General features: G+C 31.4%; 4 protein-coding genes and 2 long non-coding RNA genes across 10 annotated transcripts in view; 3 read left to right on the top strand and 3 right to left on the bottom strand.

Moving 5' to 3' along the window:
* The window catches only part of LOC111707207 (uncharacterized), a 6,155-nt gene extending 118 nt beyond the window's left edge, over positions 1–6,037 (bottom strand). Inside the window, exons 1-10 of one of the 3 annotated variants that reach the window (XM_023480261.1) lie at positions 5,955–6,037; positions 4,747–4,806; positions 4,026–4,061; positions 2,961–3,119; positions 2,725–2,847; positions 2,013–2,135; positions 1,159–1,317; positions 991–1,080; positions 453–611; positions 1–71 (exon numbers count right to left, since the gene is read on the bottom strand). The exon at positions 1–71 is cut by the window's left edge and continues 118 nt beyond it. In XM_023480261.1, coding sequence (XP_023336029.1) covers positions 1–71; positions 453–611; positions 991–1,080; positions 1,159–1,317; positions 2,013–2,135; positions 2,725–2,847; positions 2,961–3,119; positions 4,026–4,061; positions 4,747–4,806; positions 5,955–6,009 — 1,035 coding nt within the window. In that variant the 5' untranslated portion in view covers positions 6,010–6,037. The remainder of the gene's footprint in view (positions 72–452; positions 612–990; positions 1,081–1,158; positions 1,318–2,012; positions 2,136–2,724; positions 2,848–2,960; positions 3,120–4,025; positions 4,062–4,746; positions 4,807–5,954) is intronic. The other 2 variants (XM_023480262.1, XM_023480264.1) reach the window with 2 other exon arrangements.
* An 890-nt stretch (positions 6,038–6,927) lies between these two features.
* On the bottom strand, positions 6,928–26,180 carry LOC111707203 (uncharacterized). 2 transcript variants are annotated; one of them, XM_023480259.1, is made up of 15 exons: positions 26,102–26,180; positions 22,622–22,681; positions 15,775–15,810; positions 14,575–14,727; positions 14,228–14,303; positions 14,122–14,172; positions 13,813–13,880; positions 13,416–13,487; positions 11,031–11,158; positions 10,470–10,544; positions 8,936–9,018; positions 8,814–8,842; positions 8,331–8,424; positions 7,545–7,632; positions 6,928–7,093 (listed from the first exon to the last, which is right to left on the bottom strand). In XM_023480259.1, exons 1-15 carry the CDS (start codon positions 26,154–26,156, stop codon positions 6,962–6,964), a joined length of 1,200 nt encoding a protein of 399 aa, XP_023336027.1. In that variant the 5' UTR covers positions 26,157–26,180; the 3' UTR covers positions 6,928–6,961. The 2 variants fall into 2 exon arrangements, with proteins under 2 accessions (XP_023336027.1, XP_023336028.1); XM_023480260.1 differs by having other exon boundaries at positions 6,978–7,093; positions 7,567–7,632.
* Positions 21,413–21,911, bottom strand: LOC111707205 (uncharacterized). Its single transcript, XR_002766390.1, has 2 exons — positions 21,669–21,911; positions 21,413–21,605 (listed from the first exon to the last, which is right to left on the bottom strand). It is a non-coding gene; the product is annotated as an uncharacterized LOC111707205 (long non-coding RNA).
* A 14,457-nt stretch (positions 26,181–40,637) lies between the features above and the next one.
* On the top strand, positions 40,638–50,399 carry LOC111707197 (putative inactive carboxylesterase 4). Its single transcript, XM_023480251.1, has 13 exons — positions 40,638–40,715; positions 41,164–41,218; positions 41,738–41,809; positions 42,607–42,718; positions 43,757–43,834; positions 45,051–45,090; positions 45,384–45,474; positions 46,824–46,905; positions 47,234–47,282; positions 47,527–47,563; positions 47,661–47,759; positions 49,235–49,327; positions 50,255–50,399. The coding sequence occupies exons 1-13, from the start codon at positions 40,661–40,663 to the stop codon at positions 50,397–50,399; spliced, it is 1,008 nt and encodes a 335-aa protein (XP_023336019.1). The 5' UTR covers positions 40,638–40,660.
* Positions 50,400–50,726: 327 nt separating this feature from the next.
* Positions 50,727–51,458, top strand: LOC111707206 (uncharacterized). The gene is made up of 3 exons (XR_002766391.1): positions 50,727–50,766; positions 50,906–50,975; positions 51,404–51,458. It is a non-coding gene; the product is annotated as an uncharacterized LOC111707206 (long non-coding RNA).
* A 2,227-nt stretch (positions 51,459–53,685) lies between these two features.
* Positions 53,686–64,581, top strand: LOC111707202 (uncharacterized). 2 transcript variants are annotated; one of them, XM_023480258.1, is made up of 9 exons: positions 53,686–53,790; positions 54,034–54,105; positions 54,721–54,794; positions 56,123–56,163; positions 59,829–59,908; positions 61,767–61,859; positions 62,717–62,911; positions 63,847–63,898; positions 64,408–64,581. In XM_023480258.1, exons 1-9 carry the CDS (start codon positions 53,726–53,728, stop codon positions 64,462–64,464), a joined length of 729 nt encoding a protein of 242 aa, XP_023336026.1. In that variant the 5' UTR covers positions 53,686–53,725; the 3' UTR covers positions 64,465–64,581. The 2 variants fall into 2 exon arrangements, with proteins under 2 accessions (XP_023336026.1, XP_023336025.1); XM_023480257.1 differs by having other exon boundaries at positions 63,844–63,898.
* Positions 64,582–72,089: the final 7,508 nt, after the last annotated feature.

Raw genomic sequence — 72,089 nt, 5'->3', positions numbered from 1 at the left:
ACCAAACACTTTTCTGAAATCTGAACTTCGAGTTGTTGATCGTGGCCTACGTGTGGTCCCACCAGCATAATCTGTAAAAAAATGTCAAAGGGTCATACAATTTTTAGAGAATACATCCTAAGATACTTGAACTAAGGGAGACAGCTTCTTTTTAAAACTAAACAGATCCTTTCCTATGCACACATGGTGAAACAGGGCCTTGATAGGTAGATCTAAAATATTGGACTTAAAATAGTTTGTATATGTAGTAAAATACAATATTTTAATGTTTATGTTTTTGACTTTAAGAGTTTTTCTTAGCTTATAAAATAGGCTTTTAGGCTTCTTGCATTTTTGACAGAACTGCATGGTGAAAGAAGGTGAGAAATGATGAAAAGAACAATAATTAGAATTTTTCTGTATTAACTCTACCCAATTTATAAAAATTCTTAAAAAGAAAAATATTCTATAACCTGCACCATAGCTCCCATCTCTTTGACACAGGTTGTCCTTGTTGCAAACCAGATCCTCCGGGCAATCTTTAATCCCATCACATGCAGGTAATACTTTGCAAACTTTGGTTTCGCAACAATATTTGCCATTACCGCATTGTGAGTCTTTTTCACAGGTATCTATAGAAAAGACAATTAAGCAATGTGTATTCAATCTTTATTTGCATTCAGGTTCCCTAAGACATATGTCTTCTTCCTTTTATAGCTAAATGATTTTTTTTAAATTTATAAAACAAAAATCATCTTGTCAAATTTAAAGAATTTAAAATGAATTATCTATAAATAATTTCACAAACTATTTAATATGATTAATTTATAACAAAAAATCTTTGCTGTTATTATGTTATATTTTTTTTAATTATGACTTAAAATATTTACAATTATAATAATGAAAATCTAGTATAAATGAAAATATTCCAAAAAAATAAGAATTCATAATAATTAAAAATTGATCATTTAAAATTATTTTTTACGACTAAAATTATTTTAGCTCTGTAACCTTTGATGGCAGAATCTCCATAGCCTTTCTCAGCAGAATCTCCATAACCTACTTCAGCAGAATCTGCAGACTTTCCTAGAAAAAATGTTTCTGCAAATTATTTTGGGTCTAAATTTTCTCTAATCTCTACATCTTCAACATTTCTATAATCTCTAAATATTCATCTACCTGCACCATAGCTTCCATCTCTTTGACACAGGTTGTCTTTGTTGCAAACCAGATCCTCCGGGCAATCTTTAATCCCATCACATGCAGGTAATACTTTGCAAACTTTGGTTTCGCAACAATATTTGCCATCACCGCATTCTGAGTCTTTTTCACAGGTATCTATAGAAAAGATATTTGAGCAGAGTGTTTTTTTCTTAAACATAAGTCTTCTTCTTTTCATTGCTAAGTTATTAAAAGAAAATGTTTGAAACAAAATTAATCCTCCAGATTATCAAATTTAAATGATTTTAGTCCTTGTATAAAGTTAAATAATAACAAAAAATGTTTGTAATAATTTAAAATATTCATGAAACCCTAAATATTTACAATAATTATAATATAAATATTTTAATAATAAGAAAAATAATCTATAATAAAAAACTAGAAATATTTGTAATAACTGAAAATATTTTTTAACAAATAAAAAATTTCATGAGGCCTCAGGTTTATGAGTAATCAAAATTTCAAAAATCTTCCTCCAACAAAATTTGATTTTCATTAAATTTTTAAACATTTTGAAAATTTAAGAATTTTTTTTAATGAAATCCAAGAATTTTTTTGTTTTGTTTTACAATGTACAAAAAGAGTAAATGTTCACAATTGAAATAGAAGATGTGCGTAGAGCACCCTAAAAGCCTAGTAATAATCAAATATATATATTATAGCTTAAAATATCTACTTTTATTGATTAAAATTATTTATATCATCCAAAAAAATCTAAAATTGATAATAATATGTAATAATAATAATATATAAAATATTTCACAATAATTAAGAATTGTTTTTTATGATTAAATATGAATTAACTCTGTAACCTTTGTCAGCAGAATCTCCATAACCTTTGTCAGTAGAATCTGTGTAACCTTTGTCAGCAGAATCTGTGTAACCTGTGGTGGCAGAATCTGTGTAACCTTTGTCAGAATAATCTCCATACTTTCCTAGAAATTAAATGTTTCTACAAATTTCAATTATTGGACAGATACTGTGGTAAACAAAATACAGTGGAATGAATGTCATCCCCTTTCTTTCTTGATATGAAATTTTGTATTTGGATCTGATATTTCTCTTAAAGTGGGATCTATATATTTTTATCATCTTAATTAATTAAATTTTGAATTTATTTCAAACTCCATTTCTGAATTAAAATAGTAAAAGCAATTATTTATCATATAACTTAAACAATATTCAACACACACACTGTATATCTGCCATCCAAAACATCCTTTCTCAAAAGCAATTTTTATGTAATCTATATTCAATATAATCTACCCAAGTAAATTATTTATGATTAATTTTCAATAATTATTTAATATAATTAATTTATGACAATAAATCTTTGCTGTTATTATGTTTAAAAATATCTATTTAAATTATGACTAAAATATTTTTATTAATCAAACAAATTAAAATTCTTTAAAATATTTAAATTATGACTTAAAATATTTTGATTATTATAATTAAAATCCATTATAGCTGAAAATATTCGAAAAAAATAAAGAATTTATAAAATTATTTAAGCTTTGTAACCTTTGTTGGCAGAATCTCCGTATCCTTTCTCATCAGATTCTCCGTATCCTTTCTCATCAGAATCTCTGTATCCTTTCTCAGCAGAATCTCCATAACCTACTTCAGCAGAATCTGCAGACTTTCCTTTAAAAAATTATTCTGCAAATTACACGGATATGATAAGAAATTTTGAATTTTAGGTTTAAATTTTCTCTACATCTTCAACATTTCTATAATCTCTCTAAATATTCATCTACCTGCACCATAGCTCCCATCTCTTTGACACAGGTTGTCTTTGTTGCAAACCAGATCCTCAGGGCAATCTTTATTCCCATCACATGCAGGTAATACTTTGCAAACTTTGGTTTCGCAACAATATTTGCCATCACCGCATTGTGAGTCTTTTTCACAGGTATCTATAGTAAATTATTTGTATTCCACACAATATTAGACAGCAATGAAAAAGTCAAGTTTTTGACAAATAAACCAACTTTCAAGCAAAGTCAGTAGGTTTTTTTTAGTAAAGTGTATTTCCTTTTCTTTCTATTTATAATAATCTAAATATTTATAATAACTAAAATTTCATGATAATTAAAAATATTTATGATAATTAAGATATTTGTAATAATTTAAACTATTTATAACAATTAAATTTATTTTAAAACATTTATAATAACTAAAAGTATTTATAATTTCTAATTAAAAATGTTTTCAATGATTTGAAACATTTAAAATAACTAGAAATATTTATAATATCTAAATAAAAATATTGATTATAATAAATGTTTTTGTAATAATCAAAATATTCAGAGTAATTAGATATATTTATAATAATTGCAAATATTCATAATAAGTAAAAACATTTTAGAAAACTCTAAATATTTATAAAAATTAAAACTACATTTGATAATTTCAGACATTTATAATGACTAAAATGTTTAATATAATAAAAAAAATTAATAAAAACTATAAATACTTTTTCCCAATTGGGCTATTTTTGTCTAAAATAGATTAAATGATTTTGCCCTTAAAGTTGAGATACGGGAGTGTGATACATGTTCCTAGTCATTTTTCAAGGCCTACTCATTAAATAAATAGACCTCTATCTTTAATGGTTGGGTGCAAGGGAGGATTTTTTAAAAAGTTCAATAAATAAATATTAAAAAATACCCCCCTCCCCCCACCCTCCCTTTATCATGATAGGATTAGATAATTGAAAATATATTTAACAATTAAAAATATATATAATGATTAAAAATATATATAATGATTAAAAATTTTTATAATAATTAAAATCATTTGTTATCAATAAAAATGTTTACCTCCATAACCAGTATTGGAATAATCTCCGTACTTTCCTTAAAATAAAAACTATTCAACAAATTACACTCTTACAACAGATACAATGATTAACAAAGTAATTTGGAATGATCATCATCTCGTTTCTATCTTATTTTTAGGATTTTGATGCTTGTTTCTGAATTTTCTGTACAAGTGTGCTTTAGACATTTTCAGCATTTTAATTAAAACAATTTTGAATTTCAAACTACATTTAAGAATTAAAATGAAAAAGAACGCCTACAACATTGCAATTATTTATCATTTATTCTAAACCATCCCCCCCCTTCCCCCATGGTGGGGTATTTACATTGTATCAATTGTAGCATGTATTATTTTTAATAATTTTAGTTTATAATTACTTTTCCCATTAATATTTTTACCCTTGAATATATTATAAGTTAATATAACTATGTGTTTTTTATTCTTTATTTTTAAAAAAAAATTCAATTGTGAACATGCTCTCTTTGAATGCACGTAAAAAAAAATTTGCATATTTCACAAAATAATTTCATGGATTTTAAAAATTTTTAAAAATTCTATGTAAATTTTTTTAATTTGGATCATTCATAAAATTTCCCTGGGGTCCTGTGAGGTGCACAAAAAATTTGTGCCTGAATGGTTCAGCTGTTTAGACATTTATTGGATAAAAACAAACAGACATTCAAGCAAAGTATAAATATAATTATATATAGATTGGTTTACCTCCTGGTTTCACAGCTCCAAGATCATCCTTTGTCTCAATCAGATAGTTCTTGCAATTTCCTTATTAGACAACATTTTTAATCAAAATTTAATTTTGTTTATGGTTTTATCATTTTAATGTTTTAACTCTCATTTAAAAACATTGTTAACGGTCAAATCTATACACCGTTGCAAGATATTCTAAGATTTTCTTCATAAAATCCTCAGATAGTATTTCTACATTTGATTAGTTCATTTTATGATTCTTTCTCAATTACTTTCCATCATACCTTAATCTTATTTGTCAGAGCAAGATTTTTAACCCAGTAATCTTAGGTATAGCGCAGGGTTGGGGAGTAGAAGGGGGGGGGGAACAAGGGAGCAAGGTTAGATATTTGAGGCAGCAGTGGGGTACAGATAAATTACAGAAGGTGGGGAGCAAAAATAACTCTAAACAAGATAGAGGGGAGGGACTGTTTGTCAGACCCCACTAGTTGTTTTCCAATCTTATTTTTGAAACTAAGTAATTAAACAGATTTTGTCACAAAAGTTAGTTTTTCAGAAATGAACTAAAGAGTTTGTTAGCAAATGGCATGCACCATTGATGATTTAAAAAATATTTTCGTCCATTCTCTGTTTTTGTGGTTAAAATAAAAGTGTTAGTTTCTTTACAGAACATGAAAAGGTTTTGAGACTTTAAATGAAACCATTTTGAATTCTTGAAACACTTTATATCACACTAGTACGTGAAGCAATTCTGGCTGGCAAGCACATTTTTGGAACAGGCAAGGGCCAGCCCACCTGGTCTTCAAATCTTGCTGAGATCTAAGAACTTTCTCCGACATGTCAAAATACTAAATATTGCTGTCAAAACAAATGGCTACCAAACACTTTTTTTTATTAGTTTCACCTTACTATTAACAAGGAAGTGGGAAAAAGTCAAAACATGCCCAGCTCTGGCCATAACCCGGAAAAAACCAAATCTGTGCTTCTGTTTATAAATTTCCTTGAATGATTGTATCCAGTGAAACCCTGCAGAGTAAATGTTGTCTTTGTTATTTTTTTAATTCCAGAAATTTTGCTAAGGATTTTATAATTTATAATTATTGATTACAATTGTCTTTTTTTAGAAAAAGTTTATTTACAAAATCCTTTATTATAAAAGGAAAAGAGACTTTATTTCTGGTTGTTATTAAAAAATATATTTATTTGTATATAAAAATGGTTTCCTGAAAGGAATTGTGTGATAAGGACAGTAAAACAGATTACTAGCTGACTCTCCATTTTTAACTGACTTCTAAAAAAAATATACATAAAAAATTGACTGTCAAAATATATTTTAAAGCCTAATTATGAAATCTGATCTTCAATTAAAATTACTTCTAAAATTAAGATTTTTACTTTTTTCTCTTCTTTAATGATCCCTCACAAACTGTTTTAAGTAGGTATGGACTTAAAGGGACTGTAGAGGTAATTTTGGCGACTCTCCAAACTAGACTCTTTTTGGAATATTTTACACAAAACAGCAAATGAAAAAAATGATTTTATTGTTTTAAGAGATTGTAAAAAAAAAATTGTTTTAAACTTTGTATGCAGAAAACAACAAGGTTCTTAGAGTATTTTGTGCATAATTTTGCGTTCAAGCTAGGGCGATAATTTTATACAAGAAACTCTAATATTACCTGATTTTTCATATTTTGGGTTAAAGAATTAAGCAAATAGCGTTTCATTGGCAGTCAACTCAGAAAAATTTTTGGATATCCTTCTACAAGTTCTTTAAGATGCTCATTGAACCAAAAATCAGTTGCTGAAAGGAGGTGTGATATGGATAGGGATGGATCCTTTTCACTTTTATTTTTATTGGAACGACATAGAAAAAGCGAAAAACTAAAAAGTGATTGTTTTTAAAAAAAGGTTTGACATTTTAGTAAGGAAAGTAGGTCGTTTTTAATTTTTGTCAATTGTAAACGACTACCTTTTGTTAACGATCATTAATGATCTTTTAAAGACAAAATTCAAAGTAATACAAAGTACAAAGAAAAGTGTTAACAATTTCAAGCTACTTATTTAATAAATAAATACACATAAATACAAATGCTAAACACCACTATTGTAAAGCTTTAAACAAATATGTGATATAACTGAATAAATATGCATATCTATCTAAATTTGATTACAAGCTAATAAACAATGACATATTTATAACTTTCTGCTTATATTTTTTATTAATTAATATTTAATTACAATCTGAATCTCTACAGAGTTTAAGTTCTGTCTTCTTGAAGAAAGAAACACCACCTTTCGGACCTTGAGGGCGCAGACGGTAATACAAGAACATGCTCCTTCCACCTAGACGGTCGCCATGTGCCTAGGAATATATGAATGGTGTGATAGGATAAATTTATGAATGAGATGCTGCGCCAAAAGAATTCATTTTGTGCAAAATTTGAAATTCAGTGCAAAAGTTTACAAATTATGCTCAATGTGCAGAATTGCGCAAAAATTAACTTCAGGTTAAAATCCTGTATTCCTAACCAACAAGGCAAACATTAAATATAAATCTATACATATTATATACATATGTAAGAGTGGATGTTTAAAGGGAGCTAAGGGGATGGCTTGCCTCTGTAAATTTGGGATTAAACAAACTTAGACCTATGAGTTACCGGATAAAGGTCCCACACAACTGAGGAGACCCAGGGGATCAGTATTAATGTATCCATGTATCCACATGTAAATATGTATAGTATCCATGTATCCATACTTATAAAGTATGGGTAAGTGTATGTAGGAGGGGCTATGTTTGGGTGAAAACTGACCCGTGATAAAAGAGTTGGATACCAATTTTTCTCTGTATCTGAGCTTCTTGCCACTAGAATTCGAGGAGTTTCAAAGAATGGAAGATCACTGTATACAGTTTAACTCAAGAAGCTTAACCCTATTAGAGATTTGTTTAGTATCACAGTCAATCAGATGTGTTCTAATTTTGAACTCATTTTTCCTATTAAAATTATTCTAATTTATACTTTTTTGAATATTGAAGTACAAGAGTTTTCTTATATCTCCATTCATTGCTACTATAGAAATGGGCATTGTATTTGTGAACAAACAAAATTGTTCATGAACAATGGTATCATTCAGCAAAGTTAATGAGTGGATTTGATTATTTAGAGGAATTGAAAAACTTCGTTTTTTCAAAACGAACAAAATATTTTGTTTTTTAAAATTGTTAATGATCTTTTTATTTTATTGTACTTCACTGAACAAATAAATTATTTGAACGAAGTTTTGAAAAAGTTTTTGCTTTTCTTACTATTTTTATTTATTTACTTACTATTTTTATTAAACTATCAATAAAATGAATTAATTGTTTAGTTAGAAAACAAAGGAATTGGATGAAAATTGATGGAAATGAATGGTAATTGTGAGAACAAGAAGTTCAAATTTTTTTTAAGCCAAATAAAAAAAAATAACAAAATTGGTTGTTAATGAACAATCAATTTGGAAAAAAAATTGTATTGTAATATTGTTCTATATTTAGTCAGGACATACTCAAATCTTGCTAATTGTGGCTTCCCAAGTTTGATAGTTGATCTAAACTGTTCCTTGCTGTTGTGATATAAATGTTCCCGTTCCATCCATGGTAAACCATTACCCATAGTTCCAGGTACTTGTTCCAGTGTAGAGAGGGGTTCCCACCTAGAAGAAAATGTTACAAATCCAATCAATTTTACATAAATGCTTAGAGAAATATATTTGCATGGCTGTATCATTAAAATAATAATGAGAATAGCTCAATTATACTAACAACGCATATATTTCCATGTGTGTTTAATATTTTAAATAATCATTATAATCATAAAAATAATCATAATTTAGTATTACTGCATAAAAACATAAGATTTGATTATTTATTATTTATTTTGCATTTTAATGCACATAGAATTTTATGCCAAAGAGGTTCAAGCATATTTTTTCATGAATTTTTCTAGTGATTTGAAACTATTGAAATCTTGGAGTAACATTTTTAAAGTTCAATAGAAAAAATTGGTGATATTAAAAGAATAAAAATAAAAATAAAGATCAACCTGGCTGTAAAACATTTCCATTGTAATCCCTGTACAACAAATATTCATATTTTTTTGACTCATAGATTAAAAAATGTAAAATTTTATTAAATTTTATGATTATAAAATCTTGATATTTGTTCCTAAGTGGTTCCATATCATCGACTAAGCTATTTCTAGAGAACTCTGATCCATCCCATTTTTTCCAGCCAGACATCTCACCGTTCTATACATCATGAATTCAAATATAAAGCAGACCATCAAAATGTAGAAATGTCAACATATATCTATAAATAGCAATAATCAAGTACAAATAACAAAAGGTGGTACCGGAGATAATGAAAGTATTCATTACAACTGTTATTACATCACTGGTATAAAGTAAACGTCTTATTAAATAGACTGGTGGATTGGACCTCTGTTAGGGTTAGATCAACAATCAAGTGTTAAATTAACCCTATCCCAATTGGGCTAGTTTTGTCTAATATAGATAGATTTTGGGGGCTGTGAAACATGTTACTATAGTCCAATTTTTCAATGCCTTCTTATTATAAAAATCAGACCTGTAACTTCAATGGGAGGATTTTTAAAAAGTACAAAAATTTCAAATTTTTTGTTTACTTTGGACAAATATTAACATGTGACACATGTTATAAATATCCAATTTTCAAAGGCTTTTCAATAATATATGTTTTAGCCCTGTAGATTGATTAATAAAAAAAGGTATTAACCCTTTTTGATTTTTCGAAACATTGACCCACTGTTTTACCTTCCTCCATCTTAACCTATGCATCAAAAAAAGTTTGTTCACAACTATGAAGTTAAAAAAATGAATAAGTTTTGCGTTCTAATGTAAGCCCTTAATCATGGTAGGGTTAACAGATGGCAAGTTTTTGAAAATCAAGTGAAGAATTTCTGTTAAACAAACAGCAAACTCTGTTAATTTTCAAGTCCTTAAAGAAAGGAAATAAAATTTAATGAAGAATAATTAGAACACAAAATGAAAACAACAATAAATTAATTTGTTTTTACAAGTTTGCTCAAAAGTGTTGCAATATCTTGGCCTTTGGTTTTACCTTGCCAACTCACTGATTTTTAAGGCCTAGACATATTCATTTTTAAAATGATACGTTGACACTTGTGACGTAAGAATACATCTGTACTGAAATTCTACTTTGCCATCTATTGTACTAGAATCTATTTGGTGTAGACCTTTATTCAACCTTTTACTAAAAATTTGTTCCGCAAAATTGTGCAAAAAATAATAATGCAAAAGCAGAATAGTTCAATGTTGTGCAAAATGAAGTTTGGGAATGATTGCACATTGCCATTTTTTTGTGCAAAAATTTAGCGCAACATAAGAAATAATTTCCGCTTTCTTTTTAAAAATTTTGCCAATGGAAACCCTAGTTTGAAATAGGTGCAGTTTTGTGTTTTTTTTCTGTTCTTTTTTTTACTGTTTGATTTGATGTCCTTTACACTAAAACACAGGTTAGAACTGACCCCTCAGTCACATTTGACACTAGTGATGTCATGCATAATATCTTGAAAATCTCATTACCACCTAGATTGAACCTGATAAACTAATTAATGTATCCTATGGTAAACCTTTTTAAGTTTAAGCATCTACAGAATTGGAGGAAGAAATTTTAGAAAAATGGAGATTTAAGAATTTACCTTGTTGTAGTTTATAGCTGCAGACATTCTGGTTCCCATGTACCATCTTTTATTTTTCCAATCCCAGATAACATCCTGTTTCAGAACAAATGTAAGCGCCAGCTGAGTTAATTTGTCTAAATTCCAGTAGATACATTTTATTTGTTGTCAATATATTATTTGTGTGATAGGTCTTGACCAAATATATATATCCATAACAAATTAAATAAATATGTTAGACCACAAAACATAAGATTAGACTTGTCAAGGAATAACAAACAAAGCTTCTGTGATCAAATATAATTAATTGGGGAGGTCACTGCGATACCTGCTGCAAGTTCCTGACCAAGCTGGTTGAACCAGTTTACCTGATCTCCTGTTCCTGCCCAAGCTGGTTGAACTGGTTTACTGGATCTCCTGTTTCTGACAAAGATGGTTGGACTGGTTTACCTGGTTTATATGATCTCCTGTTCCTGTCCAGGGTGGTTGAACTGGTTTACCTGTTCTTCTGTTCCTGACCAAGCTGGTTGAACCAGTTTATCTGATCTCCTATTTCTGACCAAGTTGGTTAAACTGGTATACCTGATCTCCTGTTCCTGACCAAGTTGGTTGAACTGGTTTATCTCCTACAGTAATTATTCTACCCTTTTCAACCCAGGAGACACCAAAGTCTTTACTGCATCCTAGAGCCACGGACTTGAAGGCCATACCTTTATAACAGATAAAGTTAGTAACTTTGAAAAATACCATTTTTTGTCATCATTTTAAGTTTTTGCCACAAAGCATCTATATAAAAACATTATTGTAAATATTCCTTTTTGGTAGAGAGTTTTTCAACTGCTTCAAAAAAACTGGATGAATCTCACAGAAAATATATTTTCATATTTTAAATATCCTTCTCAATTCTTGAGGTGTAGTGTTTAAGTTGGAACTGTAACAAATATTAACATGTTACTAAATCCATTTTTCAAGGGCTTATGCAAATATGTAAATTATAGCCCCCTAGCTTAATTATTAATCATTTTTGATTTTTTTATATACCGATCCCCCATTTGACTGTTCACCACCTTTCCATATGCATCAAAACAAAATTTAGCAACCTTTGTTCACAACTATAAAGTTGAAAAAGGGAAGAAGTTTTAGCGTTCTAATGTAATGTAAGCCCTTTTTAAGTTAGTACGAAAAACCACAGGGGGTGGAAAACATTCACAGTAAACTGCCAGGAGACCAACATGAAAACAGCCCTGCTATGGCTGCTCTCCTTCCGTTGAAAATTAACAGAAATCATATAGATATGTAATTGTTATGCTCAACTTGTCATATTTTTAACAGAAAAATAAATTAGTAGATTAGATTATATTAAGTGCACAATTTCGAAATACCCTGCTGCCAGCTGAATAATTGATGTGATTGATAATAATTGAGGTTAGCCGCAACAATCAGCCCACATTGCAGCCTACAGCAACTCAGAGGGCATAACCTATCCTTTGGGAAGTTGCCACTTGGGAAATTGTCACTTGGGAATTCGCCCTTGGGAAAATGTCTTTGAGAAATTATCTGTCACCTTTGATTATTACACTCTTGCTTAAGTATGGTCTGGCTAAGCATTCTAGCATTTTAAGATACAGCTTCTCAGTGCCTAGGCTTAAATAACAAGAACATCTTGGAGAGAGGTCTTACCCAGATAATGGTCTAGGATTAACTAATCTGTTCAGATGTGTTTGAACAACTTCGTTTGGTAAATTTAGTACCTGATGATCAAAAGAGAAAAAACCTTGTATATCCCTGCAAAGATTCCCTGGCAGTTGGGTATTTTAGAATATGATACTTTGACTTGTTTGTAAGTTCTCAATGAATCCATGCACTAAATAATTTGTCAATTTTTATTCATTAAATATAATTCTTCTTGGTATGTGGGCTCAAACCTAATATGACAAGTATTTTTTTGGACTTAAGTATAATATTAGACCTTATGTCGAATTAAATGATATATGTAATGGGTTTGAAATGTTTATTGAAAACTTATTACGAAATATATGGGAGCATCATTAAATTGTGAAGTTAATTTCTGTTCTGGAGCTGCTAAACAGCTGGTATGGATAAATCCTAGAACCCTGAGCTTCTCTGGGGCAAAACTGTGGAAGGATGCTGCTGTTGGGGAGCTGCTAGAAGCTGGTATAGATGAATCCTAGATACTGGAGCTTTCTGGTTCAGGACTGTTGAAGGCTGCTGTTGTAGGGGAGCAGCTCCTTAAAATAGAATCTGGGATTTGGATAGTTGTTTAATGTAGGCTGCTATGTGAAGGTTGCCTTGGTCCGGAAATGATGTTTTTATTTGGATTTTAGAGTATCAATTAAATGCCCTGTTGGTACAGTGTTGATTTGTGAACTCTGGAGCGGGGCAAGGGTCGGCCTCAACTGCTGATATGATCTTTTCAAGATTCCAAAGTTATTTTTTAAGGTGTAGTTTTAACCTTGAGCCTATAGGTAAAAAATATGCACACATATGGAGGCATGGCCTGTGCATGACAGTGGGGGGACTAACACCTGTTGATAGATCATGTATCAAATGTTAATTTAAGGCGACTGAAAATACATTTAACAAAATTTGACAAATGATTCTGCTAAGGTGTATTTGAGTCCAGTGCTCCAACAAATTTTGTTAGATGAAAATTTGAAATTTCTTAGAGTGCAATACACAGTATGTAAACAAAAATATATGCATTTTAACAATTTTATCATAAAAGCACAAATATCAATTTTAAAGAGTTTTTTGCATTCATTTGTAATTTTTACAAAAAAGGAGTTTAACTAAACTTATCAAACATGCAATTTTAAAATGAGATTTACATTTCAGATTATTGTGAAACCTCTTATAATCTTAAAAACTTTTATTATTAAAAATGGACTTAAAAACCATGCCCATCAATACATATAAATATCTAGGTATGTATTTTGTAATCTTTACCTCCAGCTCCTGGATATTGATCTTCAGTGTGGAAGAATCCAATCATGCTTCCCTTGGAATCCGTTAGATGAGCTTAACATTCAGATTATATTGTTGTGTTTATTCTGGGTCTAATTGATGAATTTGAATCTCCGACCGTCTGGTTGTATCCCTTTATTAACCTTTCTGCCCATGTCTCTCAGAGTATAAATCAATTGGGATTAATCAGTGTCATATTTTATTAAATAAATACATACAAACTTGATTCATTCCTCAATATATTTCAAACTGAAATTCATGTCCCTGTCCTAACATTTAATGTGTTTCAATAAGTTTGTGAGCTAGTGACTTCTCTCAGCCCTTTATCACTTTTTGCTGTTTTCTCAATTTTTCAAAGTTTGAAATAAAAATAATAGACCTGACATTAGCCACATGCCTCCGTTATTGTATGCATCAGAGTTCAATTTTCCCCCAGCTATTTTGTGCCTTCAAACATCATTAATTAAGAAGAAGTTTATTGAAAAATCAGGGGTTTATTTTTTATGTAGAAATCTGCCCAACCTCTTTTTGAAAATACCTGTATACAATCCTAGTTGTGAGACACTTAATTGCTCCAAAGTTTTCTGAATTTGATAAATTTCTCAGTGCTTAACTTAACTAGCAATCCACCCTTTTTTAAAATGAACTTTAACATAAACTTCCATCATAAGTAAAAGATAATACTTACGGTGGACTTAATATCCGACTTTGGTCTGGTAAAGGAACTGGCCCAATGGTTCTGTAGAAATATCAATTTAAGAATCTTTTTGGAGGTCTCTCCAAAATAGTAATACCTGAAGCTTTCATGATTTGGATAGAAAATAATCCACTCTCCAGTCTTACTATCTTTTAATGTTGATAAATGTCCATCTTCAGGAAACAATAGAAGTTCAGCAATTTTATATATTTCTCTATGAAACAATGCTCTAGTAACCCAATTCTGTAATTCTGTAGTGTAGATAAGACCATTTCAATGAATACTGGAAATTTTAGAGTAGCTTGTATCGATGCATAATTATGTATCTCTTTCTAAAAAGAATTGTGCTACTATTTTGTATTTTAGGACAGTTTGTATCTTTTTCTACAGAGTAATTTGTATCTATTTTTACAGAGTAGTTCATATCTGTTTCTATATGTAATCCTGGCATCCATGAGTAGGTTGGCCAACCAACTTTATTGGGAACTGTTTCTGCAACCACACCTGGGAAACTCCAAGCCCAGATTACGGCAGGGTTAGTGTCTGGGTATACAGTTGTAAAAAGATCACTTTCAGGGTTATAATCACACCCATTTCCTAAACATACTTACAATCAAGGTGGCATAGAATGCATGGTGGGGGCTTAGATTCAGCTTCAAGGGTGGGGGTGGGGTCTCTCTAAAAACAGACAGTAGTTGGGGTAGTAAGGGTAGTTGCCATTTAGATTCAGCTTCAAGGGTGGGGGTGGGGTCTCTCTAAAAACATACGGTAGTTGGGGTAGTAAGGGTATAGTTGCCATTCAGATTCACCTTCAAGGGTGGGGGGTGGGGTCTCTCTAATAAACAGACCCATCCCCACTCTTACCATGGGTTTATTCTATGTGCAAAGTATACAATATGGGTATCGATTCCCACTAAATCAATTGTTTTCAGCTTGTTTCTGGAATTATTAATACTCTCCGACCACTGCTATCCGCACTACCCCTCTTCTGAAGGATACACAGTTTAAAGTTGAAAAACTGGGTTTTTATACTTACTGGGGGTTGTCCCCCCTAAAAAAAAAAAAAATTTAAGCCCCCTTCCTGGGGAAAAAACCTGAATACGCCTCTCTTAATATCTTTAAAACTGTGTCTAGTTCTCAACCTTTCTTAAATCTGTCAAAATACAAAAGTGAAGACCAAGAGATTTATTTCGAAGATCTTCATTTTTCGGTATCACAAATTGTGCATTCCTTGTTTTACAGATTAGGCATGCAGGCATTATTGTGCTGTCTGAAATTATTAATTGTGCAGTAAAATGGCTAATTTCACATCTGAAATCTTGATCCAACTATGAGTTTGGCCCACTTAAGTACTTTGGCTAATCTTAAGTTTCCATGTCCCATTGGAAATCACTAGAGATGAGTTTGTGTTCAGACTTCTGTTTTCATTTAATCCTGTTGATAGATGGGGTAGGATAGAAAAAGGGAGGATAGGAAAAGAAATCATTTTCTATTCTCTTATTTAACAAAACCTAGATTTTTGGAAATAATTCTGCAGATAATTTATTCCTTATATTTTAGTTAGCGAAATCGCCAAAAATGGGTATTCTATTCTTTAAAATAAAAAATTATTATTATTATATAGAATTACCACAAACATGTTACCTCCATTTTCTGTGTCAGCATAATCTCCATATAAACCTGGAAATAAAAGTGGTTATAAAAAAGAAAAGAAAAGTAAGTAAAAAAATTGTTTATTTTTGAAATATAACAAAAACATACAAAATAAAGTGTTTCAGGAGAAAATATTTAAAAATCTCTAAAAGTAGAGGTTTTGGGAATATTTCCCCCCAATTCTCAAAAAAATATAAAAATAGAGATAAAAAGAAAAGGAGAGAAAAGGATAAGGAAAGTTACAAATTTATTGTTTACACTATATTTAATATAAATTAGAGGTGGATTGTTAGTAGGGCTGGGCGCGTTAACGGTGGAACGATCGTTCTTTGCTGAGAACGAACAGAACGATCAAGAACGATACCATCGTTCCGAAAAAAAAACGAACGCTCAGAACGCGTTCTTCAAAATATTGGAACAATTAGTAAAAGAACGGAACGGAACAGAACAGAACGGGAATTGCTTGAAAAGAATGGTTAAAATCGTTAAGGCATTCTTATTATCAAGAACTTGTTCTAAGTTGGGAACGCATTTTAAATCAGGAATGTGTTCTAAATCATCTAGAAATAGTTAAAGATTTTTTTATTGGAACGAGAACGGAACGATTTAGCTGAAGGCCCTCGTTCTAGAACGGAACGGAACGATTTCAAAAAAGTCGGAACGTGCCCAGCCCTAATTGTTAGTATTTTTCGACAATGAACTAAGAACTTTTAGAAATAAAAATTATAGATTTATTTGTTTAAAACACAGTTGCCTTTATTTGTTTAAAACACAGTTGCCTGCTTTCTCTCAAGCAGAATGGACCTACTATGTAGTAGTCCCAGAATTACAGCTGGGGAAGCGCTGAGTTTAGTTACGCATCTTGTATCCTACAGGGGAAGCTGAAAACAAAATTTCATCTTCAGCTTGGTGCACTGAAAGAGGAGTTTAACCCCTCATGGGAATACAAGCCATGCACAACGATACCGGTTTTTTACTCAACCAGATGTGAGGACTGGACTGCCATGGAAGATACCTCTCAAGAGAGCTTTCAGGGATCACAACTCCCTATGTCGCATATGGGTAAATTCCTTAATTCCCCTAACTGGGAAACAGTATAAAATGAAGGAACACAGGGAGAAATTCCCTATACCCTTCTTCCTCCAAACCTCCTTATCTCTATCTTACATGCTCCACAACTAGATGTTAAAAGAACTATTTGGAAAGGACTTAAAGTGTAAAAACCAAGAAACAAGAAGCAAGAAGAAAAAAGAAATTGAACAGTGGAAGGGGAATCTCTTGACATTAGAGATGGCTGCTTAAAGAAAGATAAACAAGAAAGAAGAAGAAAACTTTGAACAGGAAAAATTAGAAGGGGATTTGATCTTCACACCATCTATTGTTTTTCACTGATAGCGACTAAAGACAAATACACAGGATGGCAGACGTCCCATCCCCCCCCCCTCTATGTCCTACTCGAGATAAAAAACTGGAAAATGTGTAAAACGGCCCCCTCAACCCTCTCCCCTCCATCAAGAAAATTTTATTGAAAGTGTGTTATGAACATGACTGAAGCAAAATTTAAAAACAAACAAGACAGGATATAGATACAGGGCTCCATAAAATAGTTCTGCCTCTGCAATTTGGCTAGCTGCAGAAAACATCCAACCAATTCATTTATTTTTATTTTTAAAATTAGCCAAAGTATGATTGAAGGATGGACAAGGAATGGATGATCAAGTAGAAAGAATGAAAGACAAGAAATATAAAAGTCTAAAAATGTTTCCATCTGATATCATATTGAAATTTAAAAATATTGTAAACTTTAATTGAAATAAATTATTAAAGTTAAAAATTTGTTTAAAACATTTGTTCTGCTGATAAAAATCTTCTATTAAATTCTGTTTAAAATTCAAAATAAGATTGAGATTTGAAAGCTTAGAAATGTGTCGTTTATTTTCATACCATATTTTAGGAAAATTGTGAGGGGGGAGCAATTCAATGTTAATAGATTTTATTCTGGGAATATAAAAATCATAATTACATAGAGAACAGATACAGTGGATACTTTTTCTAATAAAACTCTGGATTTAAGAAAAAATGTAATTTAGATTAATTAAATGTTTGAAGAAAAAAACTTTATATAAGATTCTTTAGATTTCAGTTCATATTTCGTTTTTTTTTTGTAAAGTGTAGACTAAGATCCTAAAAAGTTATTTATTTCTACATCTTTCAGATCTTATTCTCTATGATACTTTAATATCAAATGCCCTTTAGATTAGGTTCCTATAGATTAGATTCTTAAACATCAAATATGCTTAAACATTTACAAGACGAAAATAACAATTTTGATTTTAAAACAATTTGGTAACCAGAGACTAGGGCTGGGCAAACCTCCGTTAATGGAACAGAGGATATTAACGTTAAGGATTACCATTTTTGAAAAAAAATTTAATAATTTTCTTTTTTTCTGCTTAAAATTGCTTTGAAGTGTTTTAATATTTTTGAATGTTGTCTCTATGTTCTCAACCTTAAATGCTGAGAATAGATAGCAGCAACCTTTGAATTTTCATAAAAAAATAATTGTCCAGCCGTTCTCCTCAGAATATGAAAAAAAAGTTGATTTGGATATTTAGATACTAATCAGTTCGGAGAAAAGGATAAATATAGTTCAACTGCGAGTGCCGTTAACAATTTGACAAACCGGTACTTCCCTTAATACTACAAAAGACTGTTAACCACTACACCGTTAACGATTTCATAACAATTAACAATAGAATTTTTGCTGCTTAGTGCTATTAACACTGAAATATACCACTAACAATTTCTTTAACCATTAACAATTTTTTTTGTTGCTTCGCACAATTAACAATGTAATAGACCATAACAAGTTGAGCCGTTAATAATTTTTGAAAATTTTCCGTTAACGCCATTGATAAAATTGAAATTGTTAACTAATGGTAATTTTTAAAAAATTATCGGCTACTTGAAATTTTTCTTTTTTAAATGTTGGAACTATAAACCCTTAATGAAATGGCTACAAAAAGTTGGAACATGCAGTTAGGGTTTCCAACGCAAGTGGATTTTACTTGCGTGTAATTGCGAGCCCTTGCGCGCAAGTGAATTTAAATGCTTGCAATTACATCCAACTTTCTTCCATTTGTGTTTTAATTTTTTGATAAAATTCAATTTAAACCTTATGGCACGCAATAAATGCAATTCATTATTGCGCAATTCCTTTCAACAACAAAAAAATCAATTTAAACTTTGGTAGTGGCAAACAATAAACTGAACTTCACTAACATTTCAGTCTCAAATGCTTAATCTTTTTTTGTTATTTGCAGCATGATAACCAGAAAATTCTAGCATAGGAAGACGATAGTTTAGACTCAAGCAGGCCCATGTAACTGGATAAGTGATCTTATAAGTTACTAATTAATTTTGTTTGACTTGTAACTACATCAAATACACTGTGATGTTGTCTTTCTCCATAGTTTTCTTGTTCTCACTATAGCAAAATATCTAGTTTCCAATAAACAAACCTTACAATTTTAACCAAAAAAAGTTTCCATTTTAATGTTCATCCAATGTGAACAAATACAAAATGTATCATATTAAATTTTTAAATAGTAGCTTAACCACAAGAAACTTTAAAATTTGAAAACTGTGGAAACAAGTGACACTCGGGCCTCGTTTTTCTTAAAATGAACGGAAATATTTAATTCCATTCTTGTATTTGCTGCATAAAATTGTAAGTCGAACAGTTAAAATTATTAATTTTTAGATGTAATTCCGCAAATATATAATTGCTTCCTTTTTCGCAATTATAGTGCAATTGCATGCAATGAAATAGCGCAAGCAGACGAAAACATTGCACGCAATTCCGATTGGAAACCCTACATGCCCAACCCTACCAGAGACAGGCTATCCTAAGAGAATTTTTATCTTATATATATATACAATACATCCTTATACATAAGTAGGTGGTTGGCTCACACTGAAATAAGCTAGTGAGGTAGGTCAAATAGGCCTAGGATAGGCCAGGTACTTTAAAAACTCTGGCCTATCAAAGTTAAACCTGAACCGTATAGAATTATGGTCAGGCCAGTACTTGACTTGCTGCGCGTCACTCAGACCAGTATAAGAGTCTGGTCTGGTCTGGTCCAGTTCAAATTCAAGCTGACCCCATTGTCCATAGAGGGCTACAGGAGATAAGCCATTTTGCAATTTTATAGCAATTTTAAAGACCTCTTTAATATTTTTTTTAAAAATTTATTTTTCCTATGTTCTGTCTGTAATTTATCCTTTCTAAAGGTAAAAATGTGTTTTTAATAAAGTACAGGGTGTCCCAAAAAACATGGGAATTTAGTGACGAATTCGATGTCGTCTTATTTAAGGATTAGTATTGTAATACCTGATGTAAAGACATATTATGTAATTTCGTCTGCTAGAGTATATTTTACGTAAACTTTAATAAAATGCTGTATTATTATTCTGTGTCTTAACACGAAAACTATGAACACTGAACAGCCCTGAAAAGTATTTTAATGAGATTGAAATGTTTGTGTACAAAACTAATTGTACTGCGGTGTACAATTATTTAAAATAAGAATATCACATTCATTCTTGATCAGACAAAGGTTTTAAGAGTACTGTTGTGAATCGGAAACGCCACTGTAAAAATTTAATTTCACTGGAAATTTTGCCTGAAGGTAAAATTAAACCCAACCTTACTCCAGGTTCCATTATCAATTAAACCCAACCTTACTCCAGGTCCCAGTATCAATTAAACCCAACCTTACTCCAGGTATCAGTATCTTTGGTCTTTGTATTTTTCTGCAGAATTTTGAATAATTATTATTTTGTTTCAGTTGATGGTGTTTGCCGGTACCTGTAAGGGAAGACTCTTTGGTTTAAAATTTATACACGGAAATATGAATTCCCAGATGCACCAAGAATTGGTTAAGGAGGAGTGCATTCCCCAGTAGATGCACTGCAAACAACGGATCACTTGAAGGGACCATATTTCATAAGTTTTAGAAAATAAGGAGACGCTATTCATCCTTTTTTTAAGGCAAGGCCAGGGCAACGATGTTAAAGTGACTGTTGACGTAATTTCAACCTTCTGGTTTAGCCATGCTTAAAATTATGTCTACTGTTCTTTTAAGTGTTTAAAAGTGAGTTGTTTTTATAAAGGAGGGTGGGGTCTTTTTTAGTTAGCCTTTAAAGAATTAAAACACACCAAATTGACTATTATGATTGCCAAAAATTTACTTTTATGATTACCAAAAATTTAAACTTCAAAGTTTCTTATGATCTTCTAAAAAATCGAAATATGGTTTAACGTAGGAATAATTTGGCAACAGGATTGTGCTACCATCCACAGAAATCCTAGATTCATGGAATACCTCGACCATCAATTTGATGGTCGAGTTTAGTATCTGGTCCATAATGAAAAGGATGGTCTTCATCAGTCCTCTCCCCATCTCCTTGGACAAACTTGAAGAGTTAATCACAGAGGTGGTAGATCAACTTAACGGAGATCCAGAGCTGATTAAAAAATGTCACGTCAGCGTGCGGAGACGTGCACAGATGTGCATGGAGCAAATAGGGGGCCATTTTGAATTCTTGAGATAAAGAATGCATAAAACTATATTGTAAATTTATTGTTCAAATAAAAAAATAGTTGTTTACATCAATTGTTTAATTAAGTAGATTTTGGTCAAAAATGAATTTAGTCCTCACTCCTGGGATTATTCCTCCTTGCTTCCGAACCTCCTCCCTGTACACTCTTATCCAGACAAAATCTAGGTTCTTGTCAAACGGGAAGCTTATCTCGCATTCTAAAAAGGAAATTCAATAACAATGAAAGGTTTCAATGCAATCAAGTAAAATAAAAAACTTACCAATTTGGGGTCCCTCGCCAGAGTTGTGAATTCTAACTTCCACCTCCTTTCTTTCAAACTTGATTAAAGGGCCCAATGAATATTCCCATTCTTTGGCAATATGTCCAACCTAATATGAAAATTACAGTGTGAAATTGAAGAAATGGAAAAGAAGTAAGAATTGTTAATAATACAAAAAGAAATATTTAAGGGGTTTGAGTAATTGTAAAGTAATTGTCTCCATTTATAAAGTGGCATTTCCGATTCACAATGAACAATAGTACACTTTAAAACCTTTTTAGTTAACGAGTTTAAGGGTACTGTTGTGAATCGTGTATGCCACTCTTTTTAAATAAAAGGTCACTTAAAAGCCCGACTATAGTCTCTTATTAAAGTTAATGAACAGGAAATGAAAAAACGAGGAATTTGGTTAAAGAAATGACGAAAATATGGCGGAATCAAGAAAGAGAAATATGGCTAATTAAGGAAATGTAAAGACATGCTTACCGTTCGGTTAAACGAATCTTTGACAGCATTGCTGTATCGACTGGGGTTTTCCAACATCCAGAATTGGTCAAGTTTACAACTTAAAATATCTCCTGGCTTAACTTGTCTTTTATAGACATGTAAACCTCGTATCACGGTCTTCTGTTTGGTTGTACGCATATTTTCTGCAATAATTATTTATTTCTTTAAAATTTCTGCAGTATGAACAGTGTACTTTATTTTTACTCGAAATCTTCTAATTTTATTCAGCACATTCGTATTGAACCAAAACATAAACAAACAACAATATTTAAACTCTAGCAGACGAAAAATTCACCGGGATGACAGCTTTCATATAAGTACTAAGTAGGTATCGCTATACTAAATCATAAATCTTATACAAAGCCGACTTCGAATTCGTCACTGAATTCCTATGTTTTTTGGGACACCCTGTATTTGAGAAGAGAAAGGCTTTCTCATTGGTGTACCTTCTGGTTCTACTGGTTTGAGTCCATCCTTTGTCTTAATCCGATTCCTCTTACAATTTCCTTCTCAGACATCATTTTTAATCAAATTTAAACGTTTTTGGGTTTTTCATTCAGCAAATATGGTAGCAATCCCCATATTTGTTAACCTGAGCATATCTAGATATATTAAATATGAGCTACGTAATATCATTAAAACATGCAGTGTGATTAGAATAACTACAATTATAAAAATCAATACTAATCCTTTAAATATGTACATTCAACATAAACTACACTGTGAACATGTGTGGAGATAGCTCCACTACGTTATATCTATCCTCGCTAATCCTATAAATATGTACATTATACTTTAACTGTGCGGTAAATATGTAACATGATTGTCTTAATCATGTGATATAGATACGACGTAGGAATTAGTAGTAAAGTTAGTTGATATAGTAACTCTGTACTGTTGATTGCGAGAGAGTAATCATTCCTTGTTTTAATAAACAGGCTGAAGATTGTCCTATTTAATTTGGGATTGATAAGTAATAGCTTGTTACATAGCTACACTTGTGTCCCTTTGTGGCATTTAGAGCCTGGATTAATAGCTTCTTGGATAGCTATGCTTGTGTCCCTGTGTGGTATTCAGAGCCTGGATTAATAACTTGCTTCATAGCTACACTTGTGTCCCTGTGTGGCATTTAGAGCCTGGATTAATAACTTGTTTCATAGCTACGCTTGTGTCCCTGTGTGGCATTTAGAGCCTGGATTAATAGCTTGTTTCATAGCTATGCTGTGTCCCTGTGTGGCATTTAGAGCCTGGATTAATTGCTTGTTTCATAGCTACGCTTGTGTCCCTGTGTGGTATTTAGAGCCTGGATTAATAGCTTCTTGGATAGCTACGCTTGTGTCCCAGTGTGGCATTTAGAGACTGGATTAATAGATTGCTGGAAAGCTACGCTTGTGTTCCTATGTGGTATTTGGAGCCTGGGTTTTCCCCCTTTTATTTGGGATCGATAACTAATATCTTGTTGAATAGCTTCGCTTGTGTCCCTGTGTGGCATTAAGAGCCTGGATTAATAGCTTGTTGGATAGCTACGCTGGTGTCCCTGTGTGGCATTCAGAGTCTGGATTTTTCACTTTTCATTTGGGATCAATGAGTAATGTGGGGCATTAAGAGCCTGCATTAATAGCTTGTTTAATAGCTATGCTTGTGTCCCTGTGTGGTATTTAGAGCCTGGATTAATAGCTTCTTGGATAGCTACGCTTGTGTCCCTGTGTGTTATTTAGAGCCTGAATTAATAGCTTCTTGGATAGCTACGCTTGTGTACCTATGTTTCATAGCTACGCTTGTGTCCCTGTGTGGTATTTAGAGCCTGGATTAATAGCTTCTTCGATAGCTACGCTTGTGTCCCAGTGTGGCATTCAGAGCCTGGATTAAATACTTGTTTCATAGCTACACTTGTGTCCCTGTGTGGCATTTAGAGCTTGGATTAATAGCTTCTTGGATAGCTACGCTTGTGTCCCTGTGTGGTATTTAGAGCCTGGATTAATAGCTTCTTGGATAGCTACGCTTGTGTTCCTGTGTGGTATTTAGAGTCTGGATTAATAGATTGCTTGAAAGCTACGCTTGTGTTCCTATGTGGTATTTGGAGCCTGGATTTTCCCCCTTTAATTTGGGATCGATAATTAATATCTGGTTGAATAGCTTCGCTTGTGTCCCTGTGTGGCATTAAGAGCCTGGATTAATAGCTTGTTGGATAGCTACGCTTGTGTCCCTGTGTGGCATTCGGAGTCTGGATTTTACAATTTTAATTTGGGATCAATAAGTAATATCTTGTTTGATAGCTACACTTGTGTCCCTGTGTGGCATTTAGAGCCTGGACTAATAACTTCTTGAATAGCTACGCTTGTGTCCCTGTGTGGTATTTGGAGCCTGGATTTTTCCCCTTTAATTTGGGATCGATAAGTAATATTTTGTTGGATAACTATGCTTGTGTCCCTTTGTGAACATTAGTTGTTCTTTTGTCATTGAGTACTTCTGGTGTACATGAGTTCTGTAGAGATAACTTTAAGTTAGTTTAGTCCTTCTCATGTCCTTCTTCAGTTATCGTCAATATGAAATATTGCTCAGTGAAATATTGTTGTTTAAATAGTTCCATTTCCGGAATTATTTTACAACCTATCATGAAATCCATTAAAACACCAAACCACCCCGCTTATCATTGAAATACACTTTGACCCCTAGAAGTATGAGTTCGCGGACTGTACAATTCTTGGCGATTTGGCGTACATACGCTATCTATGTTTATTTATTTATCTTTGTCCTATTCCCTTTATTCTTGTTCTCTGGTTTTGTTCCATGATAATCTTTTAAATTTCGGGCTCTCTGTACACAATTAAGTACTTTCCACTGATTTTATCCAAAAGGTCATGCAATACAGTTTAATCTGTACATACAGTACGCGGGGTATGTACATGTAGACTTCAAATCAAACAATTGTTTTTTGAATATCTGGAATTATACAAAAATAGGGTGGCTTGGGGACTCCCCCCCCCCCCCAACCTATTTCTTTTATTATTCATCCGCAGCCCTGCCCACTAATTTCAGAGCCTTTAAAAAAAGAAAAATACATGCAATAAACTCAAGGTACTAATGCAAAGAAAGTTATTTCAGAGGTGTACGCATTTTTTGTACTGCAGTGTACTGTCTTTGGGCGGAAAAGTAAACACAAGACGGATTCCACAGCCTGACATGGAATCCATTTTCACAAAAATAATCTATGAAATATTCTGGTCATATGAAACTGTTAAGTGAATTATCAAAATATAATCCTCCTCGGATACTAAACGAACATTGAGCCATTTTACATTATTTACAAATTCCGCTCAGAGAGAACTGGTTTCAATATGTACGCAGAGTATTCACAATCGCAATTAACTTTCCTTGCATTAGTATCTTGCTATAAACTTATAGGTTTACCCATAAAGGATGAGACTTTAGAGACGTTTGTACAGAATGTATACCATCTGTTTTCCTATATTCATGATTTCCTACAATTAATTGTAACCATGCTTCTTTCTTTGACAAATCATTAAATAAGCCGATCTCTCTATACCTAATCAAACATACAATGCCACCCCCTGAAAAATACTCTTGGGAAATTGCCTTTTGGAAAAAAGCCTTTGAGAAAGTACCTATCATCAGTATGGCTGTATACAGGGCACTGAAGTACTTTTTTAAGATTTTCAGAAGCAGAAGCAGAAACCTATGTAATTGCTGCACTTTCTCTTTATTGGTTGAATATTTGTATATGTTTCAATGTGAAGGGCCTTTTTTTAGAAACAGTTTTCACAATATACAAAGTTTTACAGCGTTATGTCATTTTACAAAGTGTTTTCTATAAACAAATAATTAAAATAATTAAAAGTCGACGTGTCTTCACTGCTATTTGGTTTTCACTGTAAAAAAGAAAGTTTGTTATGTAAAAATGATTCCTGAGAGAAAGAGTGTGAATAGTACAGTAAGGTACGTTGCAATTTGGCTCCGCATAATTAACTGACTTTTAAAATTTTGTCAAAATTTGTTTTTAGAATATATCTTTAAAGCTTAATTAGGAAATCTGACCTTTATTTAAGATTATTTATAAAATTAACACCATTTTACCCAATAATTAGTTTCCTTTCTTAAATATTCCTTTGTCATTTCTTTCAATCAGTTATGCACTGAAAAGTAGTTTAGTATTCGATTCTTTTGCAAACATAGCATGTGTTAGAATTAAAACATTTGTTCTCCTGATAAAAATCTTCTATTAAATTCTGTTTAAAATTCGAAATATGATTGATATTTGAAAGCTTAGAGAAGTGTTGTTTATTTTATATTATATTTTAGGGAAATTGTGAGGGGGGAGCAGTCCAATTTTAATAGATTTTATTCTAGGAATATAAAAATCATTTCATTTCCTTTCAATTGAAATAAAAAATTTTATGACATTAAAAATTTCTAATTTTCTGAAGGGGAGTATGTTTAAATCTCAAAAAGCTTTGCTGTGTGACTTATTCTAGGTAACCCAATCAAAAGACGGATAGCTTTATTTTGCAGTGATTCTTTCTTATCAATATTTTTGTTTGAAGTTAGCATTAGGAATGTTGAACTAAATTCTAAATGGTAGTGGAAAAAGAGTAATAGCGCAATTTCATGGCATAAAATGAAAAAGTTAACTACTTGTATATCTTTTAAAATAGTCATTAAAATTCAATTTTGTGTCCAGCCATATTCCCAAGAATCTAACTGAATCTGTTTCTTTTATTCGTTCAATTTTTTGTGCAGATTCTCCTAATTTAAAGAAAACATCAGGACAGTCGTTTTGTGCATTTAGAGAATTTGAAAATACAATTGCATAATCATCCCACTGGAGGAATTCAAATAACATAGTAAATATAATTCCTTCTTAGGGAATTAGATATCCTTCCTTTGGGTATAAAATTCCCCTGGAGGGATTCAGAAATACCTCTATACCTCGAATTATATACCCCTCTGAATTCCTCCGGAAAGGATATATATATCCCTCCAATGGGTTTTTAAACCCACGGAAAGGATATCTGAATTCCTCCAGTGGAATTTATAAACACCTTAGAAAGATATCTGAATCTATTCAGTGGAATTATAAACCACCTGAAACGATTTATGAATCCCTCCATGGAATTATAAAACTCTGGAAGCGTATCTTAATTTTTCCTGTGAGATAATAACCCCCTGATCTGAATCCTTACAGTGGAATTATAAACCCCCTGGAAGGATATCTGAGTCCCTCCAGTGGAATAATAAACCCCTAGGAAAGATATCTGAATCCTTCCAGTGGATTGTAAATCACCCTGCGGAAAGTTTTAAATTGTAAGTCGTGATTTTTCAAACTTCTCCAGTGAAACCGAAATCCCTCCGGTGGTCTCCAGTGGAATCAAAATCTTACTACGAACTTCTTTGATTGGAAAAGGCTATTTCTCTTGTTTCTACGTACCTAACCTACAAAGCGTCCCAAATCATATTCAACAATATCTAAGCTTAAACGTCAAAATATGCACATAACACTCGAAAAAAAAGTATTTAATAATTCTGCATACAAACTATTATATAAGCCTTATAGAATTGTCTTTATTGATTCATTCTTTCTAAATTTTCTGATTTGTACCAAAAATCGCAATTAAAAGCTGTAAAACATTATTAAAACGCTATTTCTTCTAACGCTGCCAAATAAATTGCTACTAAAAGATAAAAACTCCATTCTATCATAATATCGTAATTTTAGGGTTAAATCTAAAATTGAATTCTCACCTATCTGTTACTTAAAAAAAATAGTTTGTTTAAAATTTGTATTGTTTTCAGAACAGAAAATATATATATTTAAATTAATGTCGAATTAACTTTCATTATGAGAAAAAACACATTTCCATGGTGTTTCAGGATTGTCAGAACTTCATTTTTGTGATCAACCAAAGCGAGGAGGTCGTTTTTGAGGTTGAAAAGTTGTAAAAGAGCTGGGCGACCCAAGGAGTAAGCTGATAATCTCTTTCTTTCTCATCTTTACCTGAAAAATATTAAAAGTCAAGTAGTTTTAAATTTTAACTTTTATACTGTAATTCAACTTTAACACATTTTAGTCATTTTTTATTGCTTGAAGATGTTCAGGGTAATAATAATGATAATAACAATGAGTATGATAATGAGGAAAGTAAATAATAATAATTATAATGTTAATAATAATAATAATAATAATGATAATAATAGTATCAATAATAATAATAATGATAATAATAATAATAATAATAATGATAATAATAGTATCAATAATAATAATAATGATAATAATAATAATAATAATAATAATAATCATAGATAGATATAATTGATACTTTGAGTAGAATTAGTTTTTAAAAAACTAATTTTTGTTGTTGTAAAGTCATTATAGCTTAAATTGATTTATCATTGTTTTATTTACAAGCCTAAAATTAAGCTCATTGAATCGGAAATTGTACGAAGATTTTAAAATTGGTCTCAATCTTGAAAATCCGATTTGATCGTCCAGTTCATAGTTTGATATATTAAAGGTCTATGCCATCAGAATTCAAAGAAAGAGTTTTAGATTTTTGTAACCAGTGACCAAATTTAAAGAATTTAAGCGGCGGTTTAAATTTAAGCTGCGGCTTTAATATGGTTGGTTCCACTTAAAATTGTATCAAATGTTTAAAGATTTAAGCCGGCGCTAAATTTAAACTGGGTTTTGGCGGATTTTGGCGGATTTAAACCGCGACTCAAATTCTTTACATTCCATCTCATAATTATTTTATAGATAAATAAAAAAACATGGGGAGTGAGAACCTTTGATATTTGATTATTTGATCTAACAGAAATCTTTATATAAATATTACTAAAGTTTGCAACTTTTGGATTAAAAAGATAAAGGGACTGGAAAATCAGAGTTTGTGGCGAAGACTTGTTCCTTTTATATTATCACAGATTACCTAGGCTTACCTTAGGCTGATTGTAGAAGAGTTGGGCTTAGGGTTTCCACGAAATGGCAAAATCTTTTGCGCAAAATTTGCGCTATTTTCGCGCACATTTTTTTGCGAACTTTTGCGCTATTTTTGTGCATGAAACGCAATGAGTTTTGCGCAATTTGCCAAAACCGGAAATATTTTTTGCGAAAGTTGCGCATGAAACGAAATTTTAGTTCTGCGCAATTTGCGCAAAACCGCAAGTTTTACGCGAAATGTAACTTTTTAGGAAAATTGTCAAAAATTGATATTCTAAACTTAGAATTAAACAACTGAAGATTTATTCCATACATAAAAAAATATTAACATACAAGTATGATAACGATTGTACTACACTCAATTGGTTGCTTCCAGTTACAAAAAGTTTAAATTAAGGGACCAAAATTAATAAAATAGAAATTAGAGAGTGTGAAGCTTGGCAATATTTTAATCCTATTTAATAATTTCAAGTGACCCTTAAAAGCTTTGCCTAATCAAGTATGAATTATATTCTTAAATTTTTTTAATCAAATTTCTGAAATCTTTTTTAATCTCATATAAAATAATGCAAGAAAGTAACCAATGCCTAAAGAATCCACTTTTAGGAAATATGCATGTCCAAAACTAAAATTGTCGAGACTTTTACTAAACAATCTGTTTCGGATTTTGGTACGAAATTGCGGAATTGCGCAAAACTTGAGTTTCGCAAAAGCGGAATAGGGCAATTTTGCGCGAAATGACTTTTGCGAATGATTGCGCAAATTGTTGTTTTTTTTCGCGCAAAACTGATGCGCAAAAAAAGAAAAATTTTGCTTTTCGTTCCGCAAAAATTGCGCAAAAGTTGTGCTAATGGAAACCCTGTGATTACCTCGATTTTTAGATTTAAAATTTTGATAAGAATGAGTGTATTTCTGTATAGTGTGTCTGAATAAATCATACTCAACTAAAACATGCAATATAGATTGTCTGAACATCATTTACCATTTAGAGCTGGAGTTGAAACGTCTGCACTTGGCGCATTGACATCATACGGTACAGCTGACGCAATTATCCTGTATGGTATACAGCTGGCGCAATTACCCCGTATGGTACAGCTGGAGCATAGGGTTTCCACAAAATGGCTTAATCTTTTGCGCAAATTTTTTTTTTTGCGAACTTTTGCGAAATTTTAGTTTTGCGCAATTTGCGCAAAACCGTAAGTTTTACACAAAATGTAACTTTTTAGGCAAATTGTCAAAAATTGATATTCTAAGCTTAGAATTAAACAACTGAAGATTTATTCCATACATAAAAAAAAATATTATCATACGAGTATGATTATGATTATACTACACAAAAAGTTTAAATTAAGGGACCAAAATTAATATAATAGAAATTAATCCTATTAAATAATTTCAAGTGACCCTTAAAAGCTTTGCCTAATCAAGTTTGAATTATATTCTTAATTTTTTTTAATCAAATTTCTGAAATCTTTTTAATTCTTATAAAATAATGCAAGAAAGTAACCAATGAATGAAGAATCCACTTTTAGGAAATATGCATGTCCAAAACTAAAATTGTCGAGAAAATTGTGAGATTTGAACTCTTCTTAACTGTCATTGGTCAATTATGTAATAGTGACCAATAGGAAGACATTCCAAAACAAGATTGTACAAAAAATAATCTTTTAATATTAATTGACTTTAAAAAGGAAAAAATTCAAAAATTTAAACGTGCGGGAATAGGTAACAAAATTCTTTTAGCTTTAAGATAAAAATCAATGCTTTAAAACTCGTTTTAAGTGTAAAATTTTGTCTTGCTAGATTTAATAATTACTTTAAATGAGCTGACCGCGGTGATAAAGAGGTAGTAATTAATATCTTCCAAATAAATGTAAATTGCAACTAATTATTTATCAAAAAACTTATTCTGATTCATCAAGTGTGTATGAAGTATATAATTTTGATATTAATGTTTTTTTCTAAAATTCCTTTGACCACTTTTAATTTAGACTTTTATATGAAATCATTAATTTTGTTGATTAAATTCAGATTTTTTCTTTATTCGTAAACCCTCCCTTTATTTATTAACTTCATGCTTTACAAATTGTTTTGAATAAATGTTTGATGTGTGTAATGAATGAAGAAACCATACCAGGCTTTCCTCTGTCTGTCTGTATAATTACTAATTAGTATAAATGCGCTAACTCCCTGTGCACACATATAACAGACAGACATTACTCATTATTCAATAGATAGATAGATAGATAACCCTAATTTTGTAACTTTTAATGAATAGTAATATTTAAAGGATTTTTTGTTAAAAAAATAATTTTTTTTAAAATTAATAGGGCGGAAAAAAAGTCCGGTCTTTGAAAAAAAATCTGAAATAGCCCATAACTTTTTTTCTGATACAAGATACAGATCTAAAACTATATTTTTGAAAACCCCTAAAAAAATTTATGTAGAAATATGTGTCACACATTGATATTTGTTTAAAACAAAACAAAAATCCTTTTTTTAATTTTTTTTATCCTGTTTTAGGCATTTTTTTCCACCCAAACTAATAAAGTATTAAAGTTGAAATTTTTTTCTTTGAGCTGGCCTTTTTCTAGGGGGGGGGGCGCCAAACGCCCCCCCCAGGCTATGCATAGATTCAGACCCCCCAACCTTTATAGGGTTAAAGAGAAAATATATTTTTTGGTCGGAAAATCTAATGTCAAAAAGCATTCAGATGATTTGTCTCGATAAAAAAAAAGGATTTAAGACAACCCTTTCTTCTTTAAAACCCATCTATATATATCCAACAATACATCTATCTATATTCAGCCTATCTATCTATCTATCTTTCTATCTATCTATCTATCTTCAACCTATCTATCTATCTTCAACCTATCTATCTATCTTCAACTTATCTATCTATCTTCAGCCTATCTATCTATCTATCTTCAACCTATCTATCTATCTATCATTCCATTTCTCTGTGTATACACCAAGCGCTGGCCTGTCCCTATCAAGGCCAACTACAGGTCTTGTGCAAGAATCTTGTTTACATTCTCTCTGACCTTCGGGAAGCTCTGTGATTGGTTGAATGTACAGAAACCATCCAACCACAGATAAACTAGGTATCGGGACAGTAGTTCTGTATCTATCCTGAAGGTGTCTCTAGTTTTCAACTTTACAAAGTAAATCTAATTCACTAAAAATTTGAATAAAAAGTAAATATTTGCAAACATTTATTTATGAATAGAGGATTTATACCATAAACACCGAAACCATTAGTACATAGATTTTCATTTTGCGTCCTTCATCTTCTTCTTTGATTCCTTTCTTGTTAACGCAACTACGATGCATTCAATGCTATATCTGTTTAGTCATTAGTTAAATTTAAAGCCGTTTGTTTTATTATTTGTGAGGAATAAATCCGCAATCCAGGACCATATTATACCATCATGTTTCTTCAGTTCCGGTTCCGTTGCAGAAATTGTACCAAACCCTCTTTTAAGTTCACTAATGCTTTTTACGTCCTTCCATTTTGGATCTTCAGGGCCACTATCCTTTTCTTCTTCATCCTCATCCTCTTCTTCATCATTGTCATTATCTTCATCTTCCTCATCATTTTCACTCTCCTTTTTCTTGTCCATTTCACCCTCTTCTAGATCCTCATTGTCAGGGTCTTCTTGAGTTGGTTTAGGTCTAGCAAAGTTCATAGACTCAAGATCTTATACTGGAGCATCAATTATCTCCAAGATCTCCACCTCAAAATCCACCTCAGAATCAGTATCTCTACTTCAGTTTGGATCCAATATCAGAGGAGCAGCGTTCATCTTGAAGGGTATGGTTTGACTGGTTGAATCTAGTTTTTAGTTAACTGCACCTTGTATGGTTCAGACAGTGAAATCAGACAGACTAGACATAGGGTTAGAACTGAAGATAATTTTGAAAAAATTATAATCTTAGACATATATATATATATATTTTTAAATATCTATTCTTTAGTCTATAATTAGATACAAACATTTTAGTTTTAGATGTGGATGTATCCTAAATTCTGGTTTAAAATGAACTATCATTTTGACTTTATGTATGAATGCATAATTACATATTCGGATATTGATAATTTTATAATTTTAATTCTCAATAATATCAAGCTCTATATTTATACACCTATATATTTTTTATTATGTAAAGTTTTTGAAATTGTCAATTAATTTCTTGAAAATCCGTTAAAAAAATTTAGAAAATCCATAATATTTGTCGTAAAACATCAATTAACCCATGTTTATTGACTGATGAGGATCGAGAGATCTGAAACAATTTGTATTAATAAATATGAAAACTGAGAAGCTGTTCTGATTATTGCTTTATAGTTAAATATCTCCAACTACTTCTTGTTATTGAGAACTTTGAGCTCCTTGGTGAACCTGTTCTACTGGATAAGAATTCTCCTCTACACTGTGGATGTTGAGGTCTCTCTTTATCAAGAAATTCAACCCTAATATCAGAATGGAACCGTTTTACGTCAACTATTCAACAAAAAATATCCCTATACCTAGTAAACTGCAGTATCAGATGAGAATGATAGAAAAGGGAGAGTCTTTTATCAGACGGATGCGGTGGAAACTGTTTGCTGTGCTAAATCCTGGAATGGTTTACAAGAAGACTTTTGGTTTCAATACAACAATATCGCCACCTCAACTAAAAGAGTTAGAACTTTTTGAAAGTGATTTTTTTGCTTTGATTAGAAATATAAAGTTCAGGCCAATACATTCAAAATTCCAGTCTATGTTGAAGAAAGATGTCCAAAGAATTCATGAATCTGAAGATGTTATAGTAAGTGCTGATAAAACACGAAATATGTTCAAGATACCTGTCAAGCAATACAACAAATTAGTAACAGACAACATTACATCAGTGTATAAAAAGTGTGAAAAGAAAGAAGTATCAAGTACAAATGAGAAAGCAGCACTTATTGCAAATAAGTTGGAAATTGATGATAGAGTGGATCAGTTTATTCATTCAGATGCATATGTTACAGTTAAGGATCATAAACCTGATTTCCCCAGCAGAATACAATGTCGATTAATAAATCCTGCAAAGTCAAATATTGGAAAGATCAGCAAACAAATGTTGGAAGAAATAGTGAGAAACATCAAACAACTCCAGGATTTTAACCAATGGACAAATTCAACACAAGTAAAGAGATGGTTTCAGAGTTTACAAAATAAAAAAACTTTGTCATTCTTAAAATTTGACATAGTTGCTTTCTATCCTTCAATTACAAAAAGGCTATTCTTAGATTCAATCAACTGGGCCCGCAGTATCTACAAAATTCCTGAAGATGTTCTTAACGTTATTCTACACAGCAGAGAATCATTTTTATTTCAAAATGGAGAAACATGGACCAAGAAAGGAAGAGAAAATTTTGACGTAACCATGGGTGCCTACGACGGAGCTGAACTCTGTGAGCTAGTTGGGTTGTATATCCTAAATAAACTAGAGAAGTTAATTGGAAAAAATCAGTTAGGAATTTATAGAGATGATGGTTTAGCGGTTGTATCCCTGTCTGGGCCAGAAATAGAAAAATTAAGAAAAGAAATGTTTAAATTCTTCAAGAAATTGGGTCTGGGAGTAACCATTGATGGTAATATAACACAAACAGAATTTTTAGACCTCTGGCTTGATCTAAAAAACAATAGTTTTTTACAGAAAACCAAATGATACACCTGTGTACATTGATATAAACTCCAACCATTCTCCAAATATAAAGAAAGAGTTACCAAGAATGATCTGTAGCAGACTATCTAATCTATCCAGCTCTAAAGAAATGTTTGAAATTGAGTCTCCACCATATGAAAAAGCATTAAAAAATGCAGGTTACAAGGAAAAGCTGGTTTATACGGAAGAAAAAGAAAAGGAATCAAAAAGAAAAAGGCATAGAAAAGTTATCTGGTTTAATCCACCTTACAGTGCAAATGTTCAGACAAATGTTGCAGCAAAGTTCCTGTCAATCATTGATAAGCATTTCAAAAACACCGACTTAGGAAAATATTTCAATAGATCGAATGTTAAAGTGTCCTACAGCTGCATGGGTAATATGGAGTCGATAATTGCGGGACACAATAGAAAGATAATCAGACAAGAAACAGAAAAATCTACTTCATCAGAAAAAAAGAAAGAGTGTAATTGCCGAGTTGGTGAATCAAGATGTCCTTTAAAAGGCAAATGTTTAACTCAGTCAATTATATACAAAGCAAAAATATCAACAAATGATGAAACTTCAGTCTACATTGGACTAACCTCTAATACCTTCAAGGAGAGGTTCTTGAATCACACTAAATCTTTCAATATCAAGAAATATGAAACCAGTACTTATAGCCTTTCAAAATACATATGGAAACTGAAATCTGAGGACAAACCATTCAACATAGATTGGAGTATGGAAGCATCTGCACCTGCATATAATCCAGCCTCTAAAAACTGCAGATTATGTACAATGGAGAAAACAATTATTCTGTTTAGAGAAGAAAAGAACCCATTAAACAAGAGAAGTGAACTGTTGGGAAAATGTAGACATAGAGCAAAATACCTTCTGTCTACAACCATTAAACAACCAAACCAGAAGATACCAACGGGCCAGGGATAATGTGAAGACTCTCATGTGTTACTGCAGTTTCCTTAGTTATTTTTTATTATGTAAAGTTTTTGAAATTGTCAATTAATTTCTTGAAAATCCGTAAAAAAAATTTAGAAAATCCATAATATTTGTCGTAAAACATCAGTTAATCCATGTTTATTGACTGATGAGGATCGAGAGATCTGAAACAATTTGTATTAATAAATATGAAAACTGAGAAGCTGTTCTGATTATTGCTTTATAGTATACACCTATATAGGTATATACATTATTTATATTTATCATATTTTTCTTATGAACAAAACTTGTTCATCTTCTTATTTTTAGCCTATAATCAATAACGAACATTTACACTGTAGCTTTCTCAAAAAAATTATTCTGAAAAAAAACGAATTGTCCCATAATCCATAAATTGAATCAGTATCATATTTTAATATTCCCATATTCAAATCTATTATCATATCTCATATTTTAATAAGAAAAAGGCTTCTCAGGCACAATTTTGTTCTTGTCTAAAAATTATAAAAAAAAAACTTTATGATTCGTTAAAATTCTTAAAGTCATTAACACTAGGGATTAACATGTTAATATACTTTGTTGACTGAGATTTCTTACATTATCCAATACGGTTTCTCAGACATGTCGATTGGCTTTATATTAGTCAACATATAGCTTTTCTAAGCGTTAACATTCTTAGAAAAGGGGTATTTTTTTGAAATAGCATTAGTTTTCTTAAATATGTAAGTTTATTAGACATGTACCAATGAGTTATTTTTTCTAATTCTTTATTTATTGTGTCTGCTAGAGTATTCAAGTTTTTACATTTTGATGCCACATTTGTGTCGTCGGCAAAGGCTAAACTGAAAAGATTGTTAGATTGACAGAAGTCATTTACATAGATAATAAACAGTAAACAGCATAGACTTGATCCTTGAACAAGACCCATCTCTAATATTTCAAATAAGTCTGAGAACGTACCATTTATATCGACTGTTTGTTCCTTGCTGCTTAAGTAATGTGTTGCCCCTTATTCCTGCGTTTTTAAGCTTTTTCAGAAGTATCTTTGTTAACCATTAATCTTAAAACCTCTGAGAAATGTTGTCTTCAACTTAAAATCTCCTCTCGGAGACAAACCAAACCAAATAATGTCAGCCCGCATTCCCTTTGTTCTCCGCACACGGAGCTTTAAAACATTTTCATTAAAGTTAAGCAAGAATATTTTCATATGAAGAATTAGTGAATTTCGTTAAATATTCAACTGTAATTTTTTTTTCAGAAGTTTAAAAACGTATTTCAATACTGATCAACAATAAGTTTCCCTGTACCATGCCAAAATAGATCGTAAGATTTTTTCTATTATTAATATTTATTATAACATTGTACAAGTAACCATGATCTATAATTTATGTTATTTTTTAGGAAATAAAGCTTTTGTTATCGATTTTCTTGAGACTGGGTTACTCTGCTGTGTGTATATTTGCGGCCGAACGGAAAGGAATTATCCGGACTGAATTTATTTCCCTCCCGGAGTTCTGACGGGCCTTTTAATCCAAATTCATCTAGCGTGTCACTGTTATCTGTCAACAATCTTGTAATCAATATAGAAATATCTAGCCTGACAAGTAAAACAGATTAATTATATTATAGGTTTACACTATCAGATTGCAAATATATAGGAATTCTAAAATTTAAGTTTATTGCAGAGACTCAATTATAAGATTGTGCATGTAGTTGGTATGTTTTTACCTATGTTTTATTTCACTGTCAAAATTCCTATAGCTTTGCAACCTGATGGAGTAAACCTATGATATTTTAAACTTTGATTACTTGATCTAACAGAATTTATACTTTTATAATATATTATAATATAAAAATATATAATATTATAATTATCATTATGCAATTCACAATTCATTAAATTTTTGAATTTTGACTCGGTTACAATTCTGTTTAAAATAGTTCAAAATTTCATCATTGTAAGCTCTATGTTTGGAATTTATTAAGGAAATGATAAAAAGGAAACAATGGATATTTTAAATTCTTTAGTTTATCTTAATGAAAAAAAAATCTTTTATAAAATATGTAATCAGCTGTTTTATTAATGCTTTTTGTTTAAAATATATTGTGAACCGATCAAAAGGAATATTGCTCGAAATGGGCGAATAGGGGTAGTTGCCCCGAATGGGTAGGTTGATTAAGGGTCTGGCCCTGGTAGGGGTAATTGCCCCGAATAGGTAGGTTGATTAAGGGTCTGACCCTGGTTAAAACACTCTACTCTTCATGCACGCATAGACAATAACTTCTTGTTGAAAATATATCTGGTAGGGGTAGTTGCCCCGAATAGGTAGGTTGATTAAGGGTCTGGCCCTGGTTAAAACACTCTACTCTTCATGCATACATAGATGAGAACTTCTTCTTGAAAAAAATATATTTCAGTAACGAGGTTTCCTACAAAAAATACAAATTGTTATTGACGTATATGTATACAAATAATGATTGTTAATAAATATTAAACCAGTTGGGTGTAACTAAATACATGAATATTGTTGTAAACGAACAATTGGTTAAAGAAATATGTATCATTGAGAATTGAACCAAGGCTTAAAGGTCCTGTTGTAAATTGGCAAATAAAGGTTTAAAAGGTACTGTTGTGAATTAAACAGAAGGAACTTACGACGATCTAAAACAATATAGCACGGGAATAGTTGTTTGAATTGTAGTCTAAAGCAATCTTAATTCTTCTGAAATAAATATTCATTTGGTTGAAGTAATTTCACTGTTTATTCGTAAATGATTCACTGAAATTATGTTTAAATTGGTTCTTTTAATGCACTTTAAAGTTTTATTACCTCCATGAGGCGTTTGTTTGCTTTTACGCGGAGATCTTGAAATGTTTGGTTTGGAAAGTGGACGTCGAACCCTCCGTTCGACGGAGGTACAATTTGTCAAAGAAGACCTTACAACAGAGTAGATTATGGGGTATGGTTCACAAATAGAGATGGTTGAACTAAACATAATCCCCTGAATTTATTACAAGATAAATACAGATCAATATGGTAATCCATGGAATGTCACTTAAAATTATGTATTTATGTATACGATAAAGGAAGTTTTTCTTGAATACACACTTAGGGTTTAAAGATTTTGCACATTTAAAAATTGCTGGGTTTTTAATAAACGTACAGTTTTCCATAATTCGAGCAATTTCTGATTTTGCAAACTGTTTTCACAGATTATTGAAGTAGAGACCAAAATAAGTATAGTACAGTAAAAAATTATTTATTAATGAAAAAAAAAACATTCAAAATAAAGTGTCAAAGGAGAAAATATTTACAAACCTCTAAAAGTAGAGGTTGTGGGAGTGTTTCCCCCCAATTCTAAAAAAAATAGAAAAATAGAAATAAAAGGAAAAGGAAAGGATAAGGAAAGTTACATATCTATTGTTTACACTATATTTAATATAAATTGGTGGTGGATTGTTAGCATTTTTCGACGAAGAACTAACATCTTTTGGAAATAAAAATTATAGATTTATTTTTAATGTTAAAAAAAGTAAAAAAAAGCTTTATGGAGTGTGAAAGAGATATAGGTTCTATGAAAAACGGGCATTTTTAAGCATCTTTTTAATTCGCGCTGATTTTTGACATCCTTTATGTTTGTTATATCTTTTACTCTTTTTAATCTTTTTATTCTTTTCTTTGTAAAGTCGTCTTTGCTTTCTTCGATTCTTTTGCAAACACAGCATGTGTTAGAATTAAAACATTTGTTCTGCTGATAAAAATCTTCTATTAAATTCTGTTTAAAATTTGCTTAATATCTGTTTAAATTTGCTTGATATCTTAATATAGCATCGACCCATTTATAGACCAAGTCTTAAATCAACAATATTCTTTATTTATTATTTACTTAATATTTGTCTTACCTTGGTTTTACATTATTTTAACACAATTTTGCCATGTCTCTTTATAAAGACCTTGTGGCGTTATATTAGTTGCTGAGAATGTTAGAGTTGCCCTTTGCTCAAATTGACTTTTAGCGTATTTTCATTTGACCCTGTATGACCCACTAAAGTTTCAGTATAAGTAAATATTTCCATTTACTGTTATAGCGCCGATATAAGGATTTATCTTTAATTGGATGATGAGCTAGATAGAAAGATTGATGTTACCGCCATACTATTTCTATTGGTTCAGAATAGACAACAAACACATGGCTGAACCCTGATTGGATCCGGCGCTAATGGACTCGGCATACTAGAGTGGACCCGGTATCCATAAAAGCTTTGTCTGAAGACGTGATTCTTATCTCTAAATGGAGAGTCGCGACTCCCCAGAAACTACAGTTTAATATTTGGGTGTCCTACACCTTTACTGAATCTACTAAACCAGGATTTTTAATACCAAAAAAAGTTTTATAAGATTGAATAGTTTTAAAATAATGGCAAAGGGCGATAATTAAAAAAGATATATATGCAGATAGTAGTGCGTTAATACACATTTTCTGGTATTCTAAAGACATCAGGATAAACAGAGCACGTATTGTATTTTTTCAAAAAAGCCCTTGATTTTATAGAACCTTGTATTTTCTGCATACAAACTGTTTTATTAGCCTTTTAAATTTATTTCGAATGATTTAAACTTTTTAAATATTCTACGTAAAAACTTATTAACATTTTGAAGACTGAAGAATTAACAATTTCATGATTTTATTCAGAGAATTCAAATCTCTTGCACACAAAAAAGACACATTAAGGGGTATTTTGATTGCTGTTTCATAAAAAAAATTTCTAAAATGAATTTTATTTTGCATGTTTTACATTGTACAATGTGCTTTATATTCATTGGACAGCGAACTATGAAAACCTGTTCTACATTTTTATGGAGAAAAAACTTTTATTTTTTTTCAGAAATAATGAAACCTTTAATTATCTTCTTTTGCCTAGTTTTCAGCAGTTTAGCAGAGGAAGGTAAGGTTTACATTATTCTACAATGGTCGTCGTTTATATCAGTACAATGAATACGACATTTCTATTTTAATTTCTAAAAACAAAGAGAGTAAACAAAGAGCAGCTGTTAATGGACAGCCTCTTTTTGCTTACATGTTGTATATATCAATGCTATTTGAAAGCTTAGTGGAAATAAAACATTGACATAAAAGTCGTCTTCATTGTATTTTAATTTCCGACGACGACTGTAGCACAATGCCTCGCCGTCTTTACGGCGAAAACGTTGGGATTCAGACAAAGACGACATTCACAAGTATTACTGACGAATGATGTTCAATGATGTTATGAATGGGATTATGGGACTTTACTTAATCTTTTTTTATGATAATTTTAAAACCACTTAACTTTTACAAATTGTTCATTAAATGAATTAAATATTCACTATTTATTTAATGTTTTTATATTTAAGGTGGAGTGGTTGTTAAAACAGGCTTTGGTCTTATAAATGGAAAAATACAATCTAGGTATTATTATTATCACAATAATAATAATGATAATAATAATAGTAATAACTGGCTGAAGGGCCCGGCGTTGCCCTTGAAAAAGAAATAAAAAAATGTTGAAAAAAAAATGAAGAAAAAAAATTCGATTTTTTAGCCTTTGTCACCCCCAGGCTACCTATGAGTGTCCACAACAAATTTCAGCCCATTCGGTCCAGCCGTTTTGACGGCTAACATAGTCTTGTTTTATTATATAGATAATAATAATAATAATGATGATGATAATAATAATAAAAATAACAAAAATGATAATGATAATGATAATAATATTAAAAAAGATAAAAATGATAATGATAATGATAATAATGATAATAATAATTATAATAAAAAAATAACAATAATGATAATAATAATAATAATAATAATAATAATAATAATAATAATAAAAATATAAAATAATAATGATACTAATGTCTAATAATAACAATAAAAATGAAACGATTTTTATAAAATTTAGAAAAATGAATTAAATATTTTGTGTAGTGAGCCTAACAACCGAAAATATGGTAGTTTTCTTGGAATCCCCTACGCTAAACCTCCAATAGGACCACTAAGGTAAGGTCATAAAATAATACAGGGGATGTTTTGCAGGCCAAATCAGTCATTCAAGCTAGAGCTAGGGTCCTTTAATCTTGAAAGACGATTTTGCGATCATCTTCAATCTTTGACTGAAACTTTTTGTCTATGTGGTGTACTTCCGAAAAAAGCAATTTTAAAATATCTAAGGTCAATGACGACCTTCAAGTCGTCTCTCTATTGTCAAATTATGCTGGAAATCCTGATTTTTTCTTATTTTAAGCCTTCTCCTAACTTACTTTTAAAACTTTATAGCCAAAACCGTTGCTAATCATTGGAACTTTGAGCATTGATCAAAATTTGACTTTCCACATTCATCATCGTATATATTAATACAATGAAGACGACTTTTAATTTAATTTTTATTTCTTCCCAGCTTAACTTTAATATAAAAGTCGTCTTCATTGTATTGATATTAACGCCGGTTTCTGTGTTAATCCCTATATCTTTGAAATCTAATATGAACCTTTGATATTATATGTTGATGTAACAGAGTTTAATTTAAAGTTAGAAATATCAAAAATAGATTATATCATTTACTGCAGTAATGATTATGAAAGATATTAAAAAACATTGGCACAATAAATATATGTAAACAACTTAAACAGGAGAACTTAGATATCTTACAGCTGATTTTACAAAGCCTGCACCTAAAGATTTGTTCAGGAGATGGCACCTCATAAGTAATTAAACGTTAAATTATAAAAAGAGTAGAAATAACATCATTTTTTTCGTAGATTTTGTAGATTTCGTAGATTTGTACGTTTACTTTGCAGATTTCTTCCAGCTGAACCGATAAACCATTTCTACGGTCCCCATGCCCCCCTCCAGGCTACAGAATATAAAGGGGATTGTGCACAACTAGAGATAGGGTCAGGCAAATATAAGGTAGGAAATGTCGTCTTCTATGAGTTTGAATCCAGGTAGATACAGAGCGGCGTCCCATATTATTTTGGATTATCTCCAAGCTTTAACCTCAAAATACACACATAATACTCGAAAAACCTAGTAATTTCTGCATAAATTTTTTTCTTTTAGCCTTATACAATTATTCAAAATGATTCATTCTTCTAAAAAAATTTATTAGAACCGAAAAAAGTATTTTTAAGCCATTACTGATCCAATATGATGCGAGACACCCTGTATACTGTACAATGAACATTAAACTTTTATTTTGATTTATTTTAGACTTTTTATTAATAATTTTTTACACGTTTCTTAAAGCATTTATGTAAAATTAAGGGTTCAGCTTAAAATTAGAGTCTTTACTACAATTTTTTTTGATAATTTTAACAGTTATTACTCACAAAAAAAGTTGTAATTAATTAATAATTGTGATTAACTTTTACATATCGTAGAAAATGTCGTCTTATGTGAATGAATGAATCCAGGAAACATTTTGTAAACCATTTAACTGAATTTTACCCCTTTATTTATTAAGTTTTTACTTTTTATAAATTTTGTTTAAATCGAAGAATTTATTACAATTAAAGATTTGAGCCAAGCCAATAAAACAGCGTTTACAAAATCATTTGATTTAATGATTTTAATAGTTAAGTTTCTCTCTAAAAAAGTTGTAATTAATTAATAAATGTAATTAAATTAACTATTGTTGAATATCAAAAGTCAAGAGCAGTTTTCCAAAACATTCAATTTCAGTTTAATGAATATTTAAAAATAATATGACAACATTTTAAAGGATAAGTAAGATTATAAGTAAACCATAAAGGAATTGAATCTTTGTCACAAACTCTTATTTTCTAATTCCTATATCTGTGTAACCTTCGATATGTCAAACTTTGATTATTTGATCCAACGGAATTCTTAGTTTGAAATATCTAAGGTTTATGACATTGGGTTGCAAAGATTTAGAGATTAGAAAATCAGAGTTTGCGGCAAAGCTCATGAAATTGTTTATTTATTCAGGGGAGTGAGGATTGTCTCTACTTGAACGTATTCACGCCTGATATTCACTTTACAGGGGAGAATAATCTTCCTGTCCTGGTAAATATACAAAATATATATAGAATATATATAATATATAATATATATAGAATATATAATATATAGAGAATATATTAACCCCTGATATTCACTTTACAGGGGAGAATAATCTTCCTGTCCTGGTAAATATACAAAATATATATAGAATATATATAATATATAATATATATAGAATATATAATATATAGAGAATATATTAACCCCTGATATTCACTTTACAGGGGAGAATAATCTTCCTGGTAAATATACACAATATTAAGAACATAAAATATATATGGAACACTAGCTGAAGTGTCAGGCGTTGCCCGTGGAATTTTAAAAATTTCAAGAAAAAAATTTGAATTTATTCTTTCGCAAAGAAACAGCCAATGAAAATTGATAGTTTAAAGAAACAAAAAACGCTCAGACAAAGCTTTCAGTGGGGTACTGTTGTAAATTGGGGCATTGCCATCTTTGCTTGGAGGGTTCCTTGAAATTACGTTTAAGTCTCTTAAAATTTTAACGTACGATCTATGTTTCATTATAGTAAAATATCTTAAAAGTCAAAATTTGCCAATACAATAAAATTTCCACTTTTAATTTTTAACAAAATGCGTATATCTACTGAAATTGCACATGCTTATTGCACTTGTAAATATAAAAATAATCTTTGCATATTGATACAAATAAAACAAGTTATTTAAACTAGCTTGGGAAACCAGCTTTGTCTGTAAAATATAAACATACTAGCCTTTTAGGGCGCTTCCCGCCCATCTTCTATTTTGATTGTGAGCATGTTCTCTTTGTGTACATTGTAAAACAAAACAAAAAAGTTAGCGGATTTTAACAAAAAATTTCGTGGATTTTCAAAATTTTCAAAATCGATTTTTGATGGAGACAAATATTTGAAATTTCAATCATTCATAAACCTTCCCTGAGGTCACGTCCCACACAAATTTTGGGCACGATCGGTTCAGCCGTTTTGACGTTTATTGGACACAAACAAACAAACAGACAGACAAACTAAATTTATTTATAGATTCACAAACTAAGCTAAAACCTATCCAAAAACATTTTCGTTGTTATACTGAGTTAGCTCCACTGAAGATTTGTGACAAATCAGTCTAAAGGTTCCTGAAGTATGATTGGACATATTAAAACACAAACAAACAGATACAAACAATAATACTTTTTTGAAAATAATGAAAAAATACAAAATAAAAATATGTATTTCTAGGTTTGGATTCATGGTGGGGGCTTTTTAATTGGTGGATCAGGTAGATTTTTATTTTTTATTTTTTTAAATGAAGATATACGTAATTTTCTAATATTAATCTTTTCAAGAGAGAAGTTTTATTTTAAACTATTAAAGGTTAACAACATCGAGTGTAAAAGATCAAGTTCAAAAGTTGTATGATCATGCAGATCTAGTAGTACAAGGATGTTTGTCTTGTCTTTACCATTATTATCAAATATTTTTGTCGGGTTTCTATTCCATCGCCATTATTGTTAGATTATCAAACAGTTTTGGTTCTTTTTCCTGCTTTTTTTTACAGTTTAATTGTTTCAGATCCAGGTTTCTATGGACCTGATCGTTGGCTGGATCATGATATTGTTCTTGTAACGTTCAACTATAGGCTCGGAGCACTTGGGTTTCTAAGGTGAAATTTTACATGATAACAGAGATTTAAACAGGAGAACTTAGATATCTTACAGCTGATTTTACAAAGCCTGCACCTAAAGATTTGTTCAGGAGATGGCACCTCACCTACCCTTCGTCAATTTCGGGCTCTGGACTTTATTTGATTTGCTTAATAAAATCTATTTAATAAAATCTTTTCAACTTCTAATAAGATTTAATCCTTATAAGCTAAAAATAAGAACAATATTTTTTTCTTGAGATATATGAAGAAGATGTTTTTTTTAATTAATTCAGAACTAATTTCTTTTCACGTGTAATAAGGCATTCTCTATACTCTGTATAAAAAGCTCAAGAAATAAAATTCACAAGAAGTCCTAAAAAATCTTTTTAATTTCTATGTATATATGTATTTCCTCCTTTTAAAATATTCATCTTAGAAATAGTACTAGTGTCTACTGAGTACTGTCTAGTAGACAGTTCACAGACTCACAGTTGACACTGACAGTAGTATACTTACTACTCAGTACTCAGTTGCTATGTGATCCGATTGGAAACCACATGTGTGAACTAATGAGCATATTCTCAAACACTTATATATACAGTACAAAGCGGCCCATATCATATTGGATTATCTCCAAGCTTAACGCAAAAATATGCTCATAAATACGCGATACACCTAATATTTTCTGAAAAAAAAAAAATTATTTTAGCCTATTACAATTTTTCTAAATGATTCTTTATCATGTGGCCGCAGCGCCCGGCCACCTAGCCTGACCTATCCAGTATCCTCGGCGCTCGGCCCCCAGCCTGTCCTAGCCGCAGTGCTTGGCCCCCCTAGCTTGTCTTAACCTAACCTGAACCTAAAATAATAAAAAGAAGTAATAATAATTTTGCTAAAAAAAGTTCTAGCGCCTCTGCTGGGGAACAGTGCATTAAAAGATACTAGCGCCTCTGCTGGGGAACATTACATTTAAAGATACTAGCGCCTCTGCTGGGGAACAGTGCATTAAAAGATACTAGCGCCTCTGCTGGGGAACAGTGCATTAAAAGATACTAGCGCCTCTGCTGGGGAACATAACATTAAAAGATACAAGCGCCTCTGCTGGGGAACAGTGCATTAGAAGATACTAGCGCCTCTGTTGGGGAATAGTGTATAAAAAAGATACTAGCGCCTTTTCTGGGGAACAGTGCATTAGAAGATACTAGCGCCTTTTAACTTTATTGCATGATGATTACTTTATAGCACGATGCTATAAATCAGAGCTAATTTAACATTTAGGCTTAGCACGTCTAATAAAATTCACCTTGAAGTGAGTATGAATGATAAAGTACACAATAAATACATAAAAATGTACATTACACATGCAGTACTGGAGATGGTGTAGCTCCACCAAATAATGGATTGTCTGACCAGCAGCTAGTCCTAGCCTGGGTCAAAGAAAATATTCAGGTAATGTATATTACAGGGTTAAATATTTTCCATAAAAAATATTTTCCACTCATGAAAAAAAAATCATGACAATTTTTTGGGGTGGATTTGAGTGATGTTGTGGGTAAATAAATAGATTTTAACGGTAAAAGTAATTTTTAAATCTTACAATAAAAAAAAATTTAAATACAATGTTGTGAAATTCATAATCAAGATAGATAAAAGAGAGGTTAAATTTTAAAAAAGTAAGTTATCAAATGAACAAGTTTTGCCGTTTTTTTTACCCCAAGGTTTTAAATTCAAAAAAGGCAACTCATCAGTCTCTGTTAAAGTGATGTTTCATGTTTAGGCTTTTGGAGGAAACCCCAGCCAAGTTACTATTTTCGGAGAATCTGCAGGTGAGAATTTTGGTTTTGGGATGAACTGAATTTAAAGTGCTTAGATTTGCAAGACAAATTGCTTCATTTGAAAATAAAATATTAAGAACATTTTATTATTGAAATGATTAGATTCGTAATTAAAATATACAAATTTAGTAGTACCCAACTTGGGAAATTGAGGTAATTTTGTCCAAAAGCTAAAACCCCCAAACAAAAAATAAATACCCAAACATATATCTTATTGAACACTATCTTTTTTTAGGAGGAACAAGCGTAATGGCCCATATGTCTTCTCCTAGGAAAGTTAATATTTTTTATCTGAAAAATTTGAAATGTTTTAAAACCTTTAAAGAAAATTTAAATTTTTTCTTTTTCTATAAAAAGTTTCTTCTTCAGATCCCGTGGTTTGTTTAATCAGGGTATTGCAATGAGTGGAACATTTGGGTTTATGAACCCTTTAATACATTCATCTAGACCTATTCAACATTATACAAGGTATATATATACTTGTAAACAGTCCCTTTAATTAATATATATAGACCTATTCAACATTATACTAGGTATATATACTTGTTAACAGTCCCTTTAATACATTCATCTAGACCTATTCAACATTATACTAGGTATATATTCTCGTCCTTTAAAGTCCTATCTTAAAGGGACTTGAAGGGACTTAAAGAGACTTAAAGGGGTTGAAATGATCTTAAAGGGACTTGACGGAACTTAAAGGGACTTAATTGGAACTTAAAAGGACTTAAAGGGACTTAGAGGGACTTAAAGGGACTTGAAGGGACTTGAAGGGACTTAAAGGGACTTAAAGGGACTTGAAGGGACTTAAAGGGACTTAAAGGGACTTAAAGGGACTAAAAGGGACTGTAAATGTAACTTTTAAGTGATTCTCCTTTAAAAAACAGTGTCTTTTAAAAAGCTATTTGAGTAACAATGACTAGGATATTTTAAAAGTATTGATTTCTGTTAACTTAGTTAATACAGGGTTACTTAAAACCACATACAGTGGTCAGCGTTTATAGCAAAACAATAAAGACGACTTTTCCATTAAGGTTTTGTTTGCTAACAAGTTTTTACAGCTTCTCTTTTTACAAGTTTTTTGTTATGATCTGAGAATTACTTATAAAAACATTTATTCCTGTTTCGAGGATTTTTTGTAATGAAGACGACATTTTCATATTTTCCAGGAATGTTCGAAAACAAGTTGCAAGCTAAATACTATTTTAAAAAATAAAATCAAAACATATTATGAAAAATCAACTATATAAAAATGTGGCGAAAGATAATCGATGACCATAGGTTGTAATATCTGAATGGTTTGTTTGAAATTAAATAGATTTTTTTACGGTCTAAGTCGTATGTTGCATCTTTCTGAATTTGTATGGATACTTCTTTCTTCGGTATTAGTCGTTTTTAACAATTTTCTCCTTATAGACGCAACAGATAAAAGTAAGATTAGTAGCGATCAAAAGCGCTTTTTTATCGCATTAAGCCTATACCCCCTTTCATTTTTCGCAAACACTCCCTTTAAATTTACAAATAAAACAAGTTTAATTTTTTATTTTGTTTAAATTGATTAAAAGGATGAGACTTCAGAGACGACTGTACAGAATTTATACTATCTGTTTCCTTGTTTCTTTCTTTTCCTTATCAGTGAATAAGCCATAAAATGATTATGATCAAGGCAGAAAACTTAAATTAACTTTGGCATCATCAAACTTAAAGAGTTTCAGGTCGTCTTTACAGTCTTATTCTTTGTGGGTAACCCTGTACAGTGTACATTCATTACAGCTGTATTTACGGCACACGTGACAATTTCCATTTTCAGTGTCAGACAAAATATTTACTGATAATTATAAAGTACGTTTAAATGTTCTTCAATTTTTTTTTATAGAAACTGCTTTCTTTAGTGTGATCTCCTTTCTTTAGTGTGATTGGAAAATAAATTTGTTTTTATTTAGCATTATGGCTGCCGAGCTGAGCTGTGACATCACTGGTTCTGCTCAGAGCACTGTTTCTTGTCTTAGAAATAAAACTGCCGAAGATATTATTAGGTAGTATAAAGAGTTTTGTTATAATTTCAAAAATTAAATTTATAACATTTTAGAAAGGAATATGTTTTACAACAAACTGAATTTGTGTCATCCCTATATCTTTGCAACCCCATGTCGTAGACTTTTATTTCTACCTATGAAATCTGTTAGATTAAAAAGTCAAAGTTTTTTAATGTCAAAGGTTTACACCATCAGGGTGCAAAGATATAGAAATAAGACAATTTAAGTTTGTGGCAAAAACTCAATTTCTTTTTTACCTGCAGGCGTTAGGAAATTTGGGACAAAACATAACATCATCTTCAGGATTTTTGCAAGGGGGGTGCCCGGGGTTGGTGGTGGGGCTAATAATACTTCTTGTAAAATCCCGTGTAAAGCGTTAAATAACTACAAAATGTACTTGAAATCTTTTACTCAAATAATCCCAATTCAATAAAATAAAAAAATAATATGTTTATGTTTAAATCTCATGTATAATAACTCTAAGAAACTTAAAGAAGAAAATATAGATTTTCCCAATCAAGGAACTATATAAAGGAACGCCCAACTCAGATATACGCAAATTGTGTACTGTACTCTGTGGGAGGAATGTAAATAAACCCAGTGCCTCCACAGAAGTTGAAGGGAAAGGACTAAAGCTCTGATGTGATATTACAGTCCAACAAAAAACGTGTTGATATATCAAGTTAGCTGATTTTTGGATTTCTGGTCAATATGGAAAATGCAATAGCAAAATATTATTATTCCACCCATTGGGCCCTTTTCCCTCAAAAATGATGCGCTGCCCCTGAATTCTTTGTTTTGATCTCCTCCCACTGTAGTACATAGATTTGACGCATCAGATATGGCGGTTCCTGGTCTATATATTTCTTGCTCTCAATCAATTATTTAATTCAGTATTAGACCAACAGAAAACTATTTTATTTCTAGAAAAGCGAATTTGTTTGTGAGATATAATTTCTTGAACAACCCATTTAAACCTGTTGTTGATGCTGATCTACCCGATCCAGTTCTACCTCACCCTCTTCATGATCCTTGTATATCTATAATACTGCAGAACGCACCAAAAGCTTAGTTGAGAAATTTAGAAAACTGGAAATTCAAGTTTTTCAAAAATGTGTACCTATCTACCAATATATCAATATAATATAATAGATGGACGAGTTTATCGGATAGTTTAAATCTAAAATTTTAAATTAAATTAAATTAAAATAAAGTATAACCGAAATTTTTTTATCTAATATCCGTAATAAATGTACATATACAATGAGACCATAAAACAATAAGAAGACGACATCTCTACAATCCCATGTTCATACTTTACAGTGTTTACAGATGTTACAAGTGTTACAGTTGTTACGAAGCAAATAGGTTTACCTGTAGTTTACAAATCAACTTATTAACCCTATTCTCCTCTCTACAGATCCAGACCTTGCTGAAAAGTATTATTATTATCAGTGTTATCATTTATGTTATTATCAATGTTAAAATTTAAATTATTATTACTATTATTATTATTATTATTATTATTATTATTATTATTATTATTATCATTATTACTATTATTTTTGATATTACTAGAGATGAGGCTGAAACTGCTACAGCTCAAGTTCTGAAAAAGAAATATCTAAAAGATCAGGGTTTCCATCAGGTAGTATCCTACAGGGTTGGTTAAACACATAATATCTGCCTGGAACAATTACAGTGCCACCAATTGAACTTGAGATTAGAAAGATAGGAAGACGACTTTTAGAGTTAAGTTATGATTGTGATGTTTAATTAAACATTAAACACAGAAAATGTGCAGTGTGTCCGCAGACCCATTTCCCTTAAAAGTTTGATTATCAAACTAATGGTAATCATCAAATAAGATTTATTAAAGGGAGTGTTCGCGAAAAATGAAAGGGGGTATAGGCTTACGAGGAAACCTAAGCTTATTTTTCGCGGTAAGCCTATACCCCCTTTCATTTTTCGCGAACACTCCCTTGAAATGTCGTCTTTTTATTCCACAATTTAATTGGTCCCAAAGTAACTGTAAATTTAAAAACTTGTTTCTAAATGTCGTCTTATTTTATTTAGGGAACAGTTGCTGAACGAATTAACATGCTCACTGACGTTCACTTCCTTGCATCAATAGATCAGGCGAGTTTTTTAAATAATAAATTTTATCAATGATTTTACTGTACAGTACACATTTTAAGTGAATGTAGGAATGCTGATAAATATATTAAATAATAATGATAATCAAAAGACAGTGGAATTATCTTCTTTTTTGATGTTTTCGAAAAAATTCAAATCTGTACAAAATTCTTATTATCTCTGGTAATGTTGAAAGTAGGAAAAAGAGCTGACACTATTTTGGAAATACCAGGATTAGGATACATATATATCACTGTAATTTCTGGCTTATTTGCAGAACCAGAAGAACTTAAAGGAAGCTCAGGTTGTACACTTTACAGTGCACACTTTGAGTGAATGTATGAATGCTGATAAATATTTCAAAAATCAAAGACGAATTTCAAGTCGTTTCGATCAACTGTTATTTTCGTGAGACCCTTTGTATTACAAGCATCTGAAGAGTTGATGATTTATACACAATGAAAATATCAAATATATGTTATAAATAACAAGATAAAACAAATTTGGGTAAAATTGCAGAATTCAATCTTTTAAAATGTTTCCAGGAGGAATTTCTTGACTTTTTTATTTGTCTTAAAAAACTTTCATATCATTTTATTTGTTGGACATAACTTTTTAGTACTATAAATTGATACAAAATTCACCTGTATTGACTAATATTTTCCTTTATAATTTCAAATTCTGCGTTCTTGGCCAATCATGATAATACCATAGGGATTGAAGATATATTTGTTATTTAATGATGGATTTATTAAATGAAACCAAAATTGTCTAATTCTGAACGGAACCAGATCATTTCTATCTCCGGTTATTATGAAAGAAAAGGGAGGCGGGCCACATTTTGGAAATGCCGAGACTAGATTTATTTGCAACGAGGTTATGGTATAGTTATTTGTGATTATTGAAGTTGTATCCTGCTCGCGCATAGGAGAAGTCCTCCCAAGTTCCTTCTCCGTGAAACGGAGCCGAGAGCAGACATGAGAGAAGTCCCAGGATTGAGAGTTATAGTTTAAGCGCTGAGTGGAATGCGCAATTGATCCCTGCAGACAAGAAAAAGGAATAAAGGAAATACATTGTGAAACTCCATCTTCAGCTTTTCTCTAGCATACATCCCAGCTGAAAGAAAGGAATATAGAAACTCAAAAATCAGGGATGAATACCAGTTTTTTACTTATCCTGCTCTTAAACATGGAATTGGAACTTATCCTACTCTTAAACATGGAATTGGAACTTATCCTGCTCTTAAACATGGAACTGGAACTTATCCTGCTCTTAAAAATGGATTGCTACAGAAGATCTTATCCAGATTTGGGTATAAAAAGGATATTTTTGTACTCGTCATATGCATAATGTGGTGCAAAACAATATGAGTTCATCAATGATAAACTTAAGTCAGAAATGACTATAAAGTAAGTAACAAGTAGGCTTTCTTTCAGCAATGAAAAATGCCTCAATTCGCCTCTTCCTTTCCTATTCCAAACTTCCAACTCCTCCAATTTATCCAGACCTTGACGTCAAAAAATAAGTTAAAACATCCAAATAATAAAAAATGCATGCTGACAGGATAAGATTAGAATACAATTGCAGAAACCTTCACCCAGCCGGCCTCTTTCCACCCCTATATTCTGATTTAAAACAGTCTGATCAGCTGTAGTGAGTCAGAGTTCCTGGTAAATTCAATAAGAAAAGCAAAATATATATAAGACCAAGACATGCCTGGTCTGCAAAATAAAACACACAGAGAGTGTAGGAACACGGTGTCCAACAAAATTCCAGAACCGAAAACATATTGGTGGTAATTGAGACGTCCTAAAAAACTTCTCTTTCGAAATTTAACCAAGAACATGATGGAAAATTGAAGCAAAGAAAAAAAAAACATTGGAAAAGAAGAGTGTAGTGGAGAAAATGAAGTACAAATAGAACTGTGATAGGGTATGGGCAGACATGTGAGCACCTTATTTAATTGCTTTGACCATCATCTATTCAGTTTAAACATATTATAAAAAATACTGGAGTTTAACTTAACCCCTTCCTTTGACCCCCCTTTTATAGGTCGAAGTTTGATAATTGGACCAATGAGAGTTAAGGAGCATTCGAATTCGACCAATGATCGACCAGAAATCTAATTTATTCCAACATTTTCTGAAATAGTTTAATTCCTTCACTCAAAAGTTGAAATTCAAAGTTTTCAGCTGGATACAAAGGAATTCAAAATAGAAAAAATAATAATTAATTGTGTTAAAGGGAAGTTTTTCTCTTCCAATGGCCTTTGGGCACATGGACTCATTGGGGGCATGTCAGGCAGATCAGCTGTTCCTCATGTTCAGGTAGAAAGAAAGATAGATGGATAGATAGATAGATAGATAGTAGATAGATAGATAGATAGATAGATAGATAGATAGTAGATAGATAGATAGATAGATAGATGGATAGATAGATATATAGATAGATAGATAGATGGATGGATAGATATAGATATAGATAGATAGATATATAAATATATATAGATAGATAGATAGATAGTAGATATTTAAAAAATTGATTAATTGATTGATCGCTATTTTGTTCAGACATGAAGATGTATCCAAGTCTTGGTTGGGTGATCTAGCGCTGCAGACAGAAGACGACATTAATGTTTCAAAGTAAGTTCAAACAGAAGACGACATTATCGTTCTAAAGTGAAAAAAAAGTATTTGCTTTTTTGGAAATCATGAAATTTTATCCTACGAAGTTATGTCGTTTTGACGTTTATTTTTACTAGACGGAAATTTTTCGCAGGATGAACCAAATAATTATATTTTAAAATTTCTCAGCCTAGAACATGTACTCTCAAATAAATAGTGTTAGGCACAGTCGTTGTCGTATTAATCAATGAAGACGACTTTCAATCTTAATTTTGATTACTACCAATATCTTTCAAATATTAGAGACACATAAACATGGAAACAAAGAGATGCATTTGTTTTCCATGTAATTATTAAAATCCCCAACTCTTTTATCGTAGATTCCATTTTCACAGGAGCAATATTTCATCGTTATTAAACTGTTCTGAGAAAACTGAGTAAAATTCAAGATACAAAACCTCACCAGACACTTGTACTCCGAAAGCGTACTGCATATTTGAATTTTGTACTGTATGAATAGGCCATATAATCCCTTAACATGCTTTATCAGTAAACTATCCCAAGTGTACACTCAGGCTAATACACACGGAGAGGTAGCTGAGATCCAGTCCCCCTGATTATTTTATATTTCAGTAAACTGCTGAAAATGTTGGTTGAGTTTGCAGGAACAGGAAAACCCAGCAAGGATAATATATGGAAACCTGCAGGGAGGAAAATATGAAAAATAATCAATTGATAATTTTGATAAACTTTAGAAAACATACTGTAACCTGAAAGAATTGTAAGCTTAATTTCAAGTGACCCTACATGCAAAGATGACAATGTCACACAATGTGGAAGATATGGTTGTTTTTCTAGCTTTCAAAGTGTTTAAATCTGATAAGATTTAATTTTTCCTGTAGTAGAAATGCGCAACTTACATTTGCAGAGAAACTACATTTTAAAATAATTATTTTACAATTCTATAAACATCGATAATTATTTTATTCTTGACAAAGCTTTTAAGGGTGCTCTTGTGAATCGGGAATTGCCATTTTAGCCTGGAGGATTACTTAAAATTAAATTTTTTTACTGGAACATCTAAGACAGATTTTGCAATAACAATTAATAAAACATATCTCTGAATTCTGAAGTCTTCTCCTTGGCATATTTTAGCATCTTTTAGCATATTTTAGCATCTTTTAGCATATTTTAGCATATTTTAGCATATTTTAGCATATTTTAGCATATTTTAGCATATTTTAGCATAGTTTAGCATATTTTAGCGGTTATTTTACTAAAGGGACTGTATACGTAAAATCAAGTGACCCCTCCATGCAAAGATGACAATGCTCGATTTGCCTCATCAAGTTTAATTAAACATCAATGTTTATAACTTTGAAAACTGATTACTGTCAATTTTGGTTTCTCTGCAATCTTTAATTAAGATGATTTTCTTCCCATTTTTACAAGTTTTGACTTGTATTTCCAATTCTGAACCCTTTAATAAAATTCATGTTTCGTGGGACACCCTATACTTCCGATTGGATTTCGACTTTTTATAGCCTTTGGAAAGCCTTGAACAAAAGGAAGCAGATTGCACACTTTTTGCGAAGAAATTTTGCACAGAAAATGTGCAAATTTTAGGTTTTCCTTAAATATAAATTTAGTTTTTAAAAAATTTGCTAATATTTTTGCATATATGAATTTGCCGTGGTAAGTGCTTTTCAAAAATGTATAATTTATCATATTTCGCGCACTTTTTAGCACATTTTTGGGTTAATAACTGCAATACTATAATACTGCAATAAATATTTCATTTTTTTTTGGCAAATTTGCAATTTTTTAGCAGATTATTACAGTAGAGCCCAAGACTTTCAAAAAATTGTATCAAATGATTTAGATTTGTATCACAAAAAGGAGTGGGGGTCCCAGTAAACTAGAAATCAGCCTATATAGGATTAATATTCTTTAATAATAATTGTTATTCCTTAATGTGTGTTAATTCAAAAACTGAACAAAGTCGACAATACATTTTTACAATTTTCCTGCACAGAGCTGGAAAATTTGTCGTATGCGGTGTTAGACAGTAAAGAGGTAAGAAAAAATCTAGATAAATAAAAATTATTAAATTAAATATTAATAAGTCACGTCGCTTGTAAAAAAAACTTTATACACTGAAAATTTATTGGTCTTTCCTTTATGTTTAAACAAAACAAGATAAATTAAAAGATTTATTTAGAGTTTGGCTTCACAAAACTAATTTAACATAAGATTATGGGGATATGTCATTACATACAGTGGTAACCAGAACACTATGGAAAGATGGTCTTTATTTATTTATTATAACTATAAATTATAATATTTCGCTTTTCTTGGCAAATTTATCATTAAAAATGTGCCTTTAACATTTTCATAAATTTTTCCACATTTTTCTTGTTTCTTGTTCATATACAGGGTTTTCTTGTTTCTTGTTCATATAGAGGGTTTTCTTGTTTCTTGTTCATATAGAGGGTTTTCTTGTTTCTTGTTCACATACAGGGTTTTCTTGTTTCTTGTTCATATACAGGGTTTTCTTGTTTCTTTATCATATATAGGGTTTTCTTGTTTCTTGTTCATATACAGGGTTTTCTTGTTTCATGTTCATATACAGGGTTTTCTTGTTTCTTGTTCATATACAGGGTTTTCTTGTTTCTTGTTCATATACAGGGTTTTCTTGTTTCTTGTTCATATACAGGGTTTTCTTGTTTCATGTTCATATACAGGGTTTTCTTGTTTCTTGTTCATATACAGGGTTTTCTTGTTTCTTGTTCATATACAGGGTTTTCTTGTTTCTTGTTCATATACAGGGTTTTCTTGTTTCTTGTTCATATATAGGGTTTTCTTGTTTCCTGTTCATATACAGGGTTTTCTTGTTTCATGTTCATATACAGGGTTTTCTTGTTTCTTGTTCATATACAGGGTTTTCTTGTTTCTTGTTCATATACAGGGTTTTCTTGTTTCTTTATCATATATAGGGTTTTCTTGTTTCTTGTTCATATACAGGGTTTTCTTGTTTCATGTTCATATACAGGGTTTTCTTGTTTCATGTTCATATACAGGGTTTTCTTGTTTCATGTTCATATACAGGGTTTTCTTGTTTCTTGTTCATATACAGGGTTGTTCATATATAGGGTTTTCTTGTTTCTTGTTCATATACAGAGTTTTCTTGTTTCATGTTCATATACAGGGTTTTCTTCTTTCTAGTTCGTATATAGGGTTTTCTTGTTTCATTTTCATATACAGGGTTTTCTTGTTTCTTGTTTATATACAGGATTTTCTTGTTTCTTGTTCATATATAGGGTTTTCTTGTTTCATGTTCATATACAGTTTTTTCTTGTTTCATGTTCATATACAGGGTTATCTTGTTTCTTGTTCAAATACAGGGTTTTCTTGTTTCTTGTTCATATACAGGGTTTTCTTGTTTCTTGTTCATATACAGGGTTTTCTTGTTTCATTTTCATATACAGGGTTTTCTTGTTTCATGTTCATATACAGGGTTTTCTTGTTCATATACAGGGTTTTCTTGTTTCTTGTTCATATACAGGGTTTTCTTGTTTCATGTTCATATATAGGGTTTTCTTGTTTCTTGTTCATATATAGGATTTTCTTGTTTCTTGTTCATATATAGGGTTTTCTTGTTTCTTGTTCATATACAGGGTTTTCTTGTTTCTTGTTCATATACAGAGTTTTCTTGTTTCATGTTCATATATAGGGGTTTCTTGTTCATGTTCATATACAGGGTTTTCTTGTTTCATGTTCATACACAGGGTTTTCTTGTTTCTTGTTCATATACAGGGTTTTCTTCTTTCATGTTCATATATGAGGTTTTCTTGTTTCCTGTTCATATACAGGGTTTTTTTGTTTCTTGTTCATATACAGGGGTTTCTTGTTTCTTGTTCATATACAGGGTTTTATTGCTTCTTGTTCATATACAGGGTTTTCTTGTTTCTTGTTATACAGGGTTTTCTTGTTTCTTGTTCATATACAGAGTTTTCTTGTTTCTTGTTCATATACAGGGTTTTCTTGTTTCATGTTCATATACAGGGTTTTCTTGTTTCTTGTTCAAATACAGGGTTTTCTTGTTTCTTGTTCATATACAGGGTTTTCTTGTTTCTTGTTCATATGCAGGGTTTTCTTGTTTCATGTTCATATACAGGGTTTTCTTGTTTCTTGTTCATATACAGGGTTTTCTTGGTCATATACAGGGTTTTAATGTTTCTTGGTCATATACAGGGTTTTCTTGTTTCTTGTTCATATATAGGGTTTTCTTGTTTCCTGTTCATATTCAGGGTTTTCTTGTTTCTTGTTCATATACAGGGTTTTCTTGTTTCTTGTTCATATACAGGGTTTTCTTGTTTCTTGTTCATATACAGGGTTTTCTTGTTCATATACAGGGTTGCACACAAAAAATGAGACTTCATAGACTACTGTACGGAATTTTTACTGTCAGTTTCGTTAAATTCATGATTTCTTGCAACTAAAAACTTGTGTCTTTCTTTTCAACATAATTAAGACATTAAATTTCTATATTTGAGATAGAAATCTAATCTTGGATTCGTTAGTTGAAGAGTTTGCGGTCGTCTTTGCAGTCTCATTCTCTACGGGTAACCCTGTATACGCTGTTAATAGTTGTAAATAGTCCAATGAACATGAAACGCAGTAGTTGTGCAGTGTGCACAGACCCATTCCGCTTAATTAACGGATTATCAACGCTACTGGTAAAACTATATCCATCATATAACAATTCATTCAAAACATTAAAAGTCTTCTTTCTAATCCATATTTTTGTGGGTTCCATTGTGTAAGCCTTTAGAAATTAATTATTTAAAGGGAGTGTTCGCGAAAAATAAAAGGGGGTATAGGCTTAATGCGATAAAAAAGCGCTTTTGATCGCTACTAATCTTACTTATATCTGTTGCGTCTACAAGGAGAAAATTGATAAAGACGTCTTATGCCGAAGAGCGTAGCGCCCATACAAATTGAGGAAGTTGGAACATACGACTTAGACCGTAAAAAAATCAAATTAATATCTAACAAATCATTCAGATATTACAACCTATAGTCATCGATTATCTTTCGCCACATTTGTATATATTTAATATTTCATACTAGTTTTGATTTTGTTTTTTAAAATAATATTTAGCTTACAACTTGTTTTCGAACATTCCTGGAAAATATTAAAATGTCGTCTTCATTACCAAAAATCCTCAAAACAGGAATAAACGTTTTTATAAGTAACTCTCAGATCATAACAATTAAAACATATTATGAAAAATCAACTATTATATAAATGTTGCGAAAGATAATCGATGACTATAAGGTTGTAATATCTGAATGATTTGTTTGAAATTAAATTGATTTTTTTACGGTCTAAGTCGTATGTTGCAATTTTCTCAATTTGTATGGTCGCCATGTTATTCGGTATGAGACGTCTTTAACAATTTTCTCCTTATAGACGCAACAGATAGAAGTAAGATTAGTGGCGATCAAACGCGCTTTTTTATCGCATTAAGCCTATACCCCCTTTCATTTTTCGCGAACACTCCCTTTAAGCAATCGAATTTATTGAATTTGAGCTACGCCGGTGATCTGCCTAGTGCCTACTCCCGGTTCAAATTTGAATCCCCGTTTCAAATCCTTACTTAATATTACCTTTGAATCAGGAGTTCAAATTTGAACCGGCAGTTGGTAGTTCAGTTGTTCATTAAATTCTGGTCCAGGTTCGAATGGAGTACCCTGCAGTATTTGCGGAGAGGATGCAACTTGTCCAAAATATGTTTCAAATAATTCATAAACACAGGTTTGATAAAAAAAAAAAAAAATTTATTTTATTTCTACCACCAAACAATTTATCTAAATAATATCATCAATAGGAATGTAATCATAATTTCAAGTGACAATCCATTTTCAATGTGGGCTGTACGATTCACATGGTACCCTATAGAAGCTATGTCTGAACAAGAACGAATTAGATCTTCATCTTTTTTTACAATTTATTTTTAAATTAAAAATCTTTAACAAAATTTTAAAGATCTATGTTTAACTCTTTAAAAGTGTATTATTTTCAACTCTTATTTGTCTACAAAAGTTTTTAACTTTAATAATTTATTTTAATTAAATTTTACAATATTTTTAAATTTCAATATGATATCAGATGGAAACATTTTGAGACTTCTATATTTCTTGTTTTTCATTCTTTCGTGTTGATCGTCCATTCCTTGTCCATCCTTCAATCATCCTTTGGCTAATTTTGAAAATAAAAATAAATGATTTTTTGGTTGTTTTCTGCAGCTAGCCAAATTGCAGAGGCAGAACTATTTTTTGGAGCCCTGTATCTATATTTTTTCTTGTTTGTTATTAAATTTTGCTTCAGTCAAGTTACTGATTCAACTCCTGCATTCCTAACATTCATAACACACTTTCAATAAAATTTTCTTGATGGGAAGAGAGGCGTGAGGGTGGCGTTTTACACATTTTCCAGTTTTTTTATCTCGAGTAGGACATGGAGGGGGGGATGGGACGTCTGCCATCCTGTGTATTTGTCTTTAGTCACTATCAATGAAAAAAATAGATGATGTAAAGATCAAATCCCCTTCTAATTTTTCCTGTTCAAAGTTTTCTTCTTCTTTCTTGTTTATCTTTCTTTAAGCACCCATCTCTAATGTCAAAAGATTCCCCTTCCACTGTTCAATTTCTTTTTTCTTCTTGCTTCTTGTTTCTTGTTTTTACACTTTAAGTCCTTTCCAAATAGTTCTTTTAACATCTAGTTGTGGAGCAGGTAGGAGAGCGATAAGGAGGTTTGTAGGAAGAAGGGTATAGGGGATTTTTCCCTGTGTTCCTTCATTTTATACTGTTTCCCAGTTAGGGGAATTAAGGAATTTACCCATAACTGCACCCCCTTATGCAAAATGGGGAGTTGTGATCCCTGAAAGCTCTCTTGAGAGGTATATTCCATGGCAGTCCAGTCCTCACATCTGGTCGAGTAAAAAACCGGTATCGTTGTGCATGGCTTGTATTCCCACGAGGGGTTAAACTCCTCTTTCAGTGCACCAAGCTGAAGATGAAATTTTGTTTTCAGCTTCCCCTGTAGGATACAAGATGCGTAACTAAACTCAGCGCTTCCCCAGCTGTAATTCTGGGACTACTACAAAAGTAACTTACACATTTTATCTGCAAATACAATTATAGGAGGAAATCAACAGAATTTAACACTTTTAAAGCGCTAGATCAAGATCACATTAATAATCAGATGAAGGTCTAAAGGGTACCCCTGTGAATCGGGCTTGCTTTATTTCTGCTTCATAATTCCGCAAGCCTCCCTTTTAATTTAAAAATATCCACTTTAAGTTAAAAATCTATTTTTGTTTAATTCTTTTTAAACTTAATATTTTTCATAAAGACTGTCTGTCCGGGAGACCGACTGATAACAGTTTTGATTCGTTTGATCAAGTATGAATTAGATATAAAATGTCGTTGCTCTGCAAAAATAAATTGCGCATTTCTTTCGTATAAGAAGCAATGGAGAAACTCACAGAAATGAAAACATTTCGAGTCAGAAAAACGATTGCATCTTCCATCTTGTTTTTCAGATTAAGGTTTCAAGGGTATCGTCGCCATCTTTAAATATTTAAATAAAAAATGATTATTTTTCTTTAAAGAAATTTCAACATGAGCGAACATCCGGCCCTGGTTCAGATGCAGAAGGACAAGGAGATATTTGGCCAGGAGGAGATTAACAAAGAGATTAACAGGTATATAGGAGGAGATCAACAAGGAGATTAACAGGTATATAGGAAGAGATTAACAGGTATATAGGAGGAAATTAACAAGGAGATTAATAGGTATATAGGAGAAGATTAACAAGGAGATTAACAGGTATATAGGAGGAGATTAACAAGGAGATTAACAGGTATTTAGGAGGAGATTTACAAGGAGATTAAAAAGTATATAGGAGGATATTAACAGGTATATAGGAGGAGGTTAACAGGTATATAGGAGGAGATTAACAGGTATATAGGAGGAGATTAACAGGTATATAGGAGGAGATTAACAGGTATATAGGAGGAGATTAACAGGTATTTAGGAGGAGATCAACAAGGAGATTAACAGGTATATAGGAGGAGATTAACAAGGAGATTAACAGGTATTTAGGAGGAGATTACAAGGAGATTAACAGGTATATAGGAGGAGATTATCAAGAAACTACGGGACGGGAAAATTTATATAATCAAGAATAAAGAACTCAAAATCATTGATTTACTCGTAAAAACTCTATTTAACTTTTTATTTAACTCTAAAATTTGAACTTTGAAAAAGTTTCAAACATATTTTCTGGGGAAATGAAACCAAACTATATTCAAACTATAAAATCTCTAAAAACTAAGGAATAGGAAATTGACATTTAAGCAATTCTATTTTGATATAAAACAAATAGTTTTAGCAATTTATTTAGGGAGTTGTGTCTGACTGTATCAAAATTACAGTGTTTCAATTTTCATATTATTGGACTAATCTAAGTCTAAAAGTCGTCTTTCTTATTTGTCCTTCTGTATACATCTTAGAGGGAGAGAAATTAAATGTATTCCTTTTATGCAAAAAAACTCTTTAGTGATGCTGATTGGGGAATCCAAAGGGAGGCTGTGGAGACAGATGTGGAATATGTATCGGAGGCCGGAGACAAATCGGAGGCTAAAGGTGGAGATAAACCCGAGGCGGAGAAGAAGGCGAATGTTGAGGATGTGGAGGACATATTTTCACTCGAAAAAGCCATGGAGATGTTAAACAATTGGGAGGCGTATGCCAGGGAGGGAGAAACTAAACATTTAATAGAGGGACAGCTGACTACTGACTGCTGACTGCTGACTGCTGACTGCTGACTGCTGACTGCTGACTGCTGACTGCTGACTGCTGACTGCTGACTGCTGACTGCTGACTGCTGACTGCTGACGTAATTTGAAGTGACTCTTCATCATTTTAACCTGAGTCAGCTCACTTCTGAATATCACAATTCTGTCAATTTCCTTCCTTGACTCTGCTCCTGCATAAATCTGCAACTCACTTTCAATTGTCTATTTTCTGATCGACAAACAAGGTTTTTTTCGATCGCTTTGCTTAGTCAAATGTTTAAAGATCGCCGCCGTTGTGGATCAGGTTTAACAATCTTTGGATGAAGGGTCCCTTACAGGACATAAGAACGCAAATACCAAAGACAGAAGTATCAAGAACAAAGGACCACGGACAAAGAACAAAGGACAAATTGAAAAGGAAATCTTTTTTGATGGAGCATCTCTTACAAGGACATAGGAACAATTCAGTACCAAAGACTTAACAAAGGAACAAGGATAAAAGCCAAAGGACAAATGCCTAAGGAGAAATGCCAATGGCCAAATGCCAAAGGTCAAATTCCAAAGGACTAAGCTTGAAAAAGGATCAAGGAGAAGTGCAGAGTAAAATGAACTCATGATAAAGAACAAAAGACTCTCTTTGAATGGACGTAAGAACAAAAGTACCACAGGTTAAGTAGATCATCAAGGTCCAAAGATCAAGGAAAAAATAGGAAAAAGGAGAAAGTAGAAAGGACAAAGCAAAGGCCAAAAGGCCAAAGATCAAAGGTAAGGACAAAAGACAACTGAAATAAAGTTTAAGGACACAAGGACAAACCAAGAACCACAAACCACGAACTTTTGCCAAGAGCATAAGAACCAAAGAATTGTAAACGAATGGTTTCTCTCTAAGTAGTGAGGAGGTGAAGGAGATTGTGAAGGGAATTCAGAAGGATGGATCCTTTAAGGTAAAGATGGTCGTCATTTTTTTTTTGTAACATTCAAGTTTTTCCACTTTCACTAGGCTTTACAATAATTTAAGATGTTTAACACATGTTTTAAAATTGAATTGTTTGTATTTTTTACAGCTTATGTACTCTGACTCAAAAGGAAAAAAATGAACGGTTGGATTAATGTTTTGTTCGGTTAATATCTTTGGTCTGAGTAAAATTGTTTCATAATGTTAAAAGGCAAACTTGTAGACTTTTTACAGTCGTCGTCGTATATATCAATACAATGAAGACGACTTTCGATTTCAGATTTTTATTTTTATCAAGCTTTTAAACAGCATAAATAAACATAAACATGGAAGCAAAGAGAAGCTGTTAAAAACAGTTTTTATCGTTTACTTAAAAACTTGTAATTTGATAAAAGCATCCTAAATCGCGAACCACTGTAGCAATATATTACAAGATAAACACACGAATCCAAAACATGATTTAAACAAATGTTAGAAAAAGCCTATCTCTATCTCAAGGTGATAACAGATACTTTGAAGAACATCAAGATTGAGACAAATAAAGACGAGCTTTGAAACTGGAAACCATTCGGAGAAAACCTGTTATTGTTTTGAAAATAGATATTTTTTAACAAATATGATAACTTAACTTCTGTTATCGATTTTTAGATAAAGAAACAAGAATATCTTCCACGTTGTCTCTGATACAAATTTAATGGTACCGGAGTGAATCGGATTTTATTTGAAAATTTACTACTTTGTCTCTGCTGCAGAAATCACTTTGATAGAGAAACCACAAGTAAAAATTAACTATTCCTTCCAGAACAAAATAAGGATATCTTCATCATTTTTTCTCGGACGAAGATACCTTTGAAAGATCCAAACTGCTGTGAAAGGAGTTGAGTCTTTGCCGCAAATTCAGTTTTTGTAAAACCTATATCTTTGCAACCTTATGATGTAAACCTTTAATATTTCAAACTTACATTATTTGATCTAATAGCATTCATAGTTTGAAATATTAAAGGTCTACGACGATATTGAAATTAGAAAATCAGAGTTTGTGGCAAAATTCAATTCCTTTTAAGACTGGGTTAACTTAGAAGTGTTCCAGCGCCTTGGCCTATAATTATCCCCAACTCATTTATATTTTTTGTAGCCAGAAGTAATTGGAAACATTCTCATTGATTTTTACGGGACTGCTTGCTACCTTTGGATTACTTTCAGGCTTAAAGGATATAATTGTTGAGCGGGTATTCCCGTTCAGAACGGTCACTTGAAATTACGCTGACAGTTCCTATAACCTTTATACCAAAAACTGTGGTTCAAAGCGATTAATCGACATATGGTACACATTATTAGAGTTTCATCTACAGGGTGTCCCACGAAACATGACAGTTGATGAATAGTTTAGAATGTCGTCTTCCAAATACTGGAATAGATTTAAAGACTTTTGGCAGTTAAAGTTCGGTAGAAAAATCTTTTACTCCAATATAGAGATGATGGGATTGATTTTATTATAATAAAACTGCCCCATAATGTTTATTGTAATTTTCTTTGGTATCAAACAACTTAACAAATTATGGAAAAAGACATTTTAAAATATTCAGCAATTGTCATGTTTCGTGGGACACCCTGTAGTATAAAAGTACAGAAATTGGAACAAAGAATCCGATATTTCAAAAAATGCCCTGCACTCATGAACAGTGGCAGGGTAAAGGAGATCTGCGCGAAAGGGGTGTGGGTAAAAGACAAAAAAAAAAGATGAAATGGTCCTTCTGTGAAAGTAGCAGAATAGTTCGTCCCACATAAACACCTTTCTTTATGTTTCCTGCATTTTTCCTTAAAAATAAAACTCAACAATTTTCCAACAGACATGATAAAAATTAATTTAAATAGAATAACTTCAAAAGCGTATCGTACACACTGCTGAAAATGAACCATCAGGATTCAAGTCAAAACACCTAATTTTTTTCTTCGGAATATATCAATATGCAGGTTTCAAAATTTTCAGAAAATGCCACCTAGGGAATTTTAACTGAATCCATTTTTAAGGAAATTGTAGAAATCAAGTGCATTTTTAAGTCTAAACTCAAACTTAACTGTACGTTTAAAGATTAATCAAGATTATTCTGTGTTCTTTTGCGATATTTTTAGAACCGTTGATGGCAGGGTCCCCAAATTTTGTGAATTTTCCTTAACAGTCATAAGACATGTTTTAGCAAAAAAATCAGAGCCTTAAGTGAACTGTATAATTACCCAATTACTGCCTAAAAAAAGACTTTTTCAAGTAAAATCAGTAAAAATTACATCAAAAAAACTTTTTCGGGCCGCATTTTGACATCCAGGCAGTTGACAGGGGGGGTTTGATTTTTTGATACAATAAGTTTCATGACTGTTAAAGAAAATAAAAAAATTTGGAGACCATGCCATACACTGTTGAAAAAATATAGTCAAAAAACCAGAAGAAGCAGATTAAAGAGATCTTTCAAAGTATCCAAGCGCTTCAAAAAGGTAGGATAGGAAGAAGTTTATTTGAATATTTATACATAAATAAATTAATAACCTTTAGAATCTTATACATAATGAAAAGAGGATCACTATGAGGCATGGCTTTTGAGTCATAACTTGAGTCTAACAGCCGTCTTGCATTCAAAAGTTTTGATGTCTGAATAATTTTTAGAATACAATATTTGCTATTTCATACTTTTTTGTGTGTTTCTGTATTTTAAAATTTTCAGTTTATAGGAGCTCTTACGGATTTTGAATTCAAAATCAAGATCAAAAATCAAGATTGTAAAAATTCCGATACAGGATGAATATCGTTGGAGTTAGTTTTGATAAGAACATATCATGCAAATCTGCCCAGTTAAAGTAATCCTATATGAAGCATAAAGTCTGACCGCGTCAACCTTGTTGCACCGGCTAGTCCTGTCCATAGAGCTAGGTACAGTACAAACTCATAACTGGGACCGGAAAGGTTGACCCAGCATGGAAATTCAAATGTACTACGGCTGCCTGTGATATAGGCATTTACTAGCACAACCAACCGCTGCGGCTTAAACATTTGGGAAAAGTTGTATTTTGGGAAACTAATATTGGGAAAGTAACTTTAGCACTATAACAACAACGAAGTACATCCTGTCTGAATGGAAATATTTTTAGCCATATTTTGATTTTTCATTTCAAAATCTCTCTAAAATAGCCTTTATGTGATGTTATTCACTTTGATATTTAAAATAAATAGCCAAAATAAAAGTATAAAATAACAAATATGAAGAATTTACCGGGTGAAAATGAATTCTGTCATTTATGCAAGACCTCAAGTTTACCAACAAACTAGAGTAAACTGCACATATAACTAAAATATAAATCATTAAAAGTTTCTTGATAGAGAAGAACGAACATTTTTTTAATTGCTAATATGTAACCAAATAAATTTGCCTTCCTCAATTGTTCGTAAAACCAGAACTAAATGAGCTGCTTGGCCACAAGATCGTACCAGTCATTCAAATTTAATTTGACCATCCCTTCCTGATTAGTTTGCATTGCCATGGTTAAATTATCAAATCACATCATTAATTAGGCCACAAATTTTACAATGTACATACATACAAATGCTAATTATAAATATATTGTATGAATTTATACAAAATTACTAAGGTCCATATTTGTATTGTTGTTTTTACTGTTGAGGCTGAAAACATAATGTAAGAAAATCAATTTCATAGTTTTGAAAAAGTTGATGTATTTGATGTAATCAAAATAAATATCTAATTTAACACAAAACTTATTTCTCCACTTTTAGATATTTTGAAATTAAATTCAATTTAAAAAAATGTATATAAAATTTATTGTTTCAAGATATTATTTGCGGGCATAGCAATATTTTTGTTGGAGGAAGGTTGGGGATCAAGTGAAAGTGATGATTATCATGAAAACCTTAAATGTTCAATTATTAACTCTATAAAACCGGAACATAGTGAGGGGGGGGTATCCAGAATATTAAAAGATTAACAGAATATCCTGACATTTTTATTGGTTTAACCCTGCAGGGTCCGGGACGGGGAGGGGGGCAGGGGGACCCGGAAGAGGGACTGACCAAGATTATGATTAAGGTTCCCAGGGAACCCGAAGCTGACCGGAAATATTTCTATTATCAGGTCAATTCAGATAGTTAGCGATGTAATTAAGGGCATCCAAGGTTAACCCATTAACTTAATGACCCTTCCTTTGATCCCCCCCCCTTTATCTGGGCCAAAATAACAATATATACATCATGCTTTAGTAACAATTCTGCGTCAAATTGAACTCAGATTATCTGGGCCAACAATATATACATCATGCTTTAATAACAATTCTGCGTCAAATTGAACTCAGATTATCTGGGCCAACAATATATACATCATGCTTTAATAATTGTGCAAAAACGTTATTAAATTATAATAATTGGGCTTTTTTAAAAAACTAATTTGGGCAAAATCTCATAAAATAAAATAAAATACTCTAGATTTATTTGTGTTCAAAGCAATTTTTGTGACCATTTTGACCAAACAAATTGTTTAGTTATTAAACTCCATAGTTAAGATGATAAACTCCATTGTTTAGATAATAAACTCCCTAGTTCAAATGACAAACTCCATTGTTTAGATGATAAACTCCATTGTTTAGATGATAACCTCCATGGTTTAGATGATAAACTTCAAAGCTTAGATGAAAAACTCCATGGTTCAGATGATAAACTCCATGGTTAAGATGATAAACTCGAAAGTTTAGATATTAAACTCCATGGTTTAGATGATAAACTGCTTGGTTTAGATGATAAACTTCATAGTTTAGATGATAAACTCCATGGTTTAGATGATAAACTGCATAGTTATATGATAAACTCCATGGTTTATATGACAAACTGAATAGTTTGGCTGATAAACTCCATGGCTAAGATAATAAACTCCATGGTTTAGATGATAAACTGCATAGTTTAGCTGATAAACTCCATGGCTAAGATAATAAACTCAATTGTTTAGATGATAAACTCCATGGCTAAGATAATAAACTCCACTGTTTAAATGATAACTCCATGGCTAAGATAATAAACTCCATTGTTTAGATGATAAGCGCCATGTTATAAAGATGATAAACTTCCTGCTATAAGATAATAAACTCCATGGTTAAGATGATAAACTCCATGGTTTAGATGATAAGCGCCATGTTATAAAGATAAACACTCCCTGCTATAAGATAGTAAACTCCATGGTTTAGAGGATAAACTCAATGGTTTAGATGATTATAAAATAAAATAAAATAAATATCTTAATTATTCAGTTATTAAACGATTAATTAGTAATTACAAATCTTTTAATTTAATATTTAAACATTTTTGAACTTAACTCGAGAAATTAATAATAAATCAACTATTCACCAGGACGGTAAAATAAACCTTTAAAACTAAACTGAGATTGTAAAAAATTCTCAAAATATAAATGTTTACAACTTGACAATTAACCCTAGCTGTCTGGATCAGGTTGGATGGTTGGGGGGGGGGATGTTAGAAACTCTACAGGTCTGGGGAATACTTGATTATTGAGGAATACAATGCACTGTGAACTAGATGAAGGTATAATTAGATTGCTTAAATGTCGCCTTTCTATTCCACAGTTTTATGACAAAGTGTTCTATTTCATATTAGATTATCTCCAAAATAAGAAAAACATACTCGAAAAACTTTCGATTTTCTGCAAACATATTTTGTATTATCCTTTACAATTTTTTTAATGATTCAATCTTTAAAATTTTATGATAAGTTCAAAATTGCAATTTTTGATTATCGTTTAAATCCAATATGATGTGGGACACATAAATATGTTTGCAATACAGGGTTACCCACAAAGGATGAGACTGTAAAGACGACCTGAAACTTTTAAAATATGACTATCCCAGGGATAAAATAAGTTTTACGGCATCAGTAGAGGCTTTTTCATGGCTGACTAAATGATTTGAAAAAGAAAGAAACAAGATTGCAGTTGCAATTAATCTTAAAAGTAAGGAAACAGAGAATAAAAATTTCGTACAGACGTCTATTAAGTCTAGTCTGTTGTGGGTAACCCACTGTATGTAGAACTATAATAAACTATGTTCTATATTCTTAAGACAAATCTATATATTTGATTTGATTAAAATCTGATTATACTAAAGAAATGACAAGTTTAACTAGCGTAAATGTTTTCGATCATAACGTTTACTCTTCAGAAACTATTGAGAAAATGTTTTAAATTGCTAATATGTTACTGACTAAATTTGCCTTTCTCATATTTGTGCGTAAAATCCGAACTAAAGGTCACAAATGTCAATTGAATTTAACCTTCTCCTCCTGGTTAACTTGAAGTGATAAAATAAAGATAGTTTTCCTCAAATTTGAGATTTCCTAAATGCGATCTTGAACCATCAAAAGTGAACTGAGGTATAGACGGAATAATTAATAGCTTAAAAGGAATGTTAGCGAAATTTCAAGTGACCCTCCATGCGAAGATGTCAATCCCTGATTCACAACAGTACCATTATATCCTTTATCTGATCAATAATGTGGAAGATATTGTCGTTTTTCTAGATTTTAAAGTGTTTATTTTGATAATATTAACATGTTTCCTGATGTAGAAATGCGCGAGTCACTTTTTGTATAAAACTCACAATTGAGAAAAGTCAGTTTGCAAAATTATAAGCGTCGCTAGAAATTACGCTTTCTTTCCATTTAAAAGACATAATAAAGACAAGATAAAGACAGGATAAAGACAGGATAAAGACAGGATAAAGATAGGATAAAGATAGGATAGATACAGGATAAAGATAAGATAACAACAGGATAAAGATAGGATAAAGATAAGATAACAACAGGATAAAGATAGGATAGATACAGGATAAAGATAGGATAGATACAGGATAAAGACGGATAAAGATAGGATAGATACAGGATAAAGACAGGATAAAGATAGGATAGATACAGGATAAAGACAGGATAAAGATAGGATAAAGACAGGATAAAGACAGGATAAAGACATGATAAAGATAGGATAAAGATAGGATAGATACAGGATAAAGATAAGATAACAGCAGGATAAAGACAGGATAAAGACAGGATAAAGATAGGATAGATACAGGATAAAAACAGGATAAAGACAGGATAATTACAGGATAAAGATAGCGTAAAGATAGGATAAAAACAGGATAAAGATAGGATAAAGACAGGATAAAGACAGGATAATTAAAGGATAAAGACAGGATAAAGATAGCGTAAAGATAGGATAAAAACAGGATAAAGATAGGATAAATATAGGATAAAGACAGGATAAAGACAGGATAAAGACAGGATAAAGACAGGATAAAGATAGGATGAAGAAAGGATAAAGACAGGATAAAGATAGGATAAAGATAGGATAAAGATAGGATAAAGACAGGATAAAGACAAGATAAAGACAAGATAAAGACAGGATAAAGACAGGATAAAGACAGGATAAAGACAGGATAAAGATAGGATAAAGATGGTGTAAAGACAGGATAAAAATAGCGTAACGGTAGGATAAAGATAGGATAAAAACAGGATAAAGATAGGATAAAGATAGGATAAAGACAGGATAAAGATAGGATAAAGACAGGATAAAGACAGGATAAGACAGGATAAAGATAGGATAAAGACAGGATAAAGACAGGAAAAAGACAGAAAAAAAGATAGAATAAAGACAAGATAAAGACAGGATTAAGACAGGATAAAGATAGGATAAAGACAGGATAAAGACAGGATAAAGATAGGATAAAGATAGGATAAAGACAGGATAAAGACAGGATAAAGATAAGATAAAGACAGGATAAAGACAGGATAAAGACAGGATAAAGATAAGATAAAGACAGGATAAAGATAAGATAAAGACAGGATAAAGATAGGATAAAAATAGGATAAAGACAGGATAAAGACAGGATAAAGACAGGATAAAGATAGGATAAAGACAGGATAAAGGCGAGATTAAGTTGATATAAAGTTAAGATAAAGACTAGATAAAGTTGAGTAAAAGTTTAGATAAAGTTGAGATAAAGTTGAGATAAAAATGAGATAAATACGAGATAAAGTTAAGATAAAGACGAGTTAAAGTTAAGATAAAGTTGAGATAAATTTGAGATAAAGTTGAGATAAAGACATGATAAAGACGAGATAA

This window comes from Eurytemora carolleeae, unplaced genomic scaffold (genome assembly GCF_000591075.1).
Source record: "Eurytemora carolleeae unplaced genomic scaffold, Eaff_2.0 scaffold786, whole genome shotgun sequence".
Taxonomy (NCBI): Eukaryota; Metazoa; Arthropoda; class Copepoda; order Calanoida; family Temoridae; genus Eurytemora; species Eurytemora carolleeae.
The sequence above is the reverse complement of the archived record's forward strand: the minus strand, read 5'-3'. Positions and strand labels throughout refer to the sequence as shown.

What these genes read in the sequence shown, in the direction of transcription:
- LOC111707202 (XM_023480257.1), top strand. Translation starts at nt 53,726, where the DNA reads ATGGCCTTTGGGCACATGGACTCATTGGGGGCATGTCAGGCAGATCAG. An exon ending in GACGACATTAATGTTTCAAA is followed by an intron (nt 54,106 to 54,720) that starts GTAAGTTCAAAC and finishes TTTATATTTCAG; the next exon opens with TAAACTGCTGAAAATGTTGG. An exon ending in CAAATAATTCATAAACACAG is followed by an intron (nt 59,909 to 61,766) that starts GTTTGATAAAAA and finishes TTTTCTTTAAAG; the next exon opens with AAATTTCAACATGAGCGAAC.
- LOC111707203 (XM_023480259.1), bottom strand. Translation starts at nt 26,156, where the DNA reads ATGCGGAGCCAAATTGCAACGTACCTTACTGTACTATTCACACTCTTT. An exon ending in AACCTACTCATGGATGCCAG is followed by an intron (nt 14,304 to 14,574) that starts GATTACATATAG and finishes TGTTTCCTGAAG; the next exon opens with ATGGACATTTATCAACATTA. An exon ending in AGTCGGATATTAAGTCCACC is followed by an intron (nt 13,881 to 14,121) that starts GTAAGTATTATC and finishes TGATGTTTGAAG; the next exon opens with GCACAAAATAGCTGGGGGAA.
- LOC111707197 (XM_023480251.1), top strand. Translation starts at nt 40,661, where the DNA reads ATGAAACCTTTAATTATCTTCTTTTGCCTAGTTTTCAGCAGTTTAGCA. An exon ending in GGGTCAAAGAAAATATTCAG is followed by an intron (nt 46,906 to 47,233) that starts GTAATGTATATT and finishes TTTCATGTTTAG; the next exon opens with GCTTTTGGAGGAAACCCCAG. An exon ending in GCCCATATGTCTTCTCCTAG is followed by an intron (nt 47,564 to 47,660) that starts GAAAGTTAATAT and finishes TTTCTTCTTCAG; the next exon opens with ATCCCGTGGTTTGTTTAATC.